The 55,724-nt window shown below is 47.4% G+C and overlaps 1 protein-coding gene across 2 annotated transcripts; it reads right to left on the bottom strand.

Moving 5' to 3' along the window:
- Positions 1 to 12,799: 12,799 nt before the first annotated feature.
- Positions 12,800 to 55,218, bottom strand: LOC6504029 (signal element on autosome protein 2). Of its 2 annotated transcripts, XM_044716693.1 has the most exons (5): positions 53,752 to 55,218; positions 36,072 to 36,164; positions 21,400 to 21,855; positions 20,995 to 21,333; positions 12,800 to 17,109 (listed from the first exon to the last, which is right to left on the bottom strand). In XM_044716693.1, the coding sequence occupies exons 1-5, from the start codon at positions 53,786 to 53,788 to the stop codon at positions 14,252 to 14,254; spliced, it is 3,783 nt and encodes a 1,260-aa protein (XP_044572628.1). In that variant the 5' UTR covers positions 53,789 to 55,218; the 3' UTR covers positions 12,800 to 14,251. The 2 variants fall into 2 exon arrangements, with proteins under 2 accessions (XP_044572628.1, XP_032308497.2); XM_032452606.2 differs by lacking the exons at positions 36,072 to 36,164; positions 53,752 to 55,218 and adding an exon at positions 26,679 to 28,042.
- Positions 55,219 to 55,724: the final 506 nt, after the last annotated feature.

The raw sequence follows: 55,724 nt of genomic DNA, 5'->3' as shown, positions 1-55,724 counted from the left end.
TGCAATCCCAAAAGGGGCTTCCTCTCTAAAGGGTAAGGGGATGGGGATGGGGATGGCAGGTCGCTACGCCCTTGGGCAATTGTCATAGGCACGCACCATCTAAATTCTCACTAATTACGCAATTAGACTTTAATTAAACAACACAGGATTATTTTAGGTAATTTGTTTAATTTTTTTACGCAAGGATATATAAAATTCTAGTCCTTAAAAGTCCTAGACAAGGCCAGGAACAGGACCAAACTATGCAAATAAATTTGCTTTCATTGTGTTTTATTGCTGGCTATTTTTAATTTAATTTTTTGTTTGGCTGCTTAGCTATATTTTTTCGCATTTAAAGGGGATATGGCTTATTGAAACGACATAACACTGAAAACGACATACCAACTTATTCAGATCTCAAAGTTTTTAGAACGACATATCCGTTGATGCAATTATTTGTGGTATATGGGTTTTAATTTGAATTTGAAAAAAATTGAAATTGATTCTAAACTCTTAGTTTCTCATAGCTTCTAGCTTCTAGACTTACAAAATTTATTATATAATATATATATATTTATAAAATATTAATATAGGGTATGGGAACTTCGACTATCCTCTAGCCTTCTCCTGTTTTTTTTCCTGTTTGGCTTTTCTTTTGTAATTGTGCAACAAAATTTCGTCCAGCTCGCAAAGTGTAATTGTTTGTGTGCGACTGAGTGTGTGTGTGTCACAGGTGTGTGAGCCAGGTGGACAAATGGATTTTCCAAACTGAAAGACAGGGATAGACAGAGACAGGAACAGAAAGAGAAAGAGACAGACTGAGACAGAGAGGAGAGAAAGCCACAGAGAGAGAGACAAAGAACAAAGCCAAAAGCCAACTCGGGATTGCATTCGCATTCGCATTCGCATCCGCGTTTTGTTTGAAACAACAACAGCTGAAAGGCAGTGGCGGCGGCTAAAAGGGGAGTGGCTGGGGCACACAGCAGGGGCAGGGGACGAGGGGGTGGCTACAAAGAATGCAAACAACCCAGTGAAAAGTTAGAGAAGTCATTGAATGTCAGCCATGCAAGAGGAGCAAAAAAAAAAAAAAAACCCATGGCAAAAACCCATGGCGAGGTGGAAAAGTTGCACTCTCCACTGGCCAGGTTTTCCACGGGCTATCCTGTCCCACACCTACACCTGCACTCCCCTCCGGGGATCCCCGCCTCTGTTACTCACACGTTCCACCGGCTTAATGATTCTTTTATTCATTATTTTCATTTTTTTTTTTGTCCCGCCCGCGCTACTCGCAAAAAGTTAGCATACTTTTTGGGGTTGCTTTTCAATAATTCATTTAAATGGGTTTTAATTGTAATTTATATTACATTCATTAGGAGAGCTTAAATAAAAGATAAGTTTATTTTTTCTTTCATTTAAAATCAGAAAAATGTATTTTTAGATAGTTTTGTTTTTCAAGATTTTTTATTAAATAATTTAAGGACAAAATTAAACTAAAAACTAGTATTCTCTTAAATCATAGGAATGTGCAGCACTCCTTTTCCGTGTGCAATTGTGTTAGTGTGTGGACAGTGGCGCAAAGTTAGCCAGTGTCTGGGGAAAAGTGGGAGGTGGGCGGTGGGCGGTGGGCGGTGGGCGGTGGGCGGTGGTAGGTAGCCCCATGGGTAGCAGGGCGGGGGCAGAGGACCTACTGGGCGTCGGGGGATGCCGCCGGAGCTGCGCTTTGGGGCTCTTATTAACGAACCAGCGAATGCGCGAGCGAGCGTGTCCCGTGTCCTGTGTCCTGCCGTGTGTCCACACACATTCTCCTAAAGGATGTGAATGCGTGTATGTGTGAGTGTGTGTGTGTGTGCAACTCTAAACACAATGAGGGGGTTGGGGGCGGATAGGGAGGAAAGGACTGCACTCCACACACAGGACGCTGTGTTTCCAGCACGCACACAACAACACCAAAAAGGATGCATTGAAAGGACCTCGACCATCCGCTCTCCAGCTCTCCTTTTCCCTCACCCTGCCCCACTCCCCCTCTTCTCCTCCATCTCCGTCTCTGTCACTCTCCCTATATCTTTATGGCGCCACAAAGGTTCATGGACAGTATGAGAGTCCTTAGCTGGCACAAAAGAAAGGCTTAAGTTTCCATTTGGTCTCTAGAGCACGATATCCAGCATCAGGACACTCGCACACACACACACACTCACATGCGGTGCATATGTTAGTGATGGCACAAAATGTCGATATTTATTAATTAGAGGTTAGTTTTTTTTTAAAGGATATTTCTATTCGTCCTTAAACCTTTAAGTGTTTCTTCAAACAAAGTCTTCTTTGGACAAATACGTAATCTATTTCGATGGACCATTTTGAATAAATTATTAATTATTGATTCGGCTTCCCTTTTCGGTCTCTTTGATAGTCTGCTCATGTGTGAGTCCTGTCACTGGCCAGGTCCAAAGGACTAGCCACCAAAATGAAACAAAACGCAGTCTACTTTTCAGATTCAAACTCAAATTCAGACTCGAACTCAAACTCGGATTCCGATTCAGGTTTTGGATTGGGAGTCTTGGTTTGGGTTCTGGCTTCCATTTTCGTTTGGGTTTTTGGTGGCGCGTGCATCTTTTACGGTTTGCCCAATACCCTGTAGTCCTTAAAAGGATGCGGGTATATAGCATCGAACATCAGAGCTCTAGGCTTTCTTTTAGGCTCTCAACATTAAGGTTTTTAGTTAAAACATACTAGATAGTTCTTCCTTTAAAGATACAATTTTTAAGGAAATATATATAGAGTCCTTTCCCAGAAAATATAATCCCTAATCCTTGAAATATTTAAAGCACATTTAATAGTCTGTCATTTGCGAGGACTTGCTTGCCGGCTTTACTTTTTGGAGCCGTAGACATTTGTTCTTTGACTTTCCCGGCTTTCCGGGTTAGACACTCCCTCGTCCCCAGTGCCTCCCCACCAACCTACGCCCCTTGGCGCCCCCCAACTCTCCTGCCACGCCTCCGGCAGTCCCCCCCTTTCCCCCGCCAAACCAAAACGCCCCCCGAATCGCGTCTGTGCTAGAAGTTTGTGGTATCATTCCATTGGCATTGGGAAGCCAGAAACAGAGATGCAGTCGGCTGTTTGGGGCTGCTTTATTGTTTTCCCAACCAAAAAAACACAAACAAGAATTCCCAAAAAAACAAGAAATTATATATAAATGATAAAAATAAAAAACAAAGAAAAAGTTTGAGAAGCGTTAAGTTTTTATATTTTTTGATGATCTGCTGGAAGATCTCCAACTTAGAAATAAAACAAAACCCTTTTCGTGGACAGAACCGGACGCCATGTTTGTTTAACGGTTCCCATGCTCCGTAGCCTTTACCGTTATACCATTACAGTGGGTGGCAGCCATTCTCCATGGCAGGACTTTCAATTAAAACATCACCCCCCGCCCACCATCCCCCCTGCCCAGCTTTGAAATTATTCAAGTGGTCAGATGGTGTTGTTCATTATTTCAGTAGTAGTTCAGTTGTTTTTGTAATTGTGCACACTCGATGGGGTTGAAACGCTGTAGCTAAAACACACACATACACATTTAAATACTGTATATATGGAAATGTTCCAGACTCCGGTTACAGATACAGATACACTCGTGCATCCGCTCGCGTTCACATTGGTAGCCGTAGCCGTAGCCGGAGCCGGAGCCGTGGCAGTGGCCGTAGCCTGGTGCTTCAATTCGAACATAATAAATTAATTTATCATCAGAAAAGAATCTCGGCGAGCTAACTGTAAAAGTTTCACCCTTACCGAGTCGCATGTGTGCGTTATCCTTACATGAATGTAAGGATATGTATGTATGTATGTATGTGTATACCCACACACACACACACACACATACACTTGAATTAGTCGCTGCACGAACAAATGTCCTGCGAGCTCCAAGTTCTCGTTCTGCCCCAGTCCCACCTCCCCTTCCAAAACCCACAAAAAAAAAAAACACAAAAAGCCAAAAAAAGGAAAGGCAAACCACACACCGAATCGCAGTCCTTGTATCCGCTTCGAGTTTTCCGAAGGATAAGACGACGCCGGAGCAGGACGAAGGCGGAAGGCGGAAGGACGAGCCAGGACCCCATGCAAATGGAGAATGAATAATGCGCGCCAAGTGGGGTCCACACATTCGGCAGGGCCCTGTTATTAATTGCCCACCTTCAACCGCAACAAGAAAGGAAAGCCAGCTTCTGGCCTCAACGAAGGCTAGATACCCTACAATAAAATAGAATATAGAATCCAATCTCTAGCTCTAGGCAATTTTGTTTATTTCATTTTATGCTTAATATACTTAAATCAAGCCTTTATAATTTCTAATCTATTTCCTTGTTCTTCAGAAGAGCCGTGAAAGCGAGGTCCGCAGGATCTCTCCGCTCTTTGGGAGATCAGCAGTTTGGACTATCCATTGTTGGGTGAGTAAAAATTGGCAAAAAAATATATGTAATTTTGTAATAATTTCTTATAGTTTAGACAGTGTGGGCAGAGATCCTGTCGACAAAGCAACCAGATGCAACACAGGGATACCTATAATCTTCAGTTCATCTTCTGAGCCTGGACGTCCTTGTATCCTTATGTTGGGCGGTTCCAGATTCTCCATCACACATGTACCTTTAACTTTTGTATTGACTAATTCGTGCATGTTATTGTTATGGAGCATGTCCTGTACAATAAAATGACATCAATTTTTAAAATAAATCTGAATAGATTTAAAAGATTTCAAAGAATAGATTTTTATACAGTTTTTAGTAAATATCTTGGTCATTAAGCATTTGATTCGGAAACTGAATACCATTCCATAATGTGTGCTTAAATCTGCATGGAACTGCATCAAAAGATAGGCCATTTTAAAGAAACTAATTTTGGACCGATTTTTGACAAAAATCATGATGGCACCCCTTAGAAAAATTACGAAAATGGGGTCAAATTTTTCATTGCCAGATTATGATTGGGAATGATACTCCTCGAAGTTCTGAGATCGGGAAGGTATAACATTTCAGGATCTGCCAAGTATTAGCCGAGCTATGCCATTTTCCCCTTAGAAAACGAAAAAAATTGGATCCATATTTCATGTTTGAATAATTTGGCCAGAATCTGAACTTTTGGTGCAGTTTTTGGCGAATATTTTAGCCAATTCTGCACCGATTCTGAAACGGACTACCATTTATGAATCAGAGATCCAATCCCCCTCGAACTGCATCAAAAATAGGAAAATATGGAGCAACAAAATTTTGACACCTTTTTCGGAAAAAATCCTGATGGTACCCCTTTGAAAATTTTCGAAAATCGGGTCAAATTTTTGATAGCCAGATTTTGATGGATAATGATAGTACTCGAAGATCCAAGATCGGGAAGGTATAGCATTCGCCGATCCGACTGAAACTAGCCGAGTTATGCCTTTTGGAAGTTATCATTTCTGGCCATAGAAAGCAGTGCAAGCAGTTGAAGCCTCAAAAGCGGCGGCGCAAATTTCTTTAAATTTGTATGGGAGAATTTCTGAAGTACTAGGCGAACAGGAACCAGCAGAAGCTCGCCAGAGAAAGCAGTTCTGTGACGTCAGAGCAATTATTTTTTCTACTACCTAGGGGGGGGGAGGGAGACAAATCTATTTGACTAAGGTAACGGCCGCACTCTGCCTCCCTTTCCACCTGATGGAACAAAGGCGCCCATTTAGGGTCCATGGGGGGGAACGAGATAAAGCAATAAGAAGAGGACAGGTAGACAAGACAAGCTTCAACAGTGATGGGGCAGCGAAAGTAATTTGTCACGACATTTGGCACGCCATCTTGGCACGATGCGCCATTCCCCATACGATCCAATGCATTTTCACTCACGCGAGCCCCAAAACGTGACACGCGCTGGAAAACCAAGTGTGCCATTTTGACTTTGCCATCATTAGGTGCAGATTACCGTTCTGGCCTGGAAATTAGAATGCAGGGATTGGAGCAATGTCGGCCATCATGGATCGGAGTACCGTTGTTTTCAATTTAACGCCAGAATACTTATGTTAACCCTTCACTTGTCTTTAGCCTAATATTTTCTATATTTATTTTAAGTTAAATGCGAAGCTGTCAATTTGAACGCCCAAAACACTTATTCAATTGAGAAGATCGGATTAAAAATGCGAAAATAATAATAAGGAGAATGTTAGGTGATTGTTTGATGTCCTAACAATCAAGTCTCGCCTGAGCAAGTTTCATGGGAATGCGAAGCCCATGGGGCCAGTTAAGGGACAATTGCACAATTTTTCTGTCGAAGCTAGGGCGAGGGGGTGGTGGGAATCCACCTTCTGCTGGTTTCTGTTCGCCTGGTACTTCAGAATTTCTGCCATACGATTTTCAAGCAATTGGCGCAGCATTTTGGGCGGCGCAATATCACCACTTTTCCAGCTCACATTTTTGGTATTTGGAAATCGATTTAAAAATTAAAAAAAATATAATTAAATAAATTGATATTTATATTTAACAAAAACATATACTTTAATTATTAAAACCTAAGCGATTACCCTTTTTTAATTCATTTTTCAAATGCCCTCCCCATCAAATTTGAGTCAGCGGCGCCAAAATTTTTGCTCGATTTCAGCCAATTTTACCCGTGGCCAGATTTGAAGTACCAGGCGAACAGAAACCTGCAGAAGGTGGCCGAAAACAAGCAGTAAAAGCAGTGCTATGCAATTTTTTCTACGTTTGCCATGTGTGGGAAAGGGAGGAAGATCGCTATGGTGGCACTCTATTCCCCCTTTGCACCTTATGGGATGGGGATCACTGCATCCAACTCCATTGGGGGGAAAGAGATGTTGCGATCGAGAGGGACAGGTAGATATATTAAGCTAGTGTAGTGATGGGGGAGCAGGAGTGATTTAGCACGACATTTGGCACGCCATCCCGGCACGATGCGCCATTCCCCATACGATCCAATGCATTTTTACTCACGCGAGCCCCAAATCGTGACACGCGCAAAAAAACAACGTGAGTCGTTTTGACTTTGCCATCATTAAGTGAATATTACCGTTCTGGACTGGAAATTGGGAGGCAGGGATTGGGGAACAGTCGGCCATCATGGATTTTGGTACCGTTCTTTTAATTTTCAGCAAGAGTAAGTTGAAGAATATGTACCATTAGAGGGAAAGGGAGGCAAAATACCGCCATATTCAGATCTGTTTGTCCCGCTCCCCCCTTATGACCAGAAAATAATTGCTCTGACGTCACTGCACTGCTTGAACTGCTTGATTTCGTCCACCTTCTGCTGGTTTCTGTTGGCCTGGTGCTTCAGATTTTTTCCCATACGATTTTTAAGAAATTTGCGGCCGCCAAGGCTGAACTTTCGAAGCGCATATCTCGGCCATTTCTAAACGGATTTTGGAAAGGGATGTCATTTTGAAACCAGGACATCATTATCCTTCGATCTGCATCAAAAGTTCTTTAAAATCCGACAATAAAATTTTCGCCGATTTTTGCAAAAAATCCTGATGAAAAATCCTGTACCCCTTGTCAAAATCGCGAAAATCGGGTCGAAATTTTTTTGCCCGATTTACAAAATCTTGGGATGGGGATACAAGGATATCGAAGTCCTGATTCAGAAATGGTATCCCGTTCCGGAATCGGTTGCCAAATAGCCGAAATATGCGCAACCAAAAATTCGAAAACCCAAAAATCCAACCAAAAGATCACTGTGGACGGAAGTCCACGAGGTGACGACCTGCATGCCTAGGCGTGCGCGAGGAAACTCTATAAAACTGAATAAAAATAAAATAAAAGTCAAAAATATATAAAACGAATGTCTGTGTTTCTATTGAGGGGGTTTTTCAATCAAAAGAAGAGTTTTTAAGCTAAACTGCAGGCTCGAATCCAATCCAAGAGTAGCCCCTCACGATATGCAACGATTTTTGGGTTTTCTAATTTTTGATTTCGCATATTTCGGCCATTTGGCAACCGATTCCGGAACGGGATACCATTTCTGAATCAGGACTTCGATATCCTTGTATCCCCATCCCAAGATTTTGTAAATCGGGCAAAAAAATTTCGACCCGATTTTCGCGATTTTGACAAGGGGTACAGGATTTTTCATCAGGATTTTTTGCAAAAATCGGCGAAAATTTTATTGTCGGATTTTAAAGAACTTTTGATGCAGATCGAAGGATAATGATGTCCTGGTTTCAAAATGACATCCCTTTCCAAAATCCGTTTAGAAATGGCCGAGATATGCGCTTCGAAAGTTCAGCCTTGGCGGCCGCAAATTTCTTAAAAATCGTATGGGAAAAAATCTGAAGCACCAGGCCAACAGAAACCAGCAGAAGGTGGACGAAATCAAGCAGTTCAAGCAGTGCAGTGACGTCAGAGCAATTATTTTCTGGTCATAAGGGGGGAGCGGGACAAACAGATCTGAATATGGCGGTATTTTGCCTCCCTTTCCCTCTAATGGTACATATTCTTCAACTTACTCTTGCTGAAAATTAAAAGAACGGTACCAAAATCCATGATGGCCGACTGTTCCCCAATCCCTGCCTCCCAATTTCCAGTCCAGAACGGTAATATTCACTTAATGATGGCAAAGTCAAAACGACACACGTTGTTTTTTTGCGCGAGTCACGATTTGGGGCTCGCGTGAGTAAAAATGCATTGGATCGCATGGGGAATGGCGCATCGTGCCGGGATGGCGTGCCAAATGTCGTGCTAAATCACTCCTGCTCCCCCATCACTACAATAGCTTAATATATCTACCTGTCCCTCTCGATCGCAACATCTCTTTCCCCCCAATGGAGTTGGATGCAGTGATCCCCATCCCATAAGGTGCAAAGGGGGAATAGAGTGCCACCATAGCGATCTTCCTCCCTTTCCCACACATGGCAAAAGTAGAAAAAATTGCATAGAACTGCTTGTACTGCTTGTTTTCGGCCACCTTCTGCAGGTTTCTGTTCGCCTGGCACTTCAAATCTGGCCACGGGTAAAATTGGCTGAAATCGAGCACAAATTTGATGGGGAGGGCATTTGAAAAATGAATAAAAAAAGGGTAATCGCTTGGGTTTTAATAATTAAAGTATATGTTTTTGTTAAATATAAATATCAATTTTTTTAATTATATTTTTTTTAATTTTTAAATCGATTTCCAAATACCAAAAATGTGAGCTGGAAAAGTGGCGATATTGCGCCGCCCAAAATGCTGCGCCAATTGCTTGAAAATCGTATGGCAGAAATTCTGAAGTACCAGGCGAACAGAAACCAGCAGAAGGTGGATTCCCACCACCCCCTCGCCCTAGCTTCGACAGAAAAATTGTGCAATTGTCCCTTAACTGGCCCCATGGGCTTCGCATTCCCATGAAACTTGCTCAGGCGAGACTTGATTGTTAGGACATCAAACAATCACCTAACATTCTCCTTATTATTATTTTCGCATTTTTAATCCGATCTTCTCAATTGAATAAGTGTTTTGGGCGTTCAAATTGACAGCTTCGCATTTAACTTAAAATAAATATAGAAAATATTAGGCTAAAGACAAGTGAAGGGTTAACATAAGTATTCTGGCGTTAAATTGAAAACAACGGTACTCCGATCCATGATGGCCGACATTGCTCCAATCCCTGCATTCTAATTTCCAGGCCAGAACGGTAATCTGCACCTAATGATGGCAAAGTCAAAATGGCACACTTGGTTTTCCAGCGCGTGTCACGTTTTGGGGCTCGCGTGAGTGAAAATGCATTGGATCGTATGGGGAATGGCGCATCGTGCCAAGATGGCGTGCCAAATGTCGTGACAAATTACTTTCGCTGCCCCATCACTGTTGAAGCTTGTCTTGTCTACCTGTCCTCTTCTTATTGCTTTATCTCGTTCCCCCCCATGGACCCTAAATGGGCGCCTTTGTTCCATCAGGTGGAAAGGGAGGCAGAGTGCGGCCGTTACCTTAGTCAAATAGATTTGTCTCCCTCCCCCCCCCTAGGTAGTAGAAAAAATAATTGCTCTGACGTCACAGAACTGCTTTCTCTGGCGAGCTTCTGCTGGTTCCTGTTCGCCTAGTACTTCAGATTTTCTCCCATACGAATTTAGGATTCGCTTTTGAGGCTTCAACTGCTTGCACTGCTTTCTATGGCCAGAAATGATAACTTCCAAAAGGCATAACTCGGCTAGTTTCAGTCGGATCGGCGAATGCTATACCTTCCCGATCTTGGATCTTCGAGTACTATCATTATCCATCAAAATCTGGCTATCAAAAATTTGACCCGATTTTCGAAAATTTTCAAAGGGGTGCCATCAGGATTTTTTCCGAAAAAGGTGTCAAAATTTTGTTGCTCCATATTTTCCTATTTTTGATGCAGTTCGAGGGGGATTGGATCTCTGATTCATAAATGGTAGTCCGTTTCAGAATCGGTGCAGAATTGGCTAAAATATTCGCCAAAAACTGCACCAAAAGTTCAGATTCTGGCCAAATTATTCAAACATGAAATATGGATCCAATTTTTTTCGTTTTCTAAGGGGAAAATGGCATAGCTCGGCTAATACTTGGCAGATCCTGAAATGTTATACCTTCCCGATCTCAGAACTTCGAGGAGTATCATTCCCAATCATAATCTGGCAATGAAAAATTTTACCCCATTTTCGTAATTTTTCTAAGGGGTACCATCATGATTTTTGCCAAAAATTGAGTCGATTTTTTTTTTAATAATATTTCCCATCCTTGAATGCAGATCGAAGGTGATTCGAGTGCTGATTCATAAATGGTATTTGGATTTTGAATCGGTTGAGTATTGGCCGAGATATTTGCTAAAATGATGGAGAGAATTGAAGATTTATGTTTCAGGATATTCCTCAGATGTTTCTACAGCCAGAATTGAAAGAATGTATCTATTATTTTGTTTATTTCATTTTTGACTTGAGTTCTCTTCCTTAAAAGCCTGAAGCTTACAAATTACAAAATCAAGAAAACATATTTTGATGAATCCTGAAAAGATTAGCTGTTTAGTTTTTCCTCTCCCACCCCCAAGGACTTTCACCCGATTGTCCGTTTGCAACCCCCGAGCGAAGTGGCTGGACGTCGAACTTGTTCGACAGAGAGGCGCCTGGCTCGACACGTTCGAACCGGCCACTGGGCCACTGGCTGGCGGGGGTGGCTGAGTGGTGGGCTGCGACGCCACTGCGCTGCTGGCGTCGCGTGTGTGAGGCTCAGCTCGGTTGGGGCAGTGCTAGATGTTATCCTGGTGGCATGTGTAGCATGTGTGGCATGTTGGATGCCAATTGAAGTTTCCGCACATGACAATTGGGGCGGCCAGTGGCGTTGGATTGGTCACTGGTCAGCTGTGCGTGGGGCGGGGGGTGGGGGGTGACCAATGGCGACTGCTGGGGTTAGTCTCTCTCTCGCTCGCACTTTCACTTGCTTTTAAATTGTATCCCTGAGTTCCTATTTTCTCTACTTTCACCCGTAAGCTAGCGCCCTCTGCCGGCGAGGAGCCGCCCCTAGCAGGCGCTCCTCCGTTTTCGTCGCGATCGTTGCCTACTTTTAGGCGGCAGTAGGTGCCATAAAAATCCCACTCTGCCATAAAAAGCAAATAAAAGTCTCGATTATTTTTGTAACACAGACAACTATCTTTTAATTATTAATTTTTAAATTGTTTTTCAAGTTTTTCCGTTTTGTATTTCATTATTGTTACTTTCAAAAAATTACACACATTTGAAAAATATTTTTGTTTTTTTGTTTGTTTATTTTTCGGGCCAAATGAGACAACAACAATTTGCATGATTTTTTGTTGTCCTTTTTTTTTTTTTTAGTATAAAGTTTTTTTTTTGTTTTTTTTTGTTTATAGCTACAATTAATTTTCTAAGAATTAATGATAGTTTTAGTTTGCTTGCTGGCTATGTTTCGTTTCTTTTCGGTTTCTGTTTCGGTATCGGTTTCCTCTTTCATCCGCACTTTATCGCTCATCCGCTGTTTCTGCTGCTTCGGAATCAGAACACAAGATGAAAAAAAAAATCTAAAACCCAATGGCGGTTAATTCAAAAGTTCCATTTTTAGTAGGCCGGTCGGTGTTCGAAATAAAATAAAACATAATGGTGTGGTTGTTTTTTTTTTGTAAATTTTTCATGGATTTTTGTTTTATTCAGTTTTTGCTTTATATATATGTACTATATATATAGATATATTTGTAGGTATATATAGGGGGGTGTATAGCTGTGTATACTTGTCTGGATTTCATCTGAAACACAATGCATTCAAAACCTCGATCTTAAATTTATTAAATTTAATACATCCCTCGAATTCGAATTCGAATTCGATTTCGATAAATTATGCACGGTAAACTTCGTCTCTGGCTGGAAATCGCCTGTGCCATTGCAGTTGTCCTTCTTCCTTTCTGTAAGGATAACTGCAATGGCAGGGGGATTTTTGTTGCTTTTTTGGTGGTTTTTTTTTTGTTTTAAATAGGGCTTTAAAAGTATGTGTACAAAAAACAAACAGGGTTTAAACTAATGCCATATGCAGTTTGTAAGTGGTGTGTTTGCGTTTGAATTTTGCTCACAAAAGTGTATTTTTACTAAAAAACAATCAATTAAATATTAATCAAAATTTTGGATCGCAATCTCTTCAATCAAATAACGAAAATCAACAGCAAAAAAACAATTGATAAAAAAATTGGTACTCGTCCTCGTCCTGATCCATCCATTCTCTCCATTATCCTTTTTAGGGCGTGGGTCTCTCATCCAGTGTCCTTTCATTGTCCGTTTCCCGCTATTCGTCCCTCTCACGTCCCTGCGTGTGATTCGCCTTTCTCCTCTGTCTCTGTCTGTCTCTTTCAGTTGCTTCTGTCTTTTTCTATTCTTTTTCTCGTTCTCAGTTCTTCAGTCTTCTAAATCTAGTTGTTGTTGTTTTGCTTGTTTGTTTTGTTGTTGTTGTTGTTTCGGTATTTTAATTTCTCAATTAATTGCTTTTCTTAAATATTTCATTCATTTTTTTTTTCTTTTTGTCTTTTACTTGAAGTTTTACGTACAAATTTGCATCCTGCCGCCATTTTGTTTTTCTTCTTCTTCAACTCTTCTTCCTGTCAATTTGCATTTCTCATAATTTTCTCCTCTCTCTTCCTCTCTCTACTTTCTCTGCCTTCTTCTACGATTCTCTGTCTCTTTTCGTTTGCATTGTCAGCTTAGACTAAGATTGTTTAAAAAAAAAATTTGTGTTTTACATTTATATTTTATTTATGTATGTAAAAAAATTTGATTATTTCATTGTGTTTTGTTTTTTGTTTGTTTTAAATTTAATAATTACATTTAATAATAGAATTATGTCTATGAAAAAAAATATATACCATATGTATACGTGTTTTGGAAATTATAAATAAAAAAGAAATAAGGAGGCGACCTCGAATCTAAAAAATGAACGAATTCCCCACAAAACTACCATACAATTATAATTATAATTAGAATTATAATTAGAATTAGAATTAGGGTTAGAATTTTTACAAGTGTTCGTCTTTAGTGCTAGAATTAGTTTTCTAGTTTTCTAGATTTCCTACAAAAATGTACATTGATGACAAAAAGTATCCACTCACTCGCTTCCTAGCTCCCTCACCCACCACACTCACGCCAATATGTATACGGACGTACCCCCTACTTAGTTCGGTTTTCGGTTATAATTTTTTGTGGCTCGCTGGGAGCTGGATTTTTGCATTTTTTTTTAGCTTAGATCGGGGTTGGGGGGCTGCAGTAGTTTTGGTTTTTTGTTTTTTTACAAATCCTTTCGCTTAGTCCTAGCAAATACACTGGAAAATGTGTGTCCTTAAGCCTACACGTTTACGTATTTAAATGCTATAAATTACAAGCTCAAAAAAAAAAATATTAGGGATTAGGGGGGGGTGGTCTTCAAAAAAAATTGTCTTCTTAAGGGGGTGATTTTTTTTTTTTTTCGGTTTTCTGTTCGATTTTTTTGTTTTTGTGGTTTAGTTTGTTTTGAAACTTTAAAATTATATTACATAATGTTTATTGCTTTGGTATTAAATGCCTCTGGTCGTTTTTGTCGCCTGGAAGTTGCTCGTTTCTCTCGGGGATTCCCCCCCTTCTCTTTTTGTCGGTCTGGATTTAGTCAGAGGGTACTTTTTTTGAAAAAGCCTATGTACAGGATGGCATCTTTAGAAGATGCGCGACATGATGCGACTGCGACTGCTGCTCCCCTGGCCCTGTCCCTGCCCCTGATCGGGTTGCCCCTGAGGCGGATGCGGCAACTGCTGGGGGTGGTAGTGATGCTGCTGATGCTGCTGCGAGGGTGGTGCCAGAAAAAGTCATGCCTCCTCCTTGAGGGAGATGGGGTGGACGCCGGTGAGGCTGGAAGAGGCGTTCGAGTCATTGTCGCCACTCACACTGCCCGGCAGTGAGATGTTGTGTCCGCCGACGAAGGCGGGGGCGTAGCCGACCACCCCGAGGGGCGACAGTTGCTGGCCCTGTCCCGGCTGGGGTACCTGACCCTGGGCCTGGGCCTGCTGCTGCTGCTGCTGCTGGTGCTGGTGCTGGTGCTGGGCGGCCTGGACGGCTGCCGCCGCCTGCAGTTGCTGGGCGGCCGCCTGGGCCGCTTGGGCAGCTGCCACGGCATTGGCGGCCGCGGCGGCCTTGCCCTGGTTGACGACGCACTTGCGCATGTGCTTCTCGAGGGTGGAGGGGACGCTGAAGGGCATGTCGCAGAAGCGGCAGCGGTAGACGTCCTTGCCGGTCCGGCCGTGGGTCTTCATGTGCCGGGTCAGCTTGGAGCTCTGGGCGCAGGCGTAGGAGCAGAGCTCGCACTTGTACGGCTTCTCGCCGGTGTGGCTGCGCCGATGCACGGTGAGGTTGGAGCAGTTCTTGAACACCTTGCCGCAGAATTCGCAGGTGTCGTTCCGCTGCCGGCTCTCCTTCTTGAGCAGCGGGCCCTGGATCAGGGAGTTGGCGCCACCGAGGCCCAGGGGCTTCAGCTTCAGGTTCTCGAAGAGCGCCTCGTTGCGGTGGAGGGCCTGGGACATGCCCCACCAGTCGCCGCCGTCCATCTTGATGCGCTTGGTCAGCTCGAAGGGATTGGGGAAGGGGTTGAAGAGGGGCACCTGGGTGGGGGCGCCGCCGTCCTGCGGCTGCTGGAACATGTTGCAGTTCTTGGCGAACTCGTCGCGGAGTCGGAGAGCGGCCACCGGCAGGCCGTTCAGCTTGTCCTGACCGGCTGCACCGCCAGCTCCGCTGCCAGGACCTCGGTTGTTGTTGTCCACGGCGGCGGCTGCTGCGGCGGCGGCTGCGGCGGCGGCCTCCTTGCGTCCGGACTCCTGGAGCGCCTGCTTGTAGGCCTCGCTGTACTGGGCGATGTTCGAGAGGCCGAACTTGTCCATCAGCTCCCCGACCAGGGAGGTGGCCCCGGAACTGGTGGTCTTCGGGCTCTGGCTCTTGCCGTCCAGCCTGTTGCTGACCGAGAGGTCCTCGGCCTTGTAGTCCATGTCCTCGCACTCATCCATCTCGTCGAGGTCGTCCTCCTCCTCGCCGTCGAGATCCCCATCACCGTCGGCGTCGTTCAGCTCCTCCTCGGAGTCCTCGGGATTGGGATCCTCGTCATGGTCGGCCTCGTTCGTCTCCAGCGAGTCGGCGTTGCTGCCCTCGTCCTGGTTGTCCTCCGCGGGCGGGGAGCGGTGGACGCGCATGTGCTTCATCAGCTTCTGGATGTGGGAGCACTCGAAGTCGCAGGCGGTGCACTTGTAGGGCTTCTCCCCGGTGTGGGTCCTCTGGTGGATGATCAGGTTGTTCTCGAACCGGAACTTCTTGTCGCAGTAGCCGCAGGCGAAGCAGTTGTCCTGCGAGCTGCTGATCTCCCCCGTCTTCGAGGGCGGGGTGCTGGCCGACCGCGGGGTGCTGGCCAGGATCAGTCCCAGGCTGCCGTTCTCCGTCGAGTTCTCGGTGCTCATCTTCTCGGGCGGAGTCAGCGAGTGGGGTCTTTGGAGAGGAGCTTGCTGCTGCTGTTGCTGCTGCAGCTGCTGCTGTTGCTGCTGATGCTGCTGCTGCTGGGAGGGGGATGGGCTCGCAAAGTGCGGCGATTGTTTCTGTCGAGGACTCGGCGAGCTCGAGTTAACAGTGCTGCCAGCTCCAGGGCTTGTTGTGCCCGCAAGCTGACGCAATCGCTGCGAGTAAAAATCCATCTGCTGCGGTTCCAGTTTCAACGGGTTGTTGTTGGCGTTCGCCTGCTGCTGCTGCTGCTGTTGCTGCTGCTGCGACTGTTGCTGCTGCGACTGTTGCTGCTGCTGCGACTGCTGCTGCTGCTGCGACTGTTGCTGCTGCTGTTGCTGTTGCTGCTGCTGCTGCTGCTGGGAGCTGAGCGATGGTGGGGGCAGGGCTGCCGGTGGGACGGATCCGCGCTGGCTGCCGCTGCTGCTGGAGGAGGGCGGGCGGCCATCCTGGCCGTTGAACTGGGCCGCCTGGGCGGCCGCCGCCGCTGCCGCGAGGTTGAAGCCGTGGTGGCGGAACTGCTCGCTGACCAGCTGCTCCATGCGGTAGTGGTCCCCGGGCCGTCCGAACAGGGGGCCCACTGTAGGAACTACGTTTCCGGCCTGGGCCAGTGCCGGCGGCAGCGGCATCCTCAGCAGCTGGAAGGGATTCGGGTGCATGGCCTCCGGTGGCGGCAGGAGCGGATGGTGCCGCATCCCAGCCGCCATGGCAGTGGCCAGGCTCTCGCGCTGTTGCTGCTGCACTCGCTGCTGCTGCTGCTGCTGTTGCTGTTGCAGTTGAATCTGTTGCTGCTGGTGCTGGTGCTGCTGCGGGGAGCCGAGGCTGGAGGTGCTGCTGTTCACCAGCGAGTTGGAGGAGGAGCAGGCCGAGCTGGCGGACAGGTTGGCGGCCAGGGGGCTGCTGCGCTTCCCGGCCTGGGGGCTGGGGCTGATCGTCGTCGGGGGCGGAGAGGTGGCGCTGCCGGATGCGGAACCGGAGGTCGCCGAGGAGGCTGCCGCCGCGGCCGCGGCCAGGGCCAGGGCGCTGTTGTTGAGGGCGGCGGGAGTGGCCACTGTGAGGGTGGCACCCCCGATGGCGCCCGGGCTCTCCACGTAGATCTTGACGCCGTGCGAGTGCTGGACGTGCTGGATGAGCCGCCAGGCGGAGGTGTAGCGGGTCTTGCACGTGGAGCAGGTGTAGTTGCTGGGCTCTGGAATCACAAATGGGAAATTGTGGGTTTAGTTAGTTGGGGGGGGGAAAATCGGATGGAGCTTCTCCCAGGGCAGGTCCTGGCAGTGGTTGCCTGGCAATTTCGTTATTAATTATTAATGAGCCTTTTCGGGGCGGTCGATGGGAAGTGGGAGTGGCAGTGGCAGTCGGGAGTGGGGTGGTCCTAGTATTTATTTATTTATTGATTTTGCAGCGGTTGGCATGCCAAAATGGCAGAATGTGCGCCAGGACACGCATGAGCCAGCGGTCGGAGATTGGCAATATTGCGAAGGATATTGGCCCGCGAACAGGACACACACATGCGATGTCCTGGCCGTAGTTTTGGGCTGGCCTCGTTGTTGCGGTTTTGTCGCGACATTTGTTAATTTGCCATGGCGGAAATAGAAGCCCAAAAACACCCATCCACCCACCACCCACCACCCACCATCCGCCACTACACCGCATGTCCTTTAAAGTCCTGGCGCGTCCCGGGCCCGAGCAACAGATGTAAAATTGGAAAATTTTGATGAAAAATGTGCGGGGCACTATCGAAAGATGTTGCCAGCGAGCGTTTTATGCGTTCAATATTCCCTATTTTTTTCTATTTTTTATATTTTTTATTCCTCTCCACGATAAATAACAAAAAAAAAATGGAAAGCGAGGCGGACCACATGTCGCCAGCGAGGACAACAAGGTGTTAATGCCCGGAAAACTATGGACAGGATATTGAGAAGGAGGAACTACCCCCGTTCACTGCGAGGACGAGGACGAGGACGTTCACTGAATTTAAATGACGTCTTTAAAGGACGAAATGAAAACTGTTGAAGGCACGAGGCAGGACACGCATTCTCCACACTTTTCCTTTTTTTTTATCCCACTTTTATGGGCAGCTTCCTCTCGTTTTTGTTCGTCCTTGCTGGCAGAAGCCTTTATTTAAAGGTGAAGCCTTGTTAGCGCGACCCTTTCGCCAGATCGCCAGAAGGATCAAGGATCAGGGATCGAGGATCGAGGCCCGCATGCCACAGGAAATGCAAATGAATCTGACAGATAATGCGGCCAACCCTTTATCTCCGGCAAGGACCTCCGGCCAGGGGTTCATCATAAAAAAAAGGAAAAAGTTGTCGAAAAACATCAGGCATTATTTGTCTGATCTGATCCTTGGAGGATCGGGCTCGCGAGGCGCACGCGTATTTATTATTCAGGACGACAAAAAAAAAAGGACGAAACAAAAGGGCGCGGGCTTGGCACGTTCTGATTTCCAAAAAAAAAAAATAAATGTATTTTTCAACTCGATTCTGAAACTCGAAACTTCGGAGTTTCAGCTGCCAAGCTGCGGGCTGCCTCTCGGAAAAAATGCAAATTAATAAAATAGTTTAAGGGATTTTGTTTGTTTTCTCTCCTTTTTTTTTTAATCCTTTAATAATAATTTATGCCAGAAACTATTGAAGCAAAAAATCAAAAAATGGAAAACTATTCAGGGCTTTTCTCTTCATTTTTTTTTTTGTTTAAAGTGCAGAAGAGTTGAAGAGCCGGGGCCGGGGCCGGAGCCGGAGCCGGAAAGCGGAAGTTGCCAAAACAGGAAATGGCAAATTGACCGCCAGGATGTGGAGGACGGGCGGGAGGGCCGGCAGGACAACAGTGCGTATGAGCTATACCCGGCAGGACGCTGAGGACGCAGGACGCTGAGGACGCGCCAAGGAGCCGGCGGGTGGGCTTTGCCAGCCCGTCAGAGAAAAAGGGTTGCTGTAATGGGATAATTGTTGCAGCTCTGCCAACTGTCAGGATACCGATGGCAGGACATTTGCATGATGCCCCCATTGCTATCAGCCGCATCCTTTTCGGAGGGCTAAGGGCTAAGGGCTAAGCCCTCTGCTGTGTATCCTTTTCCGTTTCTCGTGCTATATTTCTTTCTGTATTTTTTTGTTGAGGACACACAGGACACACAGGACACAAAAGGACGCAGGACTCTCTCGTCTAATCCCCAACGACGTGAAATTGCATGAGCCGAGGGCATTAGCCATTGATTTCGACCATTCGAGCAAGGATTCGAGCGAAAGGCGAAAGGCAGGAGGTCATCCTTATACACTTTTTTATCCTGGCAGGGTCCTGGCAGTGTCCTGGCTTAGTGCCAGCATGAGTCAATAATTGAATGGCGAATTTGCGGTGGCCCCTTGCTAGGTGTCCCTTTAACCCTTAACCCTTTAACCCTTAACCCTTAACCCACTCGACCGTTGATGGTGTTTCATTGTAGCTGCGGTCGCGACACGCTGAGCCATGCCACCAAATTGATAATTAACACTCACACCGCCAGGATGCGCTGACAGGTGGCAGGAGGCAGGAGGTAAAAAAAAAGGACATGCTTGCAGTTACACGGTCGCATTTGCAACAAATATCCATTTTGTTGACAGTTCGGAAGGCGGAGGTTGCCATGGTATTTATAATTACCAAATGGACAAAAAGTGCGCCCCGGAACGGGGGGGGGAGGGAGTGAGGATGGACAGCCAGGACATCCAGGACATCCAGGACAGCCAGGACATGGTAAAAAAAAGCCTGTATCGCCAGAAAAAAAACGCCAACAGCGAAAACAATGCGTAATTAACGCACAGCTGTAGTTGTATCTCAGTATCTGTATCTGTATCTGAATCTGTGTATCTGTGTATCTGTAGCTTGTCAGTTGCCATTGTCATCTACGTGGCAACAACTCTTGTCACTGACTTTTGTTGTTCACTTTTTCACCAGCTCCCCCCTTAACCCCCTACCCCTCTCTTGTCAAAAGCTCAAAAGTTCAAGGGTTAAATTGGTGTTGTCACTCGTGTATCTCCGTGTATGACAGAGAAACGGATTGAGATATTGCGGCATATGAGCACTTTTAATGCTAATTCAGTGCCGTGTTACCTGCTTGACCTTTGACCTGCCCCCTAGTCTCCTAGCCACCTCCCCCCTCTTACCATCCTCCATCCTCCAGAGAGGCACGTGTCCGAACTGACCCTCAGAATCGCCTCTAAAGCGAGTGGCGAGTGTGTGTGTGTGTGTGTTTCGAATGTCCTTTGTGCGTGTGTCAAGTCCAGTGCGATTTTTCGTCCTTTGTCCAGCCACTCAAGTGACTGCTGCCCTCTCCCCTCCACCAGACCCCTTTCCTCGTCCTTTTCCCGGCATTCCTTGACTGTTTCTGAGCCATTCAAATTACCCTCGAGGGCAGCTTCAGCTTCAGCTTCTGCTTTAGTCCGAGAGCTTTGTTGTCCTGCCTGGTTACCCTGCCTGTTCTCTACCCTCCCTCGTCCGGCCATCGTCCTTCGTCCTTGGTCCTGTTGTGTATTTTTATTGCTGTCTTTGGCTTTTCATCATCATTTGCATTGAAATGTCAAAGTCAAAGGCCAGCTCGTGGAGTTGCGAGGGGCTTTCGATTGTCACGATGCTGCTGCTGCCGCTGCTGCTGTCCGAGTGTCCTTTTCGTCCTGCTGCCGTTGCAGTTATCAGCTTGTTCCTTTTACCCCTCCCCCTCCCATCCCCCACTTTTTTATTATTTCGAGAGCTGCGCTTTGATGTCCGCATTGCCCGCAGTGTCCGCGCTTTTTCTCCAATCCAAAAAAAAAATAAGAAGGGAGTTTTGTTTTCTGTTTTCTGGTTTTTTGTTTTGGATTTTTGCTCTCTGTGTCCTGTGTCCAGGATTCAAAATTTTTGTGCAGCTGCAGCTGCAGCTTATCCCGATCAGCTTTCGAATACAAACACAACAAAATCACACACACCACACAGCACACCACCCACACCCGCACATCAAACACATTTTTCCAATAGCTGGCCGAGGGAATTTTAATTTCGCCCTCCCCTTAAATACTTCCGCTAGCTATTTTTCGATCCTGTGGCATAGACGTCGCAGGACACTCACCTGTGTGCACTGTGTTGGCCTCGGCATCGACCAGCTCCATTTTGGGCCGCTTTGCCAGCGACTGTTCCTGCTCCCGCTCCCGCTCCCGCTCCAGTTCGTCCTCCTCTGCCTCCTCGTTGGCGTTCTGGGTGGCGGTGGTTTCGTCCTCGAAGGGCTCCTCCTTGACCTTGGCTGGCTGCTCGCCATCCTGGTCCTGATCCTGGTCCATCTCGCAACTGCTGTCGCGGCTGGAGGATCGGCGTGGCTTCTGGCTGGCCAGGGGACTGCCGGGGCCGGCTGTGTCCTTGTCCAGTGTGGTGGCGGCTGTCTCGATGTCCTTGGGCGTGGTGTTGTCGTTCTCTGCAAGGATATAGGATGTAAGATTAGTTCTAGTTCGGTTGGCACATCCTGGGGGGCAGGACTTACCATCTACCAGCCGTTTGGGCGTGCTGCTGGCTCCGTCCGCCAACAAGTCCGCCGGACTGGGGGGTGGTGTGTGTATCCTTGAGCCACTGGCCGCCGTGGCAGCTGCCGCCGCTGCTGCTGCTGCTGCCGCTGCGGCAGGACCTGCTGTGGCGGTGGCCGCGGCAACGGCGGTGGATGTGGAGGAGGACGACGACGAGGACGAGGAGGACTTGCGCCCCGAAATGGGAGCGGAAATCGAGGGCCGGCGGTTGACGAGGCTCAGTGGACGCCCCTCCTCGGCGTCGCGGTCCATTTGAGGGTTTTGGGTGGCGCACTGGCCGTAGTTCTCCTTGTTGCACTGCAGGACCTTGTGCTGGATGAACTTGACGATGTCGGAGAGGGCGAACGCCTTCTGGCAGGCGCCACAAGTGAGGATGTCCTGCGTGGCCACGGCATCGTTCTCCGTCGAGTCGGAATCTGCAAGAATGGAGGAGGTGGAGAAGAAAGGACATCCTTTAGCGACTATTCAGTTCATAAATATTCTTTCGATTTAAGAGGGGGAATGGGGAATGGGGACTGGGGACAGGGCCCATCAATTCTGGCTTAATACGAGGTCCTTGGAATCTCTGGAATTGAATTTCTGCCACAGTGGCAGTGGCAGTGGTGGTTGCTACTTCCCCCGCCCCCGAGATCCTCTTAATTCTGTCACATTTTTATGGGGCGTGACTAATTCGCATTCGCGTATTAATTGTTCGCAGTGTATGTATGTACATCCCCGGGCCCATCCCCGGCACTTGCATATGCCACCAAAAATCTCCATGCACTTTAATTTACGAGCATTTGCGGAAAAGCAACAATAAAGTGGCATGAGAGCATGCCACCCCCTCGGATTGGATTATTTGCATATGTGGGTAGGATGTGGGTAGGATGTCGGTGGTTTCCAGGCAGGACCATAAATTCCAGTGGCTGGCAATTAATTTGAGCCTCAATCTATATACATTCATGTGTGTCGAGGTTGTTGCGGCTTATCTCTATCTGTTATTTTATTTTACTCCGCCACTGGTTATGGTTATGGTGGCAAAAATATCTATCCCTCGGGCGGTTCAACTTTTTGTTTGCCAGGACTTCTTGATTGACCAGGGAGGAGGTGGGAGAAGGTCCAACTCCAAGTCCCCAGGACATCAACTTCAAATTGAAAAAATACACACACAAGTTTTGGGTCAAGAACCCTTTGGGGGTTTCCTTCTTCTCGCAGTGCGGTACAATGTGCGGCAGCTCCCTTATAAAATTCCCATAAAAAATTAAAATAACAACAAACAGATTTCTGAAAATATCTCCTCAAATACACATTTATTTTTATTCTTGTCTCGCTTAAGTTCCAAGCCAATTGTCCGACAGACATTACAATCAATTACGAAGGACTCGCAGTTGCCAATTAGGATATAGATCCTTGAATTATTGACTCCCTGTCGCTCCGTGTGTCCTGGGCGTCTATTTTTTATGTCCATTCCGGGGGCAGTTTGGCGGTCCAATTTGCGGTCCGCCCGAGTCCCGGGTCCCCGGGTCCAAAACAATAACTAATGCGCCCTAAGCAGGGATATCATCGCCCTCCCCCTTCCCCCTGCCATCCTGTCATTGTCCTGCCGTCAATTGATTGTCCTGCTCTGGGGTGACACATATGTAATTTCTACTGATTGCCTGGGCGGGTCACGGCCAATTTTCGCTTTTTTATCCGCTTTTTTTGTCGCTTTTTTTTATGAAAAAAAAAGAATATGTTTCCACCTCCAACCCCCGAGAGTGGTGATTATTGTTGTGTTTTGACTCCGTTTCCAGGATGAGTTATTGATCGGAGGTCCTGGCCCTCTAGCCGTCCATTGATTGGCCAAAACGGCAGGTAACCGCTCGCCTCTTACCTGCCCGACGCTACTGGGGGCGGGGCCAGGGCCAGGACCAGCGACAGGGACAGGACGAAGAGGTCCTGTCCTGTGGTATTTGCCCAACCGATTAGATTAGAGGCTTGGCCGGGAGAGATTAGAGACACTATTTGTGAAGGAGTTGGACAAACAGACTGACAGCCAATATTGCGCCAGCTGAAGGACCTTTCAAGAGGAGGGGGAAAGGGGGTTGCAACTGTCAACTCCTGCTGAGGCTGACAAGGATGCCAAGGTGTCCTTTCGCCAAATAGAAAAATCATAAAGCTGCCAGCTTAGGAATCATAAATGGCATTAACCCTTTCATCCAGCGACCAAATCGAATCTGATTCTATTCCGTTGCCAGATATTGAAAGAAATAAGCACCAAAGGACGAAGGACAACAGCTGGAGTTGGAGTTTATTGGCTGGTGTGATGTCATCCATGTGTCGTCCCCCCCATCCCCCTCCTCCTCTTGGTCCTTGGCTTAATTAATTCGAAGGGAAAATAAATGAAAGTGCGTCGATTTGTTAAACGCAGAGCTTAACTCAAATATTTACGAGCTGCGACTCTGGCCCGAGGCCCGATGCCCGAGGACATCCTGGCCATTTAATGCAATCGGGCAATCGGGCCCCCGGGCCATTAATATCCTGGCCGGAGTGAGGAATTAACATATTAATAGAACTTTTGCGCAAATTAGCGCAAGGGGCGAGAGACTCAGAGGGGGAACCAGAAAAATATGAAACAAGAACGAGATCCTTCCTCGAGGACGACTTGTATTTTTGTTATTTATAACCTTCTCGTGTTATTGACTGTGGCGGCCTGTGGTGGGCGTTTGGCGGGGCGTGGCGTGGCAAGTCGAAAACAATACGCTGATTGTGCTAATTTATGCCCCCATCCCTGCCACACACACACACTCTGCCACACACACCCCCACATGTGGGTGCCTCGAAGACAAGAAGTCGAAGGATTCGGTTCGGTTTTATGGCCGAAAGGTTATGGCCCCACTACTATATTGCCCAAAAGGGAGAGGGGCGGGGAGGGGGTATTGCCATAAAAACCAGGCAGGAGAATACCGACTGTTTTTAGGTGCTCCTTTTGGCCTTCGCTTTCAGGCATCCTTGCCAGGGCCGTCCAGGCCACCAGCCATGTCGTCGAATGAAAAATGGCGTCGGCCCAAAGGGGAGGCCACTGGACCACATAGGGGTTAAGGGTTAAGGGTTCAACTCCGCCCTCTTTAGGCCAACTCTCTTTACTATTTAACTAGAGTTGGAATTTTGAATTAATTTAATTGGAGGCTATAGTGACAGCTGATTCGGGGAGACCGATTACAGAGTGACTCGAAGTGCTCTACTTCGAAAAAACTTAAAAAAAACTTGACGAAAAAATGGGTAAAAAATAAAGAACGACCAGAAAATGCTGAGTAAATATTTAAAGTTAACAAAAAGCCGTTTTTTTTTTGTATTTTGGCCAACTCATTTAAAGTTTTGAACAACAGCGAGCCAGACAAAAAAAAAGGTTAAACAAATTCGAAATTCTTTTTGTGGCGATAACAGTCGGTGGGGGCGTACTGCACTGGTATGGGTGTGCCAAGGTGTGTGTGCTAGTGTGTGTGTGGTGTGTCCAATACAAATACATATGCAGAAAGCGTAGTTGTTTTTTTTTTTTTTTGGTTTTTTTAGCTGACAGTGACAAAGCGACGTCAGCAGCTGGAAACTCGAAAAAAATGAGACTCAGAAATCAACTGGAGCCGTTCGGCCCCCGACTTAATTTGTTTAAACAAATTACGTGTGTGGATAACCAACACACACACACATAGTGTCACACAGATACTAGTGCACTGGCACAGATACAGATACACTCGCCGAAAGGTGTTTAGCAGCTGAAACTATAACAAACACGGCGATAGGCCGCTCTAGTCCGCTCCAGCCCCCACTTCCATTTTTTTTCGCTTTCGGAACGGCAATCACAATGATTCCTGTTGTGTGGGTGACAATAAGCCAACCACCCCCACCACCCCGCCCCTCCGACTGGGCCCTGTTATCAGTGGGGAACGAAATAAAAAAACAATCAGGCTGCAGTGAGAGAAAAAGTGGCAGAAACTGAGGGGAGATGAGTACTGGACTGCCTCTAAAGGAGTCTCATTACTCTTCTCTTTTTTATTATCTAATTTTTTAATTAAAAACCATAATTAGTTAAGATAACCTAGTTTCTCTCTGTGTAGTATCCTCGCCTTTGCAAAGTGTTTTAGCATACAAAATTTGGTTTTATTTGCTCGCTGTCCCCCCATAGACCCCTACGGGCACTGCATTTGTTGTGGCCCGGTGGTTGCCCGGTGGTTGCCAGTGTGTGTGTGGCAAGAAGAGCTCAACAGAGGGGGGAGGGTGGAGTTAAGGGGGGGGGGGCAGTGGTTAGCCAAAAGCTAGCTGGCTGATAACACCCGCATATGGCGCGGCAAGGTAAGCGACTGGATATCTGGACAAACAAATGAGCAAACAAATGAGAACCCAGAGACCGTAGACCGGAGACCTGGAAACACCGGACGGAGACCCGTAGCCGGCGGACAGACTGACGGACAGACTGGCGGACAGACGGACAGGCGGACAGAGCACTGAAACAGAAACAGAAACTGAGTGAATGAGCCATATGCAAATATGTTCGCGGCCTGGAATCGGGCATTAACACACTCGCCTCCTATACCCCATACCTATATCTCTCCCGGCAGAGTCCACGTGCGTGTGCCCCGCAAAGCTGGACACACATGGCCTGGCATGGAGGCCCCTGATAAGCCCCAAAAGGAAATGGGCACAAGGCAACAAAAAACCTTAAATTAAATACAAAAAACGGGGAGAGTCTGGCACTCAACTGCAGGGCGATAGTTAGAGCCAGAGCCTGGTAATCCGAGTCCTATTGGCCATTTACCCGATTGGAATAGATTCTATACCCTAGAGAGTGGTGTTACCCCCCAGGATGGACCAGAAAGAAGAAAGCCACGCCGACTGTTTGTCCAGAAAAAGAAATGTTTTCATTGTTCTGGGAGAGATAAGAGAGAGACTGGCCTGCAACTTCTACTTAACATTATTTCTTGTGTACTTGAGGTCGTTTTGGAAATATTTGCCTTTCGGCTCGGCGGGGGAGGAGGTGCAAGGTGCAGAGCCAAGGAAGGAAGGGGGGGGCCTCGTTATATATTTCCCAAAAAAAAAGACACATACTGTATGTAAATATGGGCTGCGATCCGATCCATAAGGTATAAGGTAAGTAGGTTGAACTCGACGGTCGTGGGTGCGGGCATTAACTTTTCTTATCAAAAAATCTACTATATTTTTGTTATTTTTTTTATTTTTTATTTTTTTTATGATTTCTGGGAAGTGGAGAAGTCTGGAAACTTACGGCTCAGGGAACGGAATCCATGATCCTCACTGATCGACAGCATTTTGTTGTACATTTTGTTCGGGGTTTCAAAAAAAAGGGTATTCATGTATGATTTGTTCTTTTGGAAAGAGTGTTTTTTTGTTTTTTTTTTTGAGAAATCGAATCTCAGTGTTTTCTTCCACACATCACAAGTTGGTTTTCCAAAAAAAAAAAAAATAAGGAGTGTTTCTTGGCGAAAAAAAAAATATATATATATTTATGATTCGAGAAAGGCACTGGAAACGCACACGATCGAAGGTAATCCAATTGTCCTGCGTGTGGTTCTCGAAAGGATAACGATGATCGGTCGAGCTGGCACTTTCACTTTCAATACAAGACACGAAGCGGTAGCGGTAAAGGACTTGTGCTCTTGAGCGGTTTAACCGGTTCGAGTTGCGAGGTGTGTTTCAAGATTTTTCGAAAGAGTTACGAGTGGAGTAGTCCCAGAGTGTTTGGCTTGGAGGGCAGAGCGCGTATGTTGTTGACCCCTCGGAGGCTTCACGTGGACTGACACAACGACGGCTTCCTGGGACGGTCGATGCGGTCCGTCGGTCCGCTGACGGTCCGCCGCTGCCTCGGTCGACGTCGGCAGCACAGCCTCAGTCTCCCAGCCAGGCGGCAGCAGGACAGCGACATTTTTTTTTTCCATCCGAACTCTGACCCTCGGAGTCGAGCTGAGGGGGCAAGACGGCAGGATGGTAGGATGGGAAAAAAAAAAACTACACACTCATATGGGCAGGGGTTGCTGCTGCGGCTCTACCCCTCGCCCTCTCTCGCTCGCACACATGTGCCGCATGCCGCATGTTCGATGTTGCGAGTGGACGGACGGCGCACAGGGGGATGAAAGTCTTCCTCTTCGGACGCCTTCGGACCTCGGCGCAGCAGTCGACGTCGGCAGTGGCAGAGGCAGCGCAGCAGCGTCTCTGCCCCAATGTGAGGCACACACAGACTCCCCCCTCCCCCCCTACAATCTCCGGAAAATCCCTTTCGGAGGAAAACTCTTCACATGCCACCGACTGCCCCCGTTCTTAATCACTGTCCAAGTTGAGTTTTATGGGCACTATGGGGTTAAGCCTGAAGGGGGGGGGGGGAAGGGGGAGCAGGACAAGGCAAGGGGTGGGTTAAGGACAATCGGCAAAAGGACACTGACCAACTGGCCAATGGGACAGGAGCAGAGGACCAGGTGGGGGATGACCAATTGGGGGGACTCTGGCTTCAAGACTTCTTTGAGAGTTAAAAAATAATCAATTTAGACTTTAAATCTTTAAAAAAATAAATAAATAAAAACATTTAACTAAAAAACAAATTAATTCTTGAGAGTTTCTTCCTAGAAGTTCAAAAAAGTTAATCTCCAAAAGATTACATTTCTTCCAATGTTGTTTTCAATTTTAAAAAATATCTTTAGCCTAAATTATAGCTTAAAATATATCCCTTAAATATTTATTAATTAATTCCCTCTCTTTTAAATTAATCAAATAGAAAATAAACTCTTTCCGAACACCAATTACCAGAAAGATAATTTCTGACAAGCATAAAATATGAGAGACCCTCATCCCAAAAAAAGGGGTTTCTCCTCCAAATTAATTAATTTTAATTAATTGCCCAACTAATTAAGCCGTTAAAAATTAAGAACTAAGACTGTCTTGATTAAGAAATCTCAAAAAATCAAAAATTTCAAACAGATCTCGAAAAGAAATGCCAGAAAAGCCATCCAGGAAGTAGCGATGCCCCCAAAGTATCCTGTCTCCTGTCTCCCCTCTCGCTCTCAACCGCCTCACTCTCTCCCGATCCTTCAGGATGTGCGCAGCAGCTCCTTGTTCGCCCCCCCAGGGAAGCTGCGCAATATCCTTTCAAATTCCTAATAATAGAGCGCGGCCAAGCGGCTGGATGCGCAACATTTCCTAAGATCCTTTCGGAACCCTTGCCCCCTGGAATCCTGGAATCCTGCAATACGGAGCCGAACCCGATCCTGATCCTGCCCCTCTTGCTACTTAATCCTTTCGCCTGTCAGGGGTAAACGATTTTTTTGTTTTCCTCCTCCTGTGTGTGTGTTTTTTTTTCATTTTTTTTTCGAAGGAATCCTAGAACGGGTCCTGTTTTCTTGAGTTTTTTGCGCGCGCATTTGATTTACCCCTCGGCAGGACTCACAGGGGACTGGCAGCGGCGCCTGCGCAGATGCCGAGTCCTGTAAAAGGATGCTGCTAATGTCCCCACCTCCTCGTAAGCCGACTGCGTCCTTTGTGCGTCGTTTTTAATCAAAACGCAATTCATCGGGCCGAGGGGAGGATGCGAAGGACATCCCGGCCCGGCCCGGCCCGGACCCCATCCCGGCCCGCGTCCTGTCGCCTTGCAATTATTTTTTATGCAATTTTTACCGATCGCCGCCTCAGCCCAGATTTTCTTAAAGTTTCCTTTTTTTTTTCTCTCGTTCTTCGCCTTTGTCCTGGCGGAGTCCTGTGTGTGTGTGTGTGATTTTTTTTGTGATTTCGTGCAACCCCCGGAAGGATCGCAGTTGCGAAATCCTGTGCCCAGGTAGCCCAGCACCAGGACATGCCATCCCCGAGCCACCGTGTGTGTAACGGCATTTTTTGTTCTATGCAAATTTTTTTTTTGTGTCCTTTCCGCCTCTCCCCCCCCCCTCTCTGATATTCATTTTTTATGCCCCTCGTGCGTGTCCTACCCTCGTCCTTTAGCTTCTTATTGTTTTTTCTTGCCACGGTTTTTTTTCCTTGGTCCTTGGTCCTTTTGGGGTGGTGGTGGCCAAGATTTTCCCAAGATATGAGGCAGCCTGGGGCAGGGGCAGGGGGTGTGTGTCACATGTCCTGGGTCCTGGACAAGGACGAAGCAGCAGCCGGCGCAGCTTCGCATTGATTACCGTCGCTTTTTTAATTCAATTCAAAACAATAATGATAAAAAGGAAGATCCTGGGTGCCGGGTTTCACCCTAACTCCCTAAGACGGGCAATTGTCGTCTCCCCTGGCATCTCCTTTTTTTATTTATAATTTTTTTCCAATGTCCTTGCTACCTTTCCGTTGATAATTTCCCTCGAACACACCGTCCCTTTGTGTCCTGGGCCGGAGTTTTGGTTTAAATGAGCAAATCGCACTGGAAATGCATTCGTTTTTAACGGAAAATTTATGTCCTTCCGGAAAGGGTAGCCGGTTTCGGGGCTTTATTTGTTATTTTTTTTGATTTTTTCGAAACTATTTTTTTGGTTTTCGGGTTTTTGGGTTTCTGGGCTGGGTTCTGCGTGTTGCAGATAAGAATCCTGCGGCAAGCTCGCAAATCAAGGAAACTCTCAAGAAACTGCCACAAAAAAACTGGAAGAATAGTTATGGAAATTGGATCGGTTGTGTAACGGTTTTGGGAGGATTTTCAAAAAAAAAATGGATAGTCTGGGAGAGGTGCTAGTTTTTCTCGTTTTTCTGGAAGTTTTTTACAAGTTTTTTGTAGTTTTTTTTTAAACCATATGCCTCATACCATGGATATTACTATGATATATGATACTTTCAAGTATAACTCTACTATTTTTTGGTTCTCATGGCAAGCTCATGGCTTTTACTTTCCTTCTAGAACCTTTTTCCTTTCCCTGTAGACCTTTATTGTCGAGATGCCACCTTGTATCTGATCCTCTAGATACTATAATATCTATAATCTACTATAGTATCTATGGTGTATGATACTTTCTAATATAGCTCTACTATCTAAACTGCATCCTTTAGTTCTCAAGCCTTGTATCTCACCCTCAAGCTTTGTATTTCTTTAAAAACCATATGCCTCATACCATAATATATAGGTATCTAATATCTAAACTATCTGTTCTGATCCTCTAGGTACTATAATGTCTATAATATCCATAATATCCATAATATCTATGATGTATTACACTTTCCCATATACCTGTACAATCCGTCCTACACTTTTTAATTCTCTAGCCAAGAAAACACTCTTACTTTCCTTCTGAGACAGATTTCCCTTCCCCGAAGACCTTCGAGATGCCACCTCATATCTGACCCTCACCATCCGATCCTATCGCATTCTTGACCAGAACCCCGGCCAACCTGCTCACAGTTTCCCTCGCTCCTTGTGTGAAAATACCCAGGAGTCCCCTTTTGTTGTTGTGATTGGATTTGTCATCCTCGGGCGTCCCCCGGTCGGCAAATCAATCAGTTTCTCCCGCATTTCCACCGAGAAGTACTACACGGACTTTGCTAATTCCCGAAACACACCAGAGAAGGTAGGAGGTGGGGGGCAGGGCGATCTCCGTGCATAATAACCCAAAAGAAACCTCTACTCTAAAATTATTATTATTATTTCTCGTTTTTTTTTTTTTTGACAATTATTGTTCGGGGTGCTCCTTTTCACGATCAGCGTCGTCATCGGATGATGAAATGTTGTCGGCGGACGTGGACACAGGTCGCTCGAGGTCCCAGAGGCCCTTTCCCAGACACGAGATACAGATACAAAGATACTCGGATACTCAGATACTCGGATACAAAGGCACTGCCCAGATGCAAGCGCTCAGATACTGCGCGGTGGGGGCAGACAATGCCACTAAATAGCTGCACGTTGGCCGGCATTGCATCTTGGACATGCCAAACGATCGACGACAGGGGGGAGGGGGGGAGTGCCCCTAAGGAGGGTGGGGGGGGGTGGTGCTCTGGGGAGTAGAGTCATCATTGACACGCAGATTGTGCAACAAAGGCCACAAAATGTCCAACTCCAAAGTCCGAGGTGTATTTTTTAACAAAAAGTGTCAAGATACAGAGCGAAAAAAGGGAGAAGGTAAAAAAATATAGTAATATTAAAAATAATAATATATAATGATAATTTAACAAAAAAACTATTGAAAAACTATGAGAGATTAAGCTAAAAGCCTTAAGGAACTATTAAGAAGGAAAGAGTTCCCCCAGAAACTACTCCAGAACTCCTACCTCTTAACCCCTCACTTTCTCATTAACCCTCTTAGCAATAGCCCCCTAATTTCTCTCTGTGCACTGGCAAACATATGTAGAAACTTCCATCGACTGACGGCCTTTGTCTCTTGAATATATTCGAGAGTCTCGGGCAGAGCAGGTACCCGCCGCCCGCCTTGGAAATAGAAGACTGAGCTGCCAGAAAGAGGCGAGCGTATGACGACAATTACTCAACTGACATCTCCAGCTCCATCTCCCCCATCTCCCCATCAGCGGACAGAGATCTGTGGGCCACTGGACGTGCCCATCTTTCGGCCAACATGGCCCGATGTCTCTTGGCCCATTTCGGATGGCGGCCACCACGTACGTGTCTCGCATATTGAACCGCCTCTGGTCCACATAGATGGGAGTATATGGGAGTATATGGTGGACTGTAAAGCACATAGGGAGGACCAGCGGCGAGTTCCTGGCCTAAAATCAATATTTATGGAGCAATCAGAGCCACTGGCTTGGCCAACAGAGCTGGCCAGAGCTTCAAGGGCCAGCCACCACCTAGTTCGAGGAGAAGAAATTCCTCAAAAACTCCTCCAAGAAGTAAACAGCATATGGAGAGACTGTCGTTATCCTTTGGGCCGCATCTCCTAATGAGCTAATGGGCGTGTCATTGCCCCAAAAACAGGACAGCTACACCCACAAGTACCTCAGAGACCCTGCCATAATTTATCTCCAATAAAATCGAGGACAATCGAGGACAATCGAGGGACAAAAGAGGCACACAGATGATGTGCAAACTAGCAGGACCTGGCAGGACAATAGCGCAACAGCGGGACAGTAGGCCTGGCCAACGCCCACAGGCCGGCAGGACATTGGGCCGGGCCGGGCCGGGCCGGGCAGTCACAACAACGAACAGAAGCGGACCAGGACTAGAAGCAGGACAATCTGGCAACAAGTGGCGCCTCCAGAACAACAACCAACTGCCACTCTCTGGCCATATTTGAGCCACTATTTGGAGGGGGTAGCCCTCGAGAGTCCGCCCGAGAGTATTAATCAAATTATTGAAAACTATATCGAATCGGAATGGATTATTATGTCACGGCCGTGGGATGCGGGTGCCGGGTGCCGGGTGGCGGGGAAAGGGTTAAAGTTACGGCCACTATCGCGGCACTATTGCCCGGAATTATCTAAGCTAATTTCGCTTTACAATTCCATTTGTCAGCCGCACTTCCACATGTCCCGCATAAACCAACAAATTTATTAGCGACGGGCCTGCGCGCATGCGTTTCGCCCCTGGCTCTCAAGTTGGTTGTTTTTTTTGGGGGTTTCTGGGCTTGGCCGCCCGCTGCCGTCTTATCTGGATGATTCAGCGGCAAGGTAAGGTAAGGTCTGGGCTGGAACTGGAACTGGAACTGGGTCAGGGCGTAAAAGTATTTCATGCGTCAGTGGGGCGTACTCGCTTCCGGTCCGCTTCCACTTCCACTTCCACTTCCACTTCCACTTCCACTTCCACGCTCATATTTCACGGCTGATTGGGGCGGGGAGGTGGAGAGAGAGAGAGCTCACCCACTACTTACTACTTGCCACACGGAGTGCTGCCTAGCTGGCTAGCCGAAGGAAAGGCTTGTCTAAATTTGGCATTAATTGCTTGGAAAATGTCGCTCTGCGAGGAGGCGAGGAAAGCTGGGGGTCAGATTGGGATGGGATGGAGCTAGAGCTGGAGATGGAGATGGAGCTGGAGTGCTCGTGCAGTTGCAACTTGCAATTCCAGTCTTTGTCGTAGTCGACTCGCTAGCTGAGGACAATAAAAGTTCGTGAGAACTTGATGCTTATCGAACTGAACTTGCAGAGACAATGAATCCAGCGCACAGACTACAGAGCACAGGGTACAGGGTACAGAGCACACAGTGGGCACCAAAAACCAATCCAATCCCCCATACCCACTGGCAGGAATCTGCTAGAAGGGGGGGACACCACTTTGATTAGCCTGAAATGGATCAAAATCAAAGGCAGAGCTCGCCTTTTCCCACACTCGCTGCCAGCTGGCCTTTCTTTCTATCTTTCTGCCAGCGACTGGCTACCCCGTTCGCCCCGTTCGTTTTGGCGACAGATCCTTAATCCTTTTTCTCACGCACCAGAAAAAATATCAGTCCTGCCCGAAGGACATTCATTTCCAAAAAAAAAAAAATAGAGACATTCTCAAGCATCAGAATCGACAGTGACACGTTGCAAAAAATAGAAGGAGCGAAAGAAAAAAAAGAAAATCCACAAAATGCACACTCATTGTCCTGGCGATTTCGCTACAAAAACTGCCCCTGTGTCTGGCAGTGTCTGCCAGTGTCCTGGCTCCTTGTCCTTGTCCCTGTTTTCGGTTTCGATCATCCAGATCCAGATCCAGGTATCAATCATAATGCATCTGCATCTAACAATGGCCTGGATTTGTGAATCACGATCAATTCAATTACCAACTCCCCCAGGCAGGACGATCTGCCAGGATAGCCAGGATAGGCGGGTATCCTTGCCAAAGGAGCCACGTCACCTGCTCACCATGGGAACCATGACAAAATTCAGTCAGTCGACGGTGGCCGAAGGAACTTCGATTCGCGACTAGCTCAGTTTTCCTCCTCCTGCGGCTAATCAAGTGGCCAAGGAAGGACATTGTCCCAGGACCCGGGACCGGCGCTGCTTTGTCTGGCGAAACATGAAGCGGCCGAGCGGACAAGTGGCCGGGGCAGCAGGATACAAGGCATTCTCACAGGACTCTCCTGCATATGCGCTTAGTGTAATGGGATAAGCTGGTAGCCAGTATCTCCTTCCCTTCGTCCTTTTCCTTTCTTGGCTGCCTACAAGTGCGCGATAATGAAATTTTATACTTGCTCCCGCCTGGCGATCACCTCGACGCTACTTTGCCTGGGAAATTGTGGGAAAATCTCTCCTAATCCTCCGCCTGATGAATTGTTCGATCGACTGCAGGTGCACCCTATTGTCTCGATCGCAAAACGAGATCTGCCCCCGCCTCCCAATCCCAATCCCAATCTCGATTCAGATTCAGACTCCGATGGTGTGAGGGCTAAGCCGGGCTTTCTGGTCTCGATTTGCACAATTGCCGATCGCAGATCCCCGATGGCCGATCAGCCCCGGTTGGGGGTATGCCTTGAATGGAATTTGGGCCAATATCGGTTTAGGGCCAGTCCCCCGAAGAGATTCAGGCATTCCGCGAAGGGATCGGCCACTTTTTTAAGAGGTCTCCCCCAGAAAAATTTGAAAAATATGGATCCAAAAAATGAGTTCCCAGATTTGGATGCAGTTTAATGGCCAATCGATCCACGAGTCTTTTAAGACATTCCGCTAAGGAATCGGGTGGATATTGACTGAGATATGGCCATCGGAATAGTGCTCCCCACGACTTTTACGTTTTGAAGGGGGTCCCCTAGAAAAATTTGAAAAAAATGGATCAAAAAATTTGATCCCAGATTTTGATGCAGATTAACAGAAAATCTATCCAGAAATCGTATAAGGTATTCCGCTTGAGAATCGGATGGATATTTTCCAAGATATTGCCTGCGGAAGGGCGATATTATGGCATTTCTCGATTTTCCCCATTTTTAAAGGGGGTCCATCAGAAATTTTTCAAAATTAGGGATCGAAAATTTTATTTCTAGGTTTTCATGCAGAGCGCCGGAGAATCGATCCAGAAATCGATTGAGGGTCTTCGCTTGAGAATCGGATGGATATTGGCCGAGATATGGTCTTCCCAAGGGCCATTTTGGGGATTTCCTTGAAAGTCCCCATTTTTTAAGGGGTCCCATCAGAAAATTTTGGGAAAAATGGGATCAAAAATTTTATTTTTAGATTTGAATGCAGTTTGAAAGAGAATTAATCCAGAAATCGTTTAAGGTATGCCGCTTGAGAATCGGATAAGTATTGGCTGAGATATGCAATTCGGAAGGTCAATATTTTGGCATTCCTCGATTTTCCCCATTTTCATAGGGGGTTTATCATAAAATCTTGAAAAAATCGGATGGAAAATTTTATTTCTAGATTTTGATGCAGATCGATGGAGAATCGATCCAGAAATCGATCAAGGGTCTTCGCTTAAGAATCGGATGGATATTGGCGAAGATATGGCCATCGGATGGGGCGAATTTGGGTACTGCCCGACTTCCCCCACTTTCAAAGGGGGTCCAACAGAAAATTTTGAAAAAATCGGATAAAAAAATAGATATTCAGGTTTTAATGCAGATTGATAGAGAATGGCTCTGGAATTTCTTTAAGGTATTCCGCTTGGGAATCGGACAAACAGGCCCAGAGATATAGTATTTGAAAGAGGAATAAAGAGGGTCCTTGAGAAGTCCTTGTAGAGTTCAAAGGGGAAGCCCCTCTGAAGTGGATCCCCTGGATCTTGGACATCTAGAACCGATTCCCAATAGGCTTGGACTACTCCCCACATAATATTACTTACGGACTGCGGTGGGAGTTGGCATTTCCCGGGGACTGATGGCCGGGATGGCGTGGGGGCCTGGGAAAGTGTTGGCGGCGTTACCGTTAGACTCACCTGCAAGCAGAGGAGAAGCGAGGCATAAATTATTAATTAGTGCAAAATAAATTAGCACGCAAGAACCGTTCTTCCGCGCCCCCACCACCCTCTCCAGTGGAGCCAACAACCAGGGCCAGGGTGACCAGTAATGACCCCAAGGAAAGGGCTCATGTGAATGCCAGGCGGAATTTTCACAATTTTCACACTGCACTTGAAGCGATCGAGGGAAACAAAAGAAGTTCGCATAACTGGAATTAAAGCAACACTAACAGTAAGTATTAGCAATAGTGGCTGTGCAACATGCAGCATGCAGCAGGGCTCGTGGGTAGCGCGAGTGCTAAATGGGCCAAGAGCTGGGCGATGGTAGCTGGGAGCTGCCGCCTCCTCCTGGCCACCACATGCAATCGAATCGAGTGGACAACTTGCCACTAGACACTAGATCTGCCCTCCTCTTGTGGCAGAGTCAGTCACCCCAACCAAAGTAGCAACAAAAAACAGAAGAGACTAGTGGTGCCTCATCCTCATCAGAGGAGACAATGGTGGGAATATTCTCATATTAAGAAATCGCGCGATCTTCAGCGCCAGATGTGTCCGTGTCCGTAAGTGTGTGTTTGTATTTAGTGCAACGCCAGGTCAGCCCAATGCACCACCGCCCACCACCCACCTTGCCCCACCATCCCACCATCCCACCATCCGCCCAACAACAACAATAACAACAACAAATGTTCATGGCAAATTCGCAACGTGTCGTGGTCGTGCCTTCGTTTTCATGTCCGATCCGGGAGAGTGTAACAAAGACCTCGACCAAGTCGGATGTGGATTCAGATGCTCCATTCCACCCACTACCCACTACCACCTACCACCTATCACCCCACCGCCCTTCGCCCTTCGCCCATCCACTCAACAATAATTGCATTACACATAAAAATAAATTGTAATGAACTTAAGGAAGAAGACACCAAGAGGCAGAGTCTCCCCGATGTGAGAATCGATGCGGAAGAGGCGGTCGAGGCGGCTGGCCCATGCCCCATGCCACAAGAGCTAGTTGCCAGGAATTTGCAACTCCAATTCGCCTAACTGTAATCTTGTTGTGCCTCTGCCTCTGTGCCTCGGCTGGCTGTTTAAAATATATTTAAATAACACGCCATCAACATGAGCAACAACTGCAACATCGGCAACATCGGCGCTGCAACAATGCCACATCAAAGAGCGAGGAATGAGGAAGCTCCGAAAACAAGGTCTTCTAGCCCTTTCTCACCTCAATCCCCAGCAAGGACCAAGTTCGGAGGTAGTCCTTGCCACACATGCCCCACTGGCCGAAGGACTGTTGGGCCAGCCATGATTCTCACGACCTCGAATTAAGAGGAAAGCCATAACAAATACCAGATGGAAGCACCACAGGAAGGACAATGGGCTCCAACTAATGGGTTGCCAATTTAGGAGTTTCGGAAAAGGACACTGAGAGAAAAGGATCTACCAACAAGCATTTAACCTAACAAGATTTAGTATTTAAAGTAACAACCTTTAAGCTTAAAGAAGTTTAGTATAACAAGTGTGACCCTTTAAGCTTATTCTAAAGTTAGCATGGAAAGTGTGACCCTTTTTGTCAAAGTTCTGCACCACGTTGGGCGCCACTCATCCCCATAGTAGGTGGCAACAAGGAAAACTGACCCCCGTTTTCGGGGCTCTGGTGGGCGGCGCTGGCGGAGTTCACTCGGGAGCATGTAGCCAGATCTGATTTAAAGCGAAATTAGGAATAATGGCTATGGCCTGCACATGACAAACACAACCACACACACACACACGCTCTGCTGCAGTCTAAGCGTTGACAGGCAGCAAATGCGAACAAGACGCTGCTTTTTTGGGGTTTTTTCTATTCAGTTTTTTACCCACAACAGCCCCAGCCGAGGAGAAAAAGAAATTATCTCACGGATAATCCGAACAACACGTTCAAATTTTTTTTTTTCTTTCTTTCTTTCTTAGTTTTCCTCGGATTTTCCTCAGCCTTTCCTCTCTTTTTCATTTGGTTTTCGGTTTTCTTTGCTTTCTGGCTGCCGTTTTCTTGAGCGGATTCCCCCGTGGGAGGATGTAGAACGAGAGGAGGGCAGGTGATGGGGTCTCACCCTTTTGGGACCGCCGAAAACATTGACAGTGCGGGGGCGCCTCAGACTGGAACACTGAGGCCTCGAAACAATGGCAAACTCAAACTGAAACTCGACGGAAAATGCACCTGACGTGGCCCAGAACACTGAGAGAAAAGGGAGCTCTCCAAGCTTAAGATGTTAGTATTAATCTTTGAAGTCTTGCAAGAGATTGGAGTAGTTCCTTACTTCTTACTGCTCTGTAGATCCTAAAAGACACACGATTAGTTTCTCTCAGTGTAGCCTGGAAAGTGTCGGCCTGGCATCTCAGCCTCTGTGGTTGGTCGTCCCTCATTGTTGTTGCTGCTGGCATTGCAGAAAAGCCATTTCGTATTTGCTTAGTCTTTGAGATGAGAGAAAGGGTAACAGATTCCCACACTCTGGGCTCTGGGCTCTGAGCTCTGGGCCTGTCTCTGAATCTCTGAATACAACGGTACTGGGTACTGGGTACTGGATAGTGGGTACTACAGTGGGTACTGGGTAGTGGGTATTCCAAAGACACAAACACACACAGCCAGAATCTGAAACAGAAACAGAAACAGAAAACGGCCAGCTCTGGGCCGTTGACAACTTCGCATTGTGCCCATGAATGGATGAATGAGCGACTGAATGAGTGTGAGTGAGTGTGAGTGTTTTGTGGCCTGATTGATGAATGTCATGAATGCCGAAAGTGTGAGGAAAGGCCAAGCCAAGCAGGGACTAAAACAGGGCAGGTGTCATGGGAACCTGTCGGGGCTCACTAAACTCGGCTGAAGCTGAAGGTCACTTGTCAAAACGGTGAGAATCGTGGCAAAAATGTGGCACACACGATGGCTCCAAAAACAGCAAAATCCAAATCCCAAAGTGTTTGCCCAGCTCCTGTCTAAGAGATGCACTCCAAGCCTTCAATTCCAAAAGCAAATACGCCACAAAAAGCCAACGTGCAACGTGCAGCGTGCAACAGGCATTCCAATTGCAACGGTCTAACCTACAAATAACTCATAAAAAATAAAAAAAAAAATAAAAAATAAGAGAGACACCCGAAAAGGGAATAAATAAACAGCGAATGCGAATCGAGAGATGCAAAGTTGAAAGTTGAAGTCGACACTTGTATCTGCCAGATGCGCGGATGCTCAGATGCTCAGATACTCAGATACTCATACACTTAGATACTCGTACTTGAAACGATGCGCACTCTGCTCCGCGTGATCGACCGACTGTCGAAGCGGCCAAACGGACAGGCGGACAAGCGGACAAGCGGACAAACAGTCTAGCGGACAGACGGACAGGCGGACAGACGGACAAGCGGACTAGCGTAGGGCATCCATATGGATGAGCTGTTTGTATTACGTTTGAAAGTCATGTTGCAGATACTTTTTCGTATCTGCATATCTGCGGGCACCTGCAGTTTCCTCATATTATTTAGTTTTTTTTGTATCTTTTTTTGTATCTTTTTTTTGGCAAGTCTGCCACCCGCCGACGTAGCTGGGGCTTCTTGTGTGCCGTTACCATCGCCTGTCGTCGTCACTTGCATATCAATGTGGCCGAAAATAAAATGTGACGTCTCGAGGTGCACGATTATAAGAGGGAGAGAGCCCCCAACACAGGAGGACTAAACGATTGCAAATGCGGCATGGAGACAAGTGCAGATGCAACTGCAACAGCAACAGCGACAGCCAAATAGACAACAACAAGAAGAAATAACTCAGCCCAGTGCGTGGCTGCTTGTCGGTTTTGTGACGCAATTGAAGAAGACGGTACTGGTACTGGTACTGTATTATAGAATAAACAAAGCACTGATCAGACACTGAGAGAAAAGGCTGCTTAGTTTTTAAAACTATCAGTTCTTCCCTATAAGATATCCAGAAGATATAGTAGATCCTCTATATAGCTCCTCTATAAGACTACAGATCTAGGAACTAAAGAAGATAGCAACTCCTATGAGATACTTCACTCTATAAGATAAGAATCAAAGAGATATTCTCAGAGATATTATTAAGGAATCATAGTAGAAATGTAGGATATAGATAGATAGATATAGAACTCTCTAGATCTATCCTTAACTCTCCTAGTTACCTTAAGTTATCTTACCATCTTAAGATAGATCTATATAGACCTCTAGAAGCTCTAAGGTTGCTGAACTCCCAGCTTGAACTCTTAGAGACTGCAGTATTATCTTAGAAGTATCTTATATCTTCTATATCTCTATCTTCTATATCTTCTGTATCTTATATCTTATCCCCTGCTATATCCCCTATAAACTTCTCTCAGTGCCTCAACTTTGGCTTTGGAGTAACATTGAAAGTGCAGCTTCGATGGCGTCGTGTTGGTTTAGTTTTGTTGTTTCGGTTTGTCTTTGGTTTTCGTTTAGTTTCTTTTTAGATTTTATTTTTATTTTATGTGTTTTTTTGGCTGGGTTTCTGAAGCGTCTAAGGAGTAACCAGTAACCAGTAACCAGTAACCAGTACTAGTGGCAGCGCTATTTGCTCGCAACCCAACACAACAGCGACTTCTGCCGTCTGCGGTCGGCAATTGAATTCATTGAATGCCCCGTGTGTCCCGGCCAGGCTTGATTTGCTTAGTCTGGTCTATGGACTCTTGGCTATGGGATGTGGACTCTGTTCCCTGAGCTCTGGACTCTGGACTGAGACTGTTGTAAGCCAACCGCAGCAGCAATAGTTGCAACAACAGCAGCTACAACAAATGTTGAACAGACCAAAAGCCGAGAGCCCTGGTCGCGGTTACTTTTGCAATTTGTATTAAGGATTTGCAGTTGAATGTTAAAAGCTAGAAGGGCAGGGGCAGGGGCAGGGCGTGGTAGGATGGGAGGATATGGGAGGATAGGATACGGATACGGATACGGACACGTCTGCGGTCTCGCCGAACATTGGGCATTTAACTGAGAGAGGCCCCCATCCACTCCGGCAATCCAATTTTCGGCTGAGCATTGACAAAATTTGCATTTACACGCACTTGCCACAAGTTGGACATGCCACAAGGCCCCCCTCGCCCATCCTGCCCCTCGACACATCAGCTTCAATCGGATTTGCAGCTAAAGGACTATAGAGATGGGATGAACTTCCTTCAAGTCTTGATATATTTTTCACATTTTTGGAAATAAATATGAACTCTTTTGAGTCCAGCCCTGTTTAACCCCATCCTTGCCACACTCTCCCCGCCCAACTTAACCCGCATCCACACTCTCATGCCTCGACACCTTTCCAATGATTCCGGATGGACGGACTTGCAGCAGAGTGTGGCAGCCATGCAGGCAGGTAGCTGGTGTTGCATCTGCGATTTGTTTCGCTCAGTTTTCGTCCTTGCGCTGCTCGTCCTGGCTGGTTCATCGGGCTTGGGGGATTGTGTTCGACAAGCACGCAACATTTCGCGGCACTTGCCTCAAATTTTCCCCACACTTGCCACGAGAGCTCTTGATTTTCTCTCTCTAGGCTCTCGTTTGAGAGTCTTGTGGACATTTTCGAGCCATCTGCGGTGGCCTCCTGGAACTGTCACTCCATCTGGTGGCAGGCCATCCCTGCCACAGCGCCCATCCATCCACATAACCAAGAGAACAGTCAAGGCCACTAATTAGTTGTAAGTTGCTACTCAGTTTCGAGTCCAACCCATCCAAGCCATGCTAATTAAGCGACGATGCATCAAAGTTGTTCCCCCGGAAAATTCTGCGTTCCGATCTGGAGTCTGGAGGCTGGAGTTTTCCTCCCGACTTTCCCAAGACTCCAGACTCCAGACTACATCGGACATCTGACATGACCACTTGGCCACAAAACCAACAAAAAAAAAGGAAGAGAACAAGTTGTATTGAGATGTCATCGGTGGGGTTTCTCAAAAACACCGACAAGCCAACTAAGCTGCCTGGGAGGAGGATCCTCCTCCTGGCCTCCTGGCCTCTGCCTGGCCTCCTGTCCACGGCTGTCTGTCGCCGGTTGCTGGTTGCGTCACCGCTGACTTCTGCTACTTCTTCCTATACATAATTAGTGGCAAGTCGGGCCTTGCCCCATTACACGCGCCGGGCCATGTAATGGGGCCATGTTCTTGGTTCCCCATCTGATTGAAATGCCAACCTGGCCACGATGGCTGGGAAACAGAATCGGGATTCGGGAATCGGGAATCAGGAGCTCCTCGAGTCACTCACCTGCAAAGAAAAAGGTTATATATTTGGGAATTAGTTGAGTGATCTATAAGTTGGTATGAGTTTTGGGGGAAGAAAATAAAGTAAAAGTTAGAGTTAAGCCCGGTGTGGCAACTCAGGTGTGCGGTGTTGAGACCCTGCCACGCTCTGAGACGCTCCCACGCATTCAGTGTCAGAGCCGAGGGTCTGAAGTGGCCCGGCCCCAGAGATCTGGGGGCCCAGAGCCCAACCAAAGCAAACAAAGGCAATTGGACCTCAGTTGGACCCCAAAGTCTACTCCTATATGAGGCAGAGACCGGTTCGGATCGGTTCGGTTCTCTGTGGTTCTTGTGGTCGGGAAATTGTTGGGCTTTTTATTTTGCCAGTCTGTTTGTTGCAATAAAATGAAACGTAAATGAAATCTATTGTACTCCATATGAATAATGAGACAATTTTAATAATTTATAGACGAGTTTCGGTTAACCGCAGAGTCTCTCTCCGGGAGACAATGGTCTGTCTGGATCGGAAAACTCGGATGTGGCTTCTTTTGGCTTTCTGGCCAGGAGGAGGAGGTGGAGCAGGAGGAGCTGGAGGAGGTAGAGATCTCCTGGCATCGTCGCATCGTTAGTTGTGATAACAAATCGCGATCGGGATCGCTTCCGATCGGAGACAAAGGTGAGAAAACTGGGCGACTCACTCCATCCATTCACTCGCCACTTGAGACTCACTCACTCATTCACTGGCGGACTCATTCAATGCATTCGATTCATTCAACTCATTGACCGCAAGACCAGAGACCAGAGACCAGAAGACCGAGCCAGACCGGGCCAGGCCATCGCTTGTAATTGTATCTGTCGCAGCAATAAGTCAAAGTTGTCGCCTCCTGGTGGCTGCCACACCGGAGTAGGGATGCTGCCACATCGTGTGGCCCGTGGTCGAGGTGGGCCGTTTCAGTTACACTTCGGTTACACGATCCGCGCCTCCCGGCATTGTTTTATGGCTTGGTTATTAGCCCCCAGCCTTGCGAGTCCAGGGGCATGCCACCAACCAGGGGCGTGTGGCAACCAATCTCTGCGGAACGGTCAGCTATTAAATGGCTTCAACTCGCAACTCGCCCCGTGCCACAGGCCAGGTCTCAGCTTGATTGTTAATAAATTAATATTTAATCGCGCTGTTTAGTTAGTTAGTAGGAGGCACTAATGGAAACTTTCGGAGCCACACATGGCCACCAAAAACATTTGCACAGCTGCTCCGAGCTGGTGCTGTTCCAGCGGAGTGGGTTCAGGTGTTTTCGGAGAAAGAATGGGCGGAGCTCGGCTCGGCCGGAAAGCACAAACTCCCCAGCTAGTCCGGTGACCGGTGGCCGGAGGACTCGCATCCCTGGCGGACAAGGAGCTCAGCTCCCAGCCAAAATCAATAGCTTCCAGCCCCAGTTGTTCGGCCGGACAGCCGGATGCGACACTTAAACGATGTGCCATGCCAGTGGGGCAGGGACAGTGGCAGGGGCAGGGGCAGGACGGGTGGCAAGCCGAATGTGGCAGGCACTTGGGTGGTGTCCTCGCTGGTCCTGCCCCGTTTTTCGGGGTGGCGCTGAAACCGAGAAGCCGCCAGGGACCAAATGTGGCCGATGACGTTGATAGTACACGTTCTTGCCACATGGATAGATGCCCCCTCTGCACCACCCACTCTGGCTCTTGCCACAAATACATATTGCCAGACAAAGATGTACATATGTGCAGGAGTGGCAGTTGCAAGTAGCAAGCACCAGTAGCGAATCCTTTCGCCAGGATACCCCGGCAAGACTGGCAGGACTGGCTGCTCCCTCCCTCCCGGGGCAACAATAAAAACTTGAATTTTGTTGATTTTATTTGCTTGGAGCGTCGAAGCTGCGAGTTTTTGGTATCCGGCATATCCTGCTATCCTCCCTCTCCTCCTTCCCGTCTTCTTCTTCTTGGCCATATCCTTGGAATCCTAGCTACGGCTGCCTGGCAACTGTTCACCCAGGAATCGCCCAACTTGAACTTTATGCGCTGCGGCTGAGTGATTCGTGTTGGAGTCGTCTCCTCTGGTCCTCTAGTCCTCTAGTCCTGTCGTCCTCTTGCCACACACACACACACACATAGAGAGAGTGGACCTTGGACGCTGTCTGGCAAGAGGAGTAGTCCTGCCACATTCCTAACCCATTCCGAGCCATCTGCAGATGACTAGATAGCACGCGTCGTTTTTGCCACTTATTGGACAGTCTCCAGTATCCTCTTGGTATCCTGGCATCCAGTATCCTGGTATCCTAGTCTGGCGGGAGACCAGCCCTCCCCCTACCCCTCCCCCGAAGCATGCCATGTATTTGTGCCGGCCATGTCCTCCATGTTCCCCCAGACCGTGCTGACTGCAATTTGGAGAACTTAACCGCAACTGGCAGAGGCGTCGCCTCCAAGGGAGCAAGATGGTGGGGCAGGGCCAGGACTGGTAACTGCCACCGCAGGGCAGGACACAAATTGCGAACAAATGAAAGTAGCGAAAACGTTCGACTGGAGCGACGAAATTGTGCGGCACTGAGAGAAAGGATATCCCAAGGATATCCCTATGAGGATAATAATGATTAAAAGAAATATTCAAGGACTAAGAACTAAAAAAATATATATTTAATATTTTAATAGTAAGAGTATCATCTCCCCTATCTCCCCCTTTTCTTCTCGGAGTGTCCTTTCCTTAGCTGTACATGTGTTCTACTGGTCTAGGTCTACTAGGTCCTGTTGGTCCTGCTCCTTCGACAGCCTCCTCCCCCCTCTTTCAATCAACATCTCCTTTTCTGGTATACCATTTTTTGGCGCTCCTAACTGGAGGTCAAGAGAGTCAGCCATGATTCCGAGGACGGACTTCTGGTTTCTGTTTCTTTTTTTTTTTTTTTTTGGTCCTGTCTGCTGCGTTTTTGTCCCCCGGCATCCGCAGTAGCAGGACTATCCGCATCCGCATCCGCAGCAAGTGAAAATAATTGAAAAGCGACTAAAACTTTTCCAGGGCGGGTGTGTTGAAAATTATTGGAGGTAGGGAGGTAGGTGCTCGCCCGGCTCCCGCTAACCGAGCGAGGGGCGCTGCCGCACAAGGTACGGCGGGTAAAAAGTAACGGTAAAGTAGTTTCCCTGCTTCTGCGGCTGATTTTCCATCAAAGGTGTACGACCGGGATCGCTATGGAGTTTCCACTCCCTCTTCCCCCCCTCTCCTCCCCACTATTAACTCTATTTATTGTGGGGTTATGGCCTTAACCCCTTGTAGCCCCTCCGGGCTGCCAAATATGCGGCTTGGCACTCTTCAATTTACAACAAATCGTTCAGAGAGCAACACCAACAACAACACTCCATAAATCACACATGCACTGGGACACAGGGGCGTCTGTCAAAAGGGGGGTCTACAGTTACTGTTTACTGTTAGATGTATTTTGGAAAGAGATGGTATGCGAGTGAGTGATTTTATTCAGTTTATTTGTAGATGAACCCCCCTTTCAAACACCCTTTGTCCTGCCCACGCCTCTGACCCCGCACAGACACGCACAGACATGCAAATACAATGCACGAGTGGGATGCTCTGCTTGCATTTTCTTACACACAATTGTCTCTTTTCTTTCTCGCACAATGCACTACGCCCCTGAGTGGGGTGGGGAGTGGCTCCCACTGCTGGGAGGTGGCTTTTGTGAATTGGTGTCCAAGCGTTTTATGTTTCAATTATGCGCAACTGGCGCCCAACAATGGGGCCCGCCTTCCGCCCGCTTCTCCCCTTTCAAACGGGACTGCAAAAGGACCAAAGGATCTGCCCTCTCTCTCTCACTCTCTCTTTCTCTCTCTACCCTCCTGGGGATTTCCATCTTTCTTAACGTCTGTCTGTGGGTTTGTTGATGCATAAATTCCACCTCCCCCCTGCCCCTGCCCCCTCCCCCCACACACATGCAGGAAGCATATCCTTCTAGAGAGGCCTTTGCACTCTGGACCCTGGACACCCTGGCCTGACTTGGAAGCTGGCCAGGAGCCAGCTCCGACTTGCCAACTAGTGGGCTCTGGTGAGTCCAACTGGGAATTCAATTAGGAAGGTCGGCAGGCAAGTACCGTTGCGGGCTCTTCAGGAGGAGGCAGGACTGTGCAGAGTCCTGTCGCGTAAAGTCCTGTCGCTTCAAGTCCTTTAACCCTTGTTTTCTTGACTTTTTCGATCTCCTGCTGGGCCCTAAGCTCTCTTTCTCTTCCACGCATCCAAAATGGCGGCCGTTGGTGTGAGTGTGTGTGCGTGTGTGTGTGTGTGTGAGTGGAGCAAGCTGCGCAGCCGCAAAAGTCACAAAAAAAAAAGTCACAATTTGCAATCAGAGACTGGAAAACAAAAAAAAAACAACAACAACGCCGATGTCGATGCCGATGACGATGCTGTGGCCAAGCCCAGAGCGAGATGGAGCGAGTGAATGTGCGAGCGAGAGAGCCGAGGAGGCTGGCCGGGCTGGCATGGGCCGGAGAGGCTTGGCCCGGGCCCCGATGCCTTGCCTTGCCTTGCCTTGGCTTTATTTATCAAGGTCTGACCAATCAAAAAGACCAACGCACACACCTGGTGGCGCGAGGCAGTAGAGAGCGAGCGAGAGAGAGACACCCAAGCGACAGAGATGGGGCGTGATGGGGCGGCGGGGGGACAGCGGCGATCGCCAACAGAAACGACAGAAACAGACAGACAGGTGTGAAGCCGTTTTTTAGCGAGACAATAACAAAAATCGAAACACGGCGGCAGATAAGAAGTGGGGGCAGCACAAGTGGGCCAGGGGGGACCGCCAGGGGCACGCGTAGAGGTAGGGGGCAGGGGCTGCAGCACTAAAAACCTGCTCGTAAGCTCCTATTTCCATAGTTTCCACCACAAAGGCAACAAAAAAGGTAAAAAAAAAGGTAAAAAACTGATATTCATTCAATTCGCTTGCCCAATTCGACTCGTTTATAGCCCTCTCCCGCTCTGTCGCACACGGCACTCGCCCCCCCCCACTCGCTCGCTCACACACACACACTACCTACCCGGCCCCCAGACGATCGCCAACGAAGCCGCACGAACCCGACTCGGTCCGAACCGGTACGAAACGGGCAGCCAACGAGCAAAAAGCAAAAGGCAAAAAGCAAAAAGCCAGAGGCCCCAAAGCGGAGTAAATAAGTTATCAGCGGAATTGTAACTGGAAACTGAATGAATAAATAAAAGGGGAGGCGTCAACAAGAGCGAGAGAGAGCGGAAGGTGGAAGGGGGGGGGGGGGGGGCGGTGGGAAGGAGGAGCTGGCGATCACTGATCGGAGACTGCAAGAAGGCACTCAAAAAAAAAACTAATATAAGAGCTAGAAGTATGGTACTGTTATTTGAGAGAGATCTCCATAGTTTCTCTCAGTGTGGAATGACTCACTCACGCACACAAATCGGAGAGGAAGAGAGCGGCTTGGGGCCAGAGAGTGGGGGGCCTTGGGGGAGAGGCACAACGAATGGCGAGCCAGCAAATCGAGAAATGAGCGCGTGCCCATACAAGATACAACAAGAAAAGAAATGATAATAAAGCACCAACAACAAGAGCCAGTTTTTATAGGGATGGGCAAGTACGGCTCTATATGGCCTTTAGAGATGGCCCAGAGGTGGCGAGGGCGAGGGAGTGGAGACTAATCGAAAAAAGGAGGGAATATTAATAATATTTAAATTACAGCCCCGAAATATGCATTGGAATGGGGGAGGGGGAGGGGGAGGGAAGAAATCTCACATCCTCACATCCACCCACAGCACATCTCAAGTAGGGATGGAGGGCAGCCCCCATGGAGTGCAGTGCATCCAACAGGCAGCTCCACTTTAAGGTGTGCAGTGCTATGTGACAATGGCATCTTAATGATAATAATTATGCTGATAAGGTGCGTGGGGCAGCCAAGAGAGGGGCCAAGAGAGGGGCCAAGAGAGGGACCAAGCAGGGACTGGGGCATCCATCCCAGGCGCTGATATAAATCGCTGGCAAGCGGAAATGGGGAGTGCCGTGGACCTCGAAGACATCGCCATGCATTTGAGGTGGGGTTTCGTTTCCATTCCCTCTTACATATATATTATTTTTTTCTGTTGTTTTTTTGTTTTTTTGGCACATGGGCTACCCCCTCCCCCCCCTCTTCAGATCCTCCTCGAATGTGGAGCGGTTCGGGCCGTGATTGATTTATTTATTTGAGCCACAGCGACGCATTTCGTTTTAAATCAGTAATCATTGAATTAAATTATGCCAGCCCGGGAGAGATCCATCCATCCATCCATCCATCCATCGAGGCACTCGTCCAAGCCGCACCCACACCCACAATCGTTTTGGGATTTGGACTGGGACCTGGGATCTGGGACCTGGGACTGGGACTGGGACTGGGACTCGGATTGAGATTGAGATTGAGGAGGAGGAGTCGTCATCCCAACATCCCAAACTCCACTCCGGCTCATTGGCTGTGAAGTTTTTATTGAATTCGCTGCCAAAAAACACCCACATCTCTAGGGACTGTAGGCTCCCCCCCCACCTAGCTCCAATTCACCTAGAAATAGAAATAGAAAATCAAATAGATGCCTCATTGTCTTATTAATTATTGGCTTTGCGACTAAGTAGGTTCTATCGCCAGAGCTCTGGGTGCTGGGGTGCTGGGGCGCTCCCTGCCTGCGTCTCAGGGTGTGGAGCTAGAGCTGGAGCTCGCCGGTGGAGGCAGTGGCGATCGCCGATCACCGATCGCGTGGGTCGTCAATTTTCAATCTGCGCGAGCTATTTATAAACGCAATGAATGGGCAGTCTGGCAGTCGCCCTGGCAGGCAGCGGATCAATGAATGGGCCAGTGAGTGCTCCACCGATCCGGCCAAATAATAATTGCTTGGCTCAATTAAAAAAAAAAAAAAAAGACTGAAGACTGAAGACAGAAGAGTGGAAGACTGAGTCGAGGAGACCCCATGCCGAACCTAAAGCTCGTCTTCGCCTGCCTTCTTGCGGAGGTCCAAGCCTCTTCTCTGACACTGCGTGGGAGGCGCCTCTTGCCAGCCCAGCCAAGCCAAGCCGAGCCAAGCCCAAGTGCGGATATTAATGAATGGCTGAGCTGAGCCCGCGACTGAAACTAATCATTCTCCCTCGGAGTTCAGAGCTCGGAGCCTCGCACATCTGAGTTATTTGATCTTGGCCTAATTTATGCAAAATCATTATTATATTTTGTTTTTTTTTGCCTTTTTATCAAACAATTATTTGGGAATCTTTCGCATTTCCGGTTATGGGGAGGACACTGGCACGTGCTCGAAGCCTCGAAGCTGGCAGGGATGAGAGCAGATGTGCGGAAAAGGGCGGCAGAGGCGCGTGCGCAGGGAGCGGAAAAATATGCCAGGGAGGAGGGAGGAGGGCAAGAGGTAGGGGCGCGACAGGATACTCCACCCATCATCGCTGGCAGTCAGATGTTCGCCTTCGAACATTTTGCGGTTTGTTTTGCTCGCCGGCTACGCAAAAAATAGAAGGAAAATCATAAAAAATAAAAGAAAAATAAAGAAAGAAAGAAATAGAAATTGTGTTTGCAGAGGCAGCAAGAGGGGGAGGGGGAGGGTGGTGGATGCTTCTATCACAAAGGTGCCAAGTTATGCTGCACCACCCACTCCCTGCCACCCACACCGACCCCCCCGCTGAAAGTGAAAAGTTTCCCAAAGTGCGAGGCGGAAAATCATAAAAAAAAAAAGGAAACAGAATCAAAGCGAAATAAAAGAAAAAAAAAAAAAGAAAATCCTTCTAAGGAATTTCCCGTCAAAACAAACGCGGAGAAAGTGCAGAAGTGTCTACAGGATTCATTAACTTGTGGTCTTTTTATTTAATTTTTAGGCTTTTCGTGGAAGTTCCTGGGACCAAGGGGCGTATGATTGATATTAAGTATACGCAGTGGCGGTTTCACGAGGCGAGATGGTCATTATTTACTATTATTTCCTATTTTAATTGTAAAATTAAATAAACATCAAATAATTGGCAGGTTAAGGAAGTGATATACCAGTGACGAGAGAGACCATGAAACTTATATCAGTTTTAGTGACGAAATGGGAATAAAAATTAAGGTTCTGGAGACAAATCAGAGTCTATAAAGGGGGGATGGACATTATTTTTTATTATTATTCAAAAATTAAGGAGTAATCAACTGAGAAATATCTGAAGAAGTGAAATATCTGTGACGAAAGAGCACATAACTCCCAAAATACCAGTTTTAGTGACGAAATCACAGTCTTTAAAGGGGTGATAGTCATTATAATATATTTTAATTGCAAAATAAAGGAGTAATCGGCTGAGAAACATCCTAAAAAGTGAAATACTGCAAGTAGCTGTGACGAAGTTCCTATAACTCCAAAAATATCAGTTTTAGTGACGAAATGGGAATAAAAATTAAGCTTCTGCAGATAAATCAGAGTCTATATGAATCTAATCACTCTCATATCACACTTATCACTAAATATCTATAAGTAACTCACCCCCTAAATTTTTAAAACAAAAAAGAAAACTTGAAAAATGAAAAGCCCGCCCTGGGAAATGGAAACAAAAGCCGAAAACCGAAAACCGAGTGGAAGACAAAGGCCGGGACACAACAATCCAGCTGGGAGACTGGGCAGGACTCGCAGGACATGCTGCAGGATGCACCTAGCGGGCGAGGAAGACAGTTCCTGGACGAGGCATCGACTCGCCGCAGCGGAAGTAACTCGCTGGGCGCTGTTGTGGCTGATTATGCTGCCAGTGGCAGTCAGAGAAAGGCTGGGGAGGGGGAGGTCCTGGGGGGAGGTCCTGGGAGGAGGTTAAGCGGACTGTCTGGACCATGTGAGCGGCGGCTTTCAGTCCCTCCCGCTGGGATGCCAGTACGGGCCAGTTTCAATTTATAAAACATACAAGTCCTTGTATGTGTACTCGTATGTGTGCCAGGACATTTGCATATCCTGCCCGCCAATGTCCGTGCCCCCCGTGAGCAGGGGCGACTTTCTTTCACAATTATTACAGAAAAAAAAGGATTTTAAGACAAAAATAAAGACTCTCTGGGCTCAAAGGACTAAAAGGACTAAGATTTATTCCAAAAACTATTAAGAAACCCTCTTAAAGTCCAGTTTTTAGTTTAAAATTATAGTTTCCTAGCTCTCCCCCTTGATCTCTTGATCCTTTCTGTGGATTTAAGCCCTTATCCTTGATGTCCTTTTTGGGCCAGCCTTTAATAAGCCTTCGAATTAAACCCCAAAAGGCCAGGAACTGCGCTTCTGGCCAAACATTTGTGGCCGCAGCTGGACAAGGGCTTGACGTCCGCATGACGACACGTTGACACTGCGGGTTGCAGGACACACAGGACCTACTGTGTCCTGTCCTGTCCTGTCCTGTGTGAGGGGGTGGAGAGTAACAACGGCGGTGGCAGGGGCAGGGGCATGGGGCATGGGGCAGGGGCAGCACACGCTGTTATTTGTTATAACAATTGCAAATGCTGAAAACGCGAGGAGGACGTTGCCATGGCGAGACGGCGGCAGGATAACAAAAAGGCTGTAGCGGTCGCCCGGTCGCTCGGTCGCTCGGTCGGTCGCTCATTTAATGGACACTGTTTGGTCGATAATCGAATTAAAGGCAAGGTGCAGGCAGGCGCCGTCAGGACGACCATGAGATGGTCACCCCAAAAAAAAAAACCAGAGCATGTAGGGTCGGGTCAGGTGGGTCAGCAGGGGTTAAAGGTGGGCCGGGGAGTGGGGGAGTGGCAGCAGGTGCAAGATCCTATAAGCGTGCCGCTCGATTAGCTCTTAGAGCTGACCATCGAATCCTGGCCAGGATGTCTGCCCAATGAAGCCCAACGGGCAGCTGCCCTCTCACCCTCCCTCCGACGGTTAATGTGCGTGGTAATGGGTTAATATCAGATACAGAGCCACCTTTCTGGTTTCCCCCAAAAAGATCTCTTCCAATTCTGTCCCAACAAGAACAAGAACATGGCATGGCGACTTGTTCTCGGAAATTACTCATCGGACCACAGTGTCTGCCACAGTGATAAGGGCCATGGAGCGGCATAGAGCGGCATGACGAAATGTTGTAAGAACTGTATATTGTTCCAGCAGCGGAGATCAAAAAGATTCCAACCGAGGAGCAAGAGCCGGAGTATCAAAATCGAAATTGAAATTGTAGCAATTAATTAGGAGGAGTTGGGGAGGGCGGTTCTAACAACACCAATTTTGGGGACAGCACCAGAGACACCACAAGAGATACTGATAAGGATGGCAGGTCCAGGTCCAAGCCCCGATCGTCAGCAATTGGGCCCACCTCTTATCAAGGCCCTGTTACCAAGAAGAGCACAAGAGGCCCATGTTGATTTTGATTTGTAAGACAAATAAACCCAAAAAAAAAAAAAGAAAAAAGAAAAAGAAACTGAAAACTGAAAACACCTTCAAGAACGGAGAATAGCAAACAACTTTGCGAGCAATTAAAATTGTTTGACGACATGGGGGCGGCAGAAAATAAAAAAAAAAAAAAAGTAAAGTATAGCAGGCAAGAGGTGTGGCACGGCGGTGGTCGAGGAGGCAAGTGCGTCAGTGTCCACTCGGTCTTGTTATCTAGATAGGCCTGATAACGTCCGCTTGCTCACTCTACAAATGGAAAATCTGTGCAAAAAAAAAACCAAAGAGGGTTGGGGGAAATAGGAAAAAATCCAAAACAATATGCCTTTATGGCGGGACAATCCATATTATGACAATGATACGAGAGGTGGATACGGGCTTTATGACTTTACGGCCCTGATTTCCCTTTGAACTTGGCCGTTACTCGTTAGCCAGCGTCCAAAGTGGGGATCTAGGCAATCGCCTGGCACTCTCTTACCCCCCCTTCTACTGGCTAGCCCCACCTGAAAAAATCTGAAAAATCATGGCCAAACCCACCCCGGGCGAGTGGCTCTGATTTCGACCGACCTGATATCGCTGCGATAACCGCACTAGATACAAAAGTAGACACCAAAACAGGAGACTGATATGGTCTGACCATAGCCCATGGGCCCAGTTGCCACTCGGGTTACTCGGGATCGTTTGCAGAAAAGGTGACCCCGACAATGGGGAAGTGGTGACCCACAAGAAGGGAGCTAACTACTAATAAGAATTAGTTTCCTTACTCCTACTAGAATTCTATCAAATTTTTAACTAAAAAAGGGTTGGAAGAGCCATGATGACTTTCTGGGATATATAGAATTGGAGGAACTCTTTGAGAGTGGTGACCCCGACATGGTAGCTAACTACTAAAAAGAATTAGTCACTTTACTCCAAGAATTCTTTTGATTTTCTAACTCTACGATATATCTTTGAAATATTATTTAAAAATAACAACCTCCCAACAACTCACCTTGTGCAATTCGAACCGCGGGCATTTTAATTCTCATTTTTGTTTCCAGTTTCCGAAGGGGTTTGAAAACTTCGCAGACACGGGACCAGAACCCCACCGAAGGGCAATGGGTGTCCTGGGTGTCCTGCCGCTGTGGATTTGTAGAAGCCTCTCTCACGAAAGTCTTCTCTTTAAAATCTCTATTCTTAGTATTAGTTATTAGGCCTAAGCTTTGTCTTTTTTTTTTTTAAGTTTATATTTTAGTTAGATATTGCACTTGTTTCGAAAAAAAAAAAATATAGGGTTTCTTGGCGGAATATTTTTCTAATCAGACAGTTTCTGTTTGCTTGTTGTTGTTGTTGTTGTGGGGGTTTCTTTGCTCTTCTAACCATTCCATCTTCCAGCTGGTTGTTGTTGTTTTTTTTTTTTGACTTTTTTATGAAACTGACATGTTACTTTCGTAAAAAAACGCACTACACTTTTTTTTTCGGATTATTTGTTGTAGGAACCTTTCGCACTTTTCTGCTTTTCTAATTGGCTTTTTTTTTTATTTTTGGCGCTTGGATTTTTGAATGGTTGTTGTTGTTATTGTTGTTTGTTTATTGTTGTTGTTGTTATCATTTGGCAGTTGTTGCTTTAGCTGCTTCTGCTTCTGCTTCTGCTGTTGTTGTTGTTGCTGATGTTACTGATGTTGTTTTTGTTGTCACACGCGATTCCATTTCCATCCTAGACTTATTATTTTTTTATTTATTTTTTCCAATTGGAGTTCTGGCTGATAATCCCAATTGGCTCGCACTTCTCTGCGCGACACTTGAAAAAAAAAATTGCACTGTTTCTTCTTCTTATCTCGTATATCCTTCTTGTTTCTTTTTCTTTTCTTTTTTTTTTCTATTATTATTTTTGTGGCAAGATTTTTTGTTGTGGGTTTTTTGGTTAGCGGTCAGCTAACGGTATTTAGCGGCTAACTCGCAACACTCGGAACTCGGAACTAACAGCTCGCAGCTCCGACTAACGTGTGCTAACGGTAACGGCGGAAGTACGCGACTACTTGCGACGTTTCGCCGCCGCTGCCTGTGCTGCCTGCTGGTCGGTTTGCTGCCTCAGTCGCTGCCACTGCCACTGTCACTGTCGCCGCCGCCGCCGCCGCAGCGCTGTCAAAGCCCAAAAGGCCCAAAGCCCACAACCCACACAACAGCAACCCACACACACACACGCGATGCCCGCCGATGCCCCGACGCCAGCTCAAACGCGGACGCGAACGCAAGCGAACGTGTTGGAAGCGAGCCGAAAAGCTCTCGCGTCCAAAGTGTCCAAAACACCGCAAGGGAGATATACCCGCAAACAGAGCGAGAGAGAGAAGTGTGAGAGAGAGTGGCTGGGCGCTGCTTCTGCTGCTGCTTCTAGCTTTGGGGGAAGAGATTGCGAGCTTAGGCGAACATGTCCGAACGCGACGATGTCCTGCGAGCGACTGCAGATAATTCAATTTTATTTCAGGCTTTTGCCTTGCCTCTGCACTTTAATGCCAATCTGGCAATTTGATTTTGGCTAAGCGAAGCTGACGCCGCCGTCGCTGCCGCCTCTGCCACTGTCGACGCCAACACAGCCCTTTCTTAACGGTACTTTTGGGTGGTGTGTCGGGGGTGGGTTGTGGGTTAGTTGGGTGGTGCGGCGTTTGTTTATTTGCTGCCTTCGCCGCCGGTCATGTGCGTTTATGTATGACTGTATATGTATGTGTATGCATGTGTGTGGGGGTGGACATGCGTGAAAGAGCGAGAGGCACACACAACACAACACAACACAAATGCAAATGCAAGGGGTGGTGCCAAAGTGGTCACTCTGGTCACTTTACCGTTAACAACCCTCTCGACCGACAGGACAGAACAGGATTTCAGAGCGCGCGCGCACCTTTGGCGCTAAAAATCAAAGTCAGCCAACAACAACAACAACAACAACATCAGTAATCCTTTAATTACAAAGAATTAGAAACCAGTTTT

This window comes from Drosophila ananassae, chromosome XL (assembly GCF_017639315.1).
Source record: "Drosophila ananassae strain 14024-0371.13 chromosome XL, ASM1763931v2, whole genome shotgun sequence".
In the NCBI taxonomy this organism is placed as follows: domain Eukaryota; kingdom Metazoa; phylum Arthropoda; class Insecta; order Diptera; family Drosophilidae; genus Drosophila; species Drosophila ananassae.
The sequence above is the reverse complement of the archived record's forward strand: the minus strand, read 5'-3'. Positions and strand labels throughout refer to the sequence as shown.

What these genes read in the sequence shown, in the direction of transcription:
- LOC6504029 (XM_044716693.1), bottom strand. Translation starts at nt 53,788, where the DNA reads ATGAGAATTAAAATGCCCGCGGTTCGAATTGCACAAG. An exon ending in CGCGGTTCGAATTGCACAAG is followed by an intron (nt 36,165 to 53,751) that starts GTGAGTTGTTGG and finishes CTCTGCTTGCAG; the next exon opens with GTGAGTCTAACGGTAACGCC. An exon ending in GCCAACTCCCACCGCAGTCC is followed by an intron (nt 21,856 to 36,071) that starts GTAAGTAATATT and finishes CCATTCTTGCAG; the next exon opens with ATTCCGACTCGACGGAGAAC.